The 72,089-nt window shown below is 43.0% G+C and overlaps 1 long non-coding RNA gene across 1 annotated transcript; it reads left to right on the top strand.

Annotated features, from left to right (window-relative positions):
• The first annotated feature begins 2,228 nt into the window (after positions 1–2,228).
• On the top strand, positions 2,229–53,085 carry LOC126475414 (uncharacterized). The gene is made up of 2 exons (XR_007586723.1): positions 2,229–2,546; positions 52,922–53,085. It is a non-coding gene; the product is annotated as an uncharacterized LOC126475414 (long non-coding RNA).
• The last annotated feature ends 19,004 nt before the right edge of the window (positions 53,086–72,089 follow it).

Raw genomic sequence — 72,089 nt, forward strand, 5'->3', positions numbered from 1 at the left:
AATATGTATCAAGGAATGAAATGGTTATCCTATACTCGTCAAGAAGAACTGATCGCTGAAATCAGCGTGAATACCGCGTCGTACATAAATTTTTGCTTCAAACAGAGTAAAGGCTGTGTTCTATTGGCGATATAACGGTAAGTTCAAGTTTCAAGCGGATTATGGTTGGTTGGTTTGGGGTATAAAGGGACGAAAGTGCAGGATTATCGGTCCCAAGCGGCTTATGGAGACGCCATTTAGTTCCTGGGCGGTTCCAGAGAAAACCAGAAAAAACGTTTTTCACCATTTCTTCGCCGTTAGCAGGGGATATGTCAGTATCTAACTTCAGCAAATTGCTCAAATTTTAACGGCTTATTCTGTGGGCATTTATCTAGACGCTCTACTTTCCCTTTTCGTAAATATTTATCCGTATTCGAGAAACATCTAAAAACGCGTTTTTTTCCGATTCTGATTCTAAGACGATCATGCACAGCAAATTCCTGAAAATTTTACGGTACATTCCTAAGAAGCCGATCTCAAACAACTTCGAAACTTGTCTTGATATCTTTATCCGTCTCCGATGTTCAAGGTTATCTTACTTGTACACATAAAATACGCACGTAAAATTCTTGTGAGTGACGTAGCACGGAGAAATTTTCTGTGAGGTGTCTCCGTTATCATCAGTAGAGTCCTTGGAACCTCACGTTGTAGTACTGAAGCACAGGCAAAATTCTTATGCAAACAATATCTTGTCCGAGGTGTAAAATTAGTTTTGTGTTGTTTCAATTTCACACGAGTAAACAATCAAAATTTTATTAACCCATAAGGTTCTTTTCGTGTGACTGAGATGCCATGCTGTACCAGGGAAAACATGTGGACCAGCTGAAAAATGCTCCTATCGGAACACAAAAATGACGAAAATATTAAATATGTTGTATATGGACAAAAAGTTAAAGCAATGTGGTGTATATACGATTACATGGTGACTGTGAATGATCGAAATTGCTAAAAATGAAAACGGCCTTGCAATCCCGCCGCGCTGCGTTGAAAATACACTGAAGAGCCAAACAATCTGGTACACCTGCGTAATATCGTGTAGGACTCGCGCGAGCTCGCAGGAGTGCCACATCACGACGTCGCAAGGGCTCGACTAATGTCTGAGGTAGGGCTGGAGGTAATTGACACCACGGATCCTGCAGAACTGACCATAAATCAGTAAGAGTAGGAGGGAGTGGAGGTCTCTTCTGAACAGCACGTTGCAAGGCATCCCAGATATGCTCAATAATGTTCATGTCTGAGGAGTCTGGTGGCCATCGGAAGTGTTTAAATGCAGAATAGTGTTTGTGGAACTACTCGGCAGTAATTGTGGACGTATGGGGTGTCGCATTGTCCTGCTGTAATTCCCAAGTCTGACGCAGCGCACAGAGGACATGAATGGATGCAGGAGTTCAGACAGGGTGCTTACGTAGGTGTCACCTTGTCAGAGTCGTATCTAGACGGATCAAGGCTCCCATATCACTCGAACTGCACACGCCCAACACCATTACAGAGCCTCAACTAGCTTAAACAGTCCCCTACTATTATGCATGGTCCATTGAGTCATGAGGTTGTCTCTATACCCGTACACGTCCATCCGCTCGATACAATTTGAAACGAGGCTCGCACGACCAGACAACATGTTTCCAGTCTTGAACTGTCCAATGTCAATGCCGACGCGCCCAGGCGATGCGTAAAGCACACGAGTGGGCCTTCGGTTTCGAAAGCCCATATCGATGATGTTTTGTTGAATGGTTAACACGTTGACACTTGTTGGTGGCCCGGAATTGAAATTTGCATCAATTTGTGGAAGGGTTGAATCTTTGTCACGTTGAATGACTCTCTTCAGTTGTCCGTTGATCCCGTTCTTGCAGCATCTTTTTCCAGCCGCACTGTTATCAGAGATTTGATGTTTTAGCAGGTTCCTGGTATTTACGGTACACTCGTGAAATGGTCGTACGGGAAAATCCCCACCTCATCGCTACCACGGAGATGCTGCGTCCCATCGCTCATGCGCGACTATGAAACCAACTTCAAACTCACTTAAATCTTGTCATTCTAGCAGCAAAAACGGATCTAACAACTGCGCCAGCACCTGTTGTCTTATATAGCCGTTACCGACCGCAGCGCCGTATTCTGCCTGTTTACATATCTCTGTATTTGAATACGCATGTCCATACCAGTTTCTCTGGCGCTTCAGTGTATAAGGAAGTGCTACGAGTTGCCCGCGAAAACCGGATTGTGTGCAAAAGCTAACCCGGTGGCCTCCACTTCGAAACTGGTGGTTGTTAAAGCGAGCGGGAAGGTGCCCTTGCTGTCACTGCCGCCTGAGACAGTACTCGGGCAACATGTGGTCGCCTCTCGTGCTGTGTGTGGTTGTACTCCTGTCGGCTGCGTCCGCTGTCAAACAGGAGGCCGAAGTCCCACCACTGGGGGCGCGTTCGTACTCAGCCATAGCGGCCCCCATAAGATGTTCTTCAGGCTCTACAAACGTCAATGGGAACTGTATCGAGACTATCCAGCTACCAACGGTAAGCTCATTCTACGGATACTTTCACTCGTAAAAATCTTCACGGTAAACTGTGCGCTATGTCTGTGCTGACCCCACGGATCCACTATCACTAGTGACGGCGTGACACCTTCAAAGTAGCCTCCGCTATTTGCTATGTGGTGGCTTGCGGAGTATGTATGTACATGAAATTTTAATATTAGTAAAAAACAAATACAGCTGTACTGATACACAGTTATTACGTCACGAGCGGTTTCATTCACATGAACGATAGGTTACACTGCCAACAGTCTCGTAACAAATCCCTCCCTTCTGTGGGGATTTCTTGGGAGACTAATATCAGTGTAACCTAATGATCGTCTCTCGAACGAAACCTTTCGTAATATAACAAATGCGTTTTAATACAGCTACGGAGACTTCTTATTAATATTTACAAGATTCAGTTGTGGAACTCAAGAAGGTCAAGATTATTTTTCTTTCAAATTTGTCCCTCCGTGTTGTCTCAGTGTGTGTTTTAAACCAAATCTAAGTTATGTAGAGTATGTGTGAAACAACGATAGAAACAAATTATTATTGCCAAACGAAGCATTTCCTTCCTTATTACTTAGAGTGCGATTCCTCAGGAAACAAAAGCAGTTCAATACATGGGACAATACAGCATCAGATCGCAGCTTTAACTTAAAGATGGTATATGATATAAACCTTACCTGTGAAACAATTAGAGAAAGTTTAAGCTACAAAGCGGTTAGAATGAACCTACTTCCTACAATCAAAGACATAAACTCTGTACAAGACACATAAATGTAACGGGTTAGGATATACACGTTACAGTTAATTTCAACGAACAAATACGAATAAATAAATGGTTCAAATGGCTCTGAGCACCATGGGACTTAACATCTGAGGTCATCAGTCCCCTAGAACTTAGAACTACTTAAACCTAACTAACCTAAGGACATCACACACATCCATGCCCGAGGCAGGATCCGAACCTGCGACCGTAGCGGTCGCGCGGTTCCAGACTGAAGCGCCTAGAACCGCTCAACCACCAGCGGCCGGCCACGAATAAGTAACTAGCAGTGGATAGCAACGAAGTTTCTTAAAACTTCGTGGCTGCAAAATGCAATTAAATCTCTCAGCAAAATTGCTCATTGTTTCCATTGTGAGCTTTTAGCTCTTTAAAGTGTTATAGCGGATGCTGAAGGACGTATATGCCGTACATTAGATGTTTTCTCAGTCTATCGTTACTGCCCAGAGGTATGTGAAAACTTGACTTCCTCAAAAGTTGATTACATGTTAAAAAATATTTCCACGTGGAACATTTTATTTTAGTGCATAGTCTCCACAACTATATTTCCTTGCTTGAGTTACGGAATGTGTTTAATTAACTTACTTTATAATTCTATTGATTCATGTTTCTTTTTTAATGGACTGTATTTTTTGCTGAAGAGAACAACCCATTGATAAAATTACAAATGCCCTGTGTAGCCTGTTTCTAAATGTTGCTTGTATTTCTATATAAGGGGGATATGATGATATGTGAATGATGACGTTGTTTTCATGGATGTCCAACACTAAAATCTTCATTTTTATCTAAGATTTTGCGCACCCTAGTACTAACCAACATTTGGTTGCTTGGAATGTGAATGTTTACGTCGTCTGGTGTTCTTAAATTGTCTTTTGTAATTTGTTGCCAATGTAATGCAGTTATCTCTGTTTCCAGAGATATGTTGTGTCGGGAGCACTGGTAAGAAATGGTCCCTGCGTAAAAATATATGTTTATGTCCTCGTATGCGTATCTTATATTTAAACACGCAGGCTTAAAAAAATATGAAAGGGCAGAGCAGCTGACAATCGATCCATTGTGTCCGAAATGTCTCCGCGTAAATTTAAAACGAAGATGTTTAGCTGACTGAAAGTGAAATTCGTACCTTCATTTATAGTTATCACTCGAGCCTCGGTTGCTTCAAATATAATACATAAAATTAAGTTATACAGTAGGCACAAACCTTAAGTCGATGTATTCGATTTTTCCTTTATTCTGTCTGTAGTTTAAGAATCAGTGAAGTAAAGACCGTCAATAAATTAAATGTGGGTATCAGTCTTATGAAAGTAAACCGTTTTCCCGGAGTATGGTTAGAGAAACCAAAGATAATTTAAACTCTCGTGTGCTCTTATCCGTATTACGAAAATAAATTCCCCAGTCATCCCCATATGCCTCTAACGCTAATCAGCTGCTTTGAGTACTTTTAGTCCGCCAATTGCCCATATTTTTGGTATCTTTGGTACATAGAGTGAATGAGTTCCTATGACATTAACACAGTAAAAACATGATAAGGAATTATCGATTACAGGTTAAGTCTGTAAAGAATTAAAGTGAACTGATTAGTCGTTATTACTCGTTAAGATAAAGGACTAGAACTTGAGGGAACTGAAATTTAAATACACTATCAGCCATCCTAATTCATTGCTTCTAAGATTTTAGTTATCAGAGAACCACGCAATAGTTTGACTAAAGAAAACCTTCGTCCTCCGTCATTTGCAGCTCATAAAGGACACAGACACTGACGTCACAGGCTGGCACCTACCTTACACACAATAAATTATTTTCATATCATAGCTAATTAATACTTCCTTCACGCAGTTGACACAAACATCAATTAGGCTACATAGACTTTTTCAGTGTATGCTTCGTTTCTTTTACCGGTTCCAGTTTTTATTGCAGCGCCTAACTACTGTGCACAGCTGACTGTTCCACTGTTCCAGTCCTAGATACACAAGACCAGTCATTTCTCCGTGGATCTTAAATATATCTTTTTTTTTTTTTTGCAGTATTAAAATGCACTCCGCCTTACTTTCTCTTCTCGCATTAACAGACCATTTTTATGAATCCTATCACAAAAACTATAGGAATGTGTCCCATCTGATCCCATCCCACCCAGACTTCTCTCCCTTTTAACCATGTTCCCTTTACTTATCGGTCGGTTGCCTTTCACTCAACCAAAGTCATAGTATTTCATGCCACTTCATATATTTTATCCCACATTTCATCATACATCCTTTTATCTAAAGGCATCGAAGCTTGTCCAGCGGTGCTTGTGAATAATACTAGTGATTCAACTCTGCTTTTTATTGTTTGCTGCTTCACTTACCTTTCTGTTAATAAGCTTAAACGCACTGTTCCACTAATGTCAGAAATAAACTGGAACGACAAAAGCCGTTTTAGTGGGGGAATGGAAGTGCTAGTGGTTTTACTGGACAGATTTCACCTCATTTTCTAGTAGAAACCAGAATCTCAACTTTACACATCATTGCAAGAGCGAATTCACGCTATCTGATAACAACGGCTAAGTCTCAGAATATATTTGTTACATTTGACTGTGAGATATTTTACCTTACAATACCTATAAAAACGTTTGGCTGTTATCGTTTATGTACGTTATACTAAAGCGACCAATAAGACTCAGCTATGCCCTTCATATATTATCAGAACACAACTATACAAGAGAGACGATAAATTCAGTTCTACTGACGAATATCGAAACTCAAAATATTAGAGCAAATACTTCAGATAATTCTTTGAAACGAAATTATTAACAGGGATACGCGTACGTAGTCCGAGAGCACTGCGTATATTAATTAGAATCCTTTACCATTTGTAAACAACCTGGGAACACATTACGTGCATGCTGTGACATCTCTGAGAAAAGCAATATCATCATAACAGTTTATGCGCAATATATCATAAGTCTATTAACTCTCTAGATAGCACAACACACACATAAATGTTTCCTTCACAGAATGTAAGATCAGACCAGATCCTTCTCCTTCCGCAAAGTATCACCCTTCTGTTTCTGAAACTGCCCCTTTATTCCCTTACATTTCATATTCTAGACATATATAATTAGCTTCTGACTTGAACTCGTGCCTACAACTGGCGAAATTAGTAGTGGTCATGAACGCAAATAAACTTTTAAAAGTAGCATTACAGGTCCGACTAAATTCTAACAACTCAGTCGATAGTATTCGGAATAAACATAAAAACACTAAGCAGTTTTACGGACTGAGGACAAAATCAGCCAGTGAATTAAATGTCCGAAATGCCTCAAATATGCATCTTGCCATGCAGCATTAAGGACGATAAACCAGTCATATCGTTTATTTCAATAAATAGTGAGAAGATATTAATTAAAAATTATTACATCAACAGGAACCACGTTTTGAACAAGAATGGTCTTAACTAACCTGACCTCTTCCTAATAACTCAAAAAAGGAACGAAAGGGAAAAGGATACTCACAGTTAATCTGTAATCACAAACTTTTGCACAAGAACGTACACAATATTTATACTTGTTAAATTGAGACACTGGAAATCTCAACCTCTCAACGATGCATGATAGTCCTTTGCAGCACTAAAACACACGATTACAGACATAAATAAAAAAAGAACCCACCCATAACACTAATTCCAACAAAAGCTAGCGAGAACGAAACATGGCCTTGCATAACAGACCCTATCACTTACACGAGAGACCAAGGAACTGACATACACAGTTTAACAAGTCACTAACTCATGTGCGGTAGGCAACACCAACACGAAGATGACACGGATGACAGCTGAAACCCCAGCAAACACAAAATCATACAAATGACAATGACCGAGAAAACAACGTCGCTCACACAAATAGACGGCATGCAGCAGCCTCAGCTGAGCACCATGCTAATGGCCCCCAGGCACCGTGCTCCAGAACATCGAGAAAATGCCGTGCCGAGAGATTGCATCGGTTGCTGGTGAATGTACAGCGCCCGTCTGGTGACGCTGCATTCGATACGCGGCATCGAGGCAGCAGCAGACCGGCAGCGTGTTCCCTATGCCTGTTGTTCCACTACAGCCACGTGGTCCAGCCCTCCGCCCCTGATACCGAGAAGTGGCAGACAAGCAAAGAGCTTGCACTCGGTGCGCGGGGCGCGCAGCTTATGGCTGCCGCTCGTGCTCTGCGGTTGCGGCCACAGCCACAGCCACAGCTTCGACACACAGTCCGGCCGGCGCGGTGGCCGCTCACCCAGCTGCATCAGCGGACCGTGGCTCTCCTTTCCCTTTCTTGCACACCGCGCACCAGCTATCGCTGCCTGACTCCCGCTACGGCCACAGACTGCGAGCGCCGTAGCGTGCTCGCGGCAAACCTCTCTGACATCGACTGCAAATAATGCGCAAGCACCGCCGAAAAATAAATTGAGTTGCAGTGGCAGAAATCTCAAGCACGATGATGATATACATGGTGTCTGTAATTATTAAGTTCCAATTTTAAAACGCTGTAGAAGGAGAACCACTTCTCAGAATGACGTCAAATTGGAACAACGTATTATTGGCACAAGGCAACGTCACTGGAAGAATAAAATTACCAATAGATGGCACTGTAAGCGTCTTAACGTATCTACGGCTACATGTACATGATTACTCGGCAGTTCACGATTAAGTGCCTGACAGTTGGTTCGTCGAACAAAATTCATGCTACCGTTATACTCTCTAACGGCGCTCGGGAAAAACGGGAAGTTAAATCTTTTGCGAGTGCTCTGACTTCCATTATTTCATCACGACGGTCATATCTCTCTGTGTAGGTGAGCACCAACTGAATATGTTCGCAATACGAGGAGAAAGTTGAAGATCCTGCAACGAAAAACGGCTTTGCGTTAATGACTGTCACACCAGTTCACGAATCATGTCCGTGGTACTCTTCCTCTATGCACAATAATTCAAAAAGAGCTGCCCTTCTTTGAACCTTTTCGTCGCCCTCCCCAAATGATGCGGATCCCACACCATAACTCCAGAAGAAGGTGGTCAAGTGCGGTGTAAGCATTTTCTAAGTGTTCTGAAATAAATCGCAGTTTTTGGTTTACTTTCCCATAGCATTATCTGTATGATCTTCCAAATCTAAGTAATTGTAATCCGTAAGCACTTAGTCCCCCCATGAACCATTGACCATGCCGTTGGTGGGGAGGATTGCGTGCCTAAGCGATACAGATAGCCGTACCGTAGGCGCAACCACAATGGAGGGATATCTGTTAAGAGCCCAGACAAACGCGTGGTTCCTGAAGAGGGGGCGGCAGCCTTTTCAGTAGTTGAAGTGACAACAGTCTGGATGATTGACTGATATGGCCTTGAAACATTAACCAAAACGGCCTTGCTGTGCTGGTACTGCCAACGGCTGAAAGCAAGAGGAAACTACAGCCGTAATTTTTCCCGAGGGCATGCAGTTTTACTGTATGATTAAATCATGATGGAGTCCTCTTGGGTAAAATATTTCGGAGGTAAAATAGTCCCCCATTCAGATCTCCCGGCGGGGACAACTCAAGACGACGTCGTCATCAGGAGAAAGAAAACTGGTGTCCTACAGATCGGAGCGTGGAATCTCAGATTCCTTTATCGGACAGGTAGATTAAAAAACGTAATAAGGGAAATGGATAGGTTGAAGTTAGATATAGTGGGAATTAGTGAAGTTCGGTGGCAGGAGGAGCAAGACTTCTGGTCAGGTGAATACAGCGTTATAAATACAAAATCAAATAAGGTGTAACGCAGCAGTAGGTAAAATAATGAATAAAAAAAAGGAGTGCGGTTAAGCTACTACAAACAACATAGTGAACGCATTATTGTGGCCAAGATAGACACGAATGCCACATCTATCACAGTAGTACAAGTTTATATGCCAACTGCCGTGCGGTTAAAGGCGCTGCAGTCTGGAACCGTAAGACCGCTACGGTCGCAGGTTCGAATCCTGCCTCGGGCATGGATGTTTGTGATGTCCTTAGGTTAGTTAGGTTTAACTAGTTCTAAGTTCTAGGGGACTAATGACCTCAGCAGTTGAGTCCCATAGTGCTCAGAGCCATTTGAACCATTTTTATATGCCAAGTAGCTCCGCAGATGACAAAGAGATTGATGAAAAGTATGATGAGATAAAACAAATTATTCAGATAATGAAGGGAGACGGAAATTTAATAGTCATGGGCAACTGGAATTTGATAGTACGAAAATGAAGAGAAGGAAACGTAGTAGTTGAATATGGCATGGGGGTAAGAAGAGAAAGAGGCAGTTGCCTGGTAGAATTTTGCACAGAGGATAACTTAATCATAGTTAACACTTGGTTGAAGAATCATGAAAGATGGTTGTATATATAGAAGAGGCCTGGAGATACTGAAAAGTTTCTGATAGATTATATAATGGTAAGACAGAAATTTAGGAACCAGGTTTTAAATTGTAAGACATTTCCAGGGGCAGATGTGGACTCTGACCACAATCTATTATTTATTAACTGTAGATTAAAACTGAAGCAACTGCAAAAAGGTGGGAATTTAAGGAGATGGGACCTGAATAAACTGGTAGAAACAGAGGTTTTAGACAGTTTCAGCGAGAGCATTAGGGTACGATTGACAGGAATGGGGGAAAGAAATACTGTAGAATAAGAATGGGTAGCTTTGATGGATGAAATAGTGAAGTTACAAGAGGATCAAGTAGGTAAACAGCCGATGTCTAGCAGAAATCCTTGGGTAACAGAAGATATATTGAATTTATTTGATGAATGTAGAAAATAAAAAAAAATGCGGTAAATGGAGCATGCAAAAAGCAATACAATCGCCTCAAAAATGAGATAGACAGGAAGTGCAAACTGCTAAGTATGGATGGCTAGAGGACAAATGTAAGAATGTAGAGGCATATCTCACTCTAGGGGTAAAATGGTTCAAATGGCTCTGAGCACTATGGGACTCAACTGCTGTGGTCATAAGTCCCCTAGAACTTAGAACTACCTAAACCTAACTAACCTAAGGACATCACACACATCCATGCCCGAGGCAGGATTCGAGCCTGCGACCGCAGCGGTCGTGCGGTTCCAGACTATAGCGCCTTGAACCGCTCGGCCGCTCCGGCCGGCTCTCTAGGGGTAAGATAGATACTGCGTATAGGAAAATTAAAGAAAAATTTGGAGGAAAAAGGACCACTTGTATGAATATCAAGAGCTCAGATGGAAACCCAGTTCTAAGCAAAGAAGGGAAAGCAGAAAGGTGGGAGGACTATATAGAGGATCTCCACAAGGACGATGTACTTGAGGGCAATATTATGGAAATGGAACAGGATGTAGATGAAGATGAAGTGGGAGATATGATACTGCGTGAAGAGTTTGACAGAGCACTAAAAGATCTAAGTCGAAACAAGGCCCTGGGAGTAGAGAACATTCCATTAGAACTGAACTACTGACAGCCTTGGGAGAGCCAGTCCTGACAAAATTCTATCTGGTGAGCAAGATGTGTGAGACAGGCGAAATGCCCTCAGACATCGAGAGGAATATAATAATTCAAATCCCAAAGAAAGCGGGTGTTGACAGATGTGAAAATTATCGAACTATCAGTTTAATAAGTCACAGCTCCAAAGTACTAACGCGAATTCTTTACAGACGAATGGAAAAACTTGTAGAAGCCGATCTCGGGGAAGATCAGTTTGGATTCCGTAGAAATGTTGGAACACGTGAGGCAATACTGACCCTACGACTTATCTTAGAAGCTAGATTAAGGGAAGGCAAACCTACGTTTCTAGCATTTGTAGACTTAGAGAAAGCTTTTGACAATATTGACTGGTATACTCTCTTTCAAATTCTGAAGGTGGCAGGGGTAAAATACAGGGAGCGAAAGGCTATTTACAGTTTGTACAGAAACCAGATAGCAGTTATAAGAGTCGAAGGGCATGAAAGGGAAGCAGTTGTTGGGATGGGAGTGAGACAAGGTTGTAGCCTATCCCCGATGTCACTCAATCTGTATATTGAGCAAGCAGTAAAGGAAACAAAAGAAAATTTCGGAGTAGGAATCAAAATCCATGGAGAAGAAATAAAAGATTTGAGGTTCGCCTATGATATTGTAATTCTATTAGAGACAGCAAAGGACCTGGAAGAGCAGTTGAACGGAACGAACAGTGTCTTGAACGGAGGATATAAGATGAACATCAAAAAAAGCAAATCGACGATAATGGAATGTAGTCGAATTATGTCAGGTGATGCTGAGGGAGTTAGATTAGGCAATGAGGCACTTAAAGTAGTAAATGAGTTTTGCTATTTGGGGAGCAAAATAACTGATGATGATCGAAGTAGAGAGGTTATAGACTGGCAACGGCAAGGAAAGCGTTTCTTAGGAAGATAAATTTGTTAACATCGAGTATAGGTTAAGTGTTAGGAAGGCGCTTCTGAAAGTATTTGCATGGAAGTGAAACATGGACGATAAATATTTTGGACAAGAAGAGAGTAGAAGCTTTCGAATTGGTGCTACAGAAGAATGCTGAAGATAAGATTGGTAGAGCACGTAGCTAATGAGGAGGTATTGAACAGATTTGGGGAGAAGAGAAATTTGTGGCACAACTTGACTAGAAGAAGGGATCGGTTGGTAGGATATGTTCTGAGGCATCGAGGGGTCACGAATTTATTATTGGGGGGGGGGGGGGCAGCATGGAGGGTAAAAATCGTAAAGGGAGACCAAGAGATGTATACACTAACAAAATTGAGAAGGATGTTTGTTGCAGTAGGTATTGCGAGATAAAGAAGCTTACACAGGATAGGGTAGCATGGAGAGCTGCATCAAACCAGTCTCTGGACTGAAGACCATAACAACAACAACAAGCACTTAGAAGAGTTTACAGCCTTCAGACTTGTGTGATTTATAGTGTAACGAAAATTTATCAGATTCCCTTTAGTAGCCATGTGTATAGCTTCACACTTCTCATTATTTAGCGTCAACTGCCGCTTTCTGCATCCTGCAGGTATATTGTCTAAATCATTTTGGAATTTGTTTTCATCATATGATGACTATACCAGACGGTAAACGACACCAAAGTCTGCAAACTATCCAACAGGACTACCTGCTCTGAGTGCCTCCTAAATTGTTTATGTAGATCAGGAACAGGAGAGGGCTACAACTCTTCCTTGGGGAACCCAAGATACATTGGTAAGTATGTAGCTATTGTATCGGCATACTCTGAACGGACCTTGACTTGGATATCTAATTGTACGTTACTGACGTTGGCTGTTGTTCTTCATTCGAATTCAGGAATATTAACTTCGTTTCCTTTGGTGAAGGAGTTTCGGAAAACCGTAATTAGTAACTTCGTTTTAGTGGCACTTTCATCTGTGATATCGGCATTGTTGTCACGCAGTGAAGATAATAATCTCGTGTTGCCGAAGGTGTACTTTACAGGCCGGCCGGTGTGGCCGAGCGGTTCTAGGTGCTTTAGTCTGGAACCGCGCGACCGCTACGAACGCAGGTTCGAATCCTGCCTCGGGCATGGGTGTGTGTGATGTCCTTAGGTTAGTTAGGTTTAAGTAGTTCTAAGTTCTAGGGGACTGATGACCTCAGAAGTTAAGATCCCATAGTGCTCAGAGCCATTTGAACCATTTTGTACTTTGCATACGACCCGATTCGCTTCGAGCTTCCTGCTAGGGTTAGACTCAGAATTTTGTTGCGTAAACTATCAAAAAAAAAATCGCTTTGAAGTTCGCGCTCAATTTCGAGTTTCTGTAAAATCCTGGGGATTTTGCGTTCTTTTACATTTTGCATGATTTTTTCGTTGCTTCTCCAAGTGTTTCGAACCGTTTTGTGTGCCAAGGTGGGCCAGTGCCATCTCAATTAATTTCGTTGGTACATAGCTCTCAATTGCCGTCGATGCTATTTCTTTGAATTCAAACCACATCCAGCCATCGCTTACATACATAGTCATCCCGGAAAGAAAGCAGGCTGTCTCTTAGAAAGATGTCCAGTTTTGTCTTCTTTTTTTAAAAAAAGATGTACTTTGTATTTATTATTGGTGGGATTGGATGTTACGATATTCAGTCTCACAACAACACTACAACAGCCTTGTTGTCACTAATCCTTCTATCCATCATGATGCTCAATATTGTCAGAATCATTGGTTACTAAGAGGTCCACTATGTTTCCATAATCTTTTACACTTCGAGTGGTTTCCGGAACTAACCGTTCAAAATAATTTTGCGAGAAAACATACAGTACAATTTCGGACGACATTTTACGTCTACTGCGGGCTTTAAACGCGTACTATTGCCAAAATATGCATACGTAAGTGATATCTGGATTTGATCCCATAGTGAGGAGCAGTATTCAAAGTACTGTCGAACAAGAGCTTTGTAAGCTACCTCCTTCGTTAACGGACTGAGGATTCTTCCAATGAATCTCAGTCTGGAATCTGCCTTCCCTGCTGTAAGTTGTATGTAGTCGTTCCACTTTAAAACGCACAGTACGCATATTACTACGTATTTTGTGGAAGTAACTGATTTAAATGGTTGTTCTGCAATCGTATAATCACACAGTAATGGGTCTTCCAGTCTATTTATAACCGATGTTCGTTAATGTCGAGGATCAGTTGCCACTACCTGCACCAAGCGTCGATCCTCTGAGGTCTTTTTGCATTTCAGTAAAATTTTCTAGCGTAGCGACTTCTCTGTGTACTACTAAATCATCTGCGAAGAGCCTCATGAAACTACCGACGTGTCTACAACACTCCCTTGGGGTTTGACCGAAGTTACTTTTACTTCTGGAAACTTCTCTACATTGAGAGTAACATCCTGTGTTCTGTTTGTTGGAAACTCTGAAACTCTTGAACCCAAGCACAGAGGTAGTCTGATATTCCGTAAGCTCGTGTTTTTTTTTTTTTTTCATTTCGCTTAATGAACGCGGAGCTGTACTGAACGTCTTACGAAAGATGAAAAACACGGCGTCCATCTGCTCGTTGGTGTCTACTGCTTTCTGGGTCTCGTGGACAAACGGAGCGAGCTGGGTATCCATGTCGATCCCTGCCGAGGAAATTTCCGATCTCTAGAAGTGTCGTTATATGGAAGCGTGGCTTGCTCCAAATCTTCACAACAAACCGATGTCAGAGATGTACGGATATAGATTTGTGCTTCGATGGTTATTGAAAATGGGAATGATCAATGCATTTTTTCCAATCATTGGGAACACTTTGCTCCTCCAGAGAATTACGATACACCGCTGCTAGAAGAGGGGCTAGTTCTTTGCACATTCTATGTTACCAGAGGTCATGAAATCGATACGTCCCAATTTTTTATGTGAAAAATCTCAAAGTTTTTTAATAAAACAAACGTTATTAACATTCGACATCTTTGTTTCTTTATATATCATACTTACGTATGCCTTTCTCAACATACACTCCTGGAAATGGAAAAAAGAACACATTGACACCGGTGTGTCAGACCCACCATACTTGCTCCGGACACTGCGAGAGGGCTGTACAAGCAATGATCACACGCACGGCACAGCGGACACACCAGGAACCGCGGTGTTGGCCGTCGAATGGCGCTAGCTGTGCAGCATTTGTGCACCGCCGCCGTCAGTGTCAGCCAGTTTGCCGTGGCATACGGAGCTCCATCGCAGTCTTTAACACTGGTAGCATGCCGCGACAGCGTGGACGTGAACCGTATGTGCAGTTGACGGATTTTGAGCGAGGGCGTATAGTGGGCATGCGGGAGGCCGGGTGGACGTACCGCCGAATTGCTCAACACGTGGGGCGTGAGGTCTCCACAGTACATCGAGATGTGTCGTCTTCAGCGATGAGAGTCGCTTCTGCCTTGGTGCCAATGATGGTCGTATGCGTGTTTGGCGCCGTGCAGGTGAGCGCCACAATCAGGACTGCATACGACCGAGGCACACAGGGCCAACACCCAGCATCATGGTGTGGGGAGCGATCTCCTACACTGGCCGTACACCACTGGTGATCGTCGAGGGGACACTGAATAGTGCACGGTACATCCAAACCGTCAGCGAACCCATCGTTCTACCATTCCTAGACCGGCAAGGGAACTTGCTGTTCCAACAGGACAATGCACGTCCGCATGTATCCCGTGCCACCGAACGTGCTCTAGAAGGTGTAAGTCAACTACCCTGGCCAGCAAGATCTCCGGATCTGTCCCCCATTGAGCATGTTTGGGACTGGATGAAGCGTCGTCTCACGCGGTCTGCACGTCCAGCACGAACGCTGGTCCAACTGAGGCGCCAGGTGGAAATGGCATGGCAAGCCGTTCCACAGGACTACATCCAGCATCTCTACGATCGTCTCCATGGGAGAATAGCAGCCTGCATTGCTGTGAAAGGTGGATATACACTGTACTAGTGCCGACATTGTGCATGCTTTGTTGCCTGTGTCTATGTGCCTGTGGTTCTGGCAGTGTGATCATGTGATGTATCCGACCCCAGGAATGTGTCAATAAAGTTTCCCCTTCCTGGGACAATGAATTCACGGTGTTCTTATTTCAATTTCCAGGAGTGTATTCTCCCGGGACCGATGGCCCTCGCAGTCTGATCCCTTCAATCCCACTAATCAACCAACCATATTCTCCCTGGCCACGAACAAATTTCTCCCAACGAGAGAGCAGTTTGTTGACACCATCACGGTAGAACGTATGACTTCGTTGACGGAGGCACAACCTCACCTCTGTTTGCACCGCTTCATCACTATCAAAGCGGAGTCCTCGGAGGTGTTCTTTAAATTTTAGGAACTCATGAGTTGATCCCAAAGTGTCGTGTGTTGCAGCGCTAGTGTGTAGTCTGGCATCGTTATTCTGAAGACTGGGTGGTCCATGAGTGGACGACCTCTTTGAATTCTAAATTCGATTACAGCAAGCTGTACCTCACGCACCGACATAGTTACGTTGTACACCGGTATTTTACGTGCCACAGCTTGCAGCCGTCTAGCGACAGAGAGCTACAACAACGTAGACATGAAGAATAAAGATGCGGAACGTTAATAATATTTGTGTTATTATAATACGTTAAAGATTTTTCACATTAACAATTCGGATATATTACTTTTCAGCACTCCCTCTTAGAATCGTACTGGTATCCCGTTGGTTCCAGTGGGCTTCCCTCCTAAGAGCTATTTCAGTTGCTGTCTCATCCCATAGACATCTATCTCTGTATCAACAACTTTGGCCATCGCGCAACGACTATAGTGCCATCTTCCTCTTTGAAGCAGTTTGGGAAAGTGTAGGTTGATATTTCGACATTTTTCTGTGACACCAAGCTTTTCCAGGCCTTTATGAACACAATGTGCCTAGACAGTCGGCTTTATTACGTTTATTGATTTAACATAAGCCCAAAACCTTCTTAGGACTTCCAGTCAAGCTGATAGAATTTTACTTTTCCAATTCGATGAATGCTTCAAGCATGGCTGCTCTTAGCCTAAATTTAGTTTTATTCAATCTCCTTGCTCTGACTACGTTAATACACAGCATTGTTGAGCAGGCTACCTTCCAATAGTAATGTGGATGCACTCGGCGACTGTGATATGATTTACAAATGATAGAGCACAGCAATCAGTCGCCCTCTTTTTATTGGTTTGATCTGGCAAATCTAGATTTCGGCTAGTGCCTAGCCATTATTAATGCACTTTTTATAGTCTCAGTGCATGTCAGTTTCCTGTTTTTCGAGCATCTGTCACAGTTCTTTCATTACTACAATCAGTATTGAAAGAACTGTGACAGACGCCCGAACAACAGATAAATGACGCGCATTGATACTATGAAATAGTGCATTGGTAATGGCACCAGCAATAATCTAGATTTCGTAAATGAAACCAGCAAGAAAGAAAAGGACGACTGAATGCTGTGTTCCATCGTTTTTAAAACACAACATTGTTTGTGCTGAGGGTGAAATTTTCATGCTGACACTCAGCTAATATGAAATAAGTTCCTTGTCTCTCTGGCTAAGCTCAAAGATCTTCCTACGTTTCTTCGTATTTCTATATACAGCCGAATTAAGTGATGCTAACAGGGCCTCACTATCATTGAATCCCAATTCTAAGTGAACTGAGTCGAAAAGTTCGGGTCTGTTTTAGGGAGCAGGTCTAAGATGTTTCCTTCATGAGTCAGTTCACATTTTAACTGTACGTTGTTTCCTCGTCGTTTCATTTGAATTCCCATAGACATCTTCAGTTCGAATAGTGTCAAACTATGTGTTTTGAACATCGTCTGACGAAAAAAAAACCAAGTTTCAAGCGATCACCGGTATCGTTCTTGGTTCATAAGCGATTAAGGGAACAAATGGCCGCAACTCTTTGGCGTAATATTTGCTTTGCAGGCTGCATTAGTTTGCAGAAAGAACACAGAATCTCCTAGGGGGTGGGGGGGTGGGGGGGGGGGGAACTATTATGCACCATGTAGCAATAAAAGTGCGCGTTAGATGTCCTTGACAGATTGTCAATATCAGTAGACTGAACCCGTAAGTATATAACCATCAGTCATAGTTTTCCCCATCTATTTCGCCATTTACTTTTTTAATACCACAAAATAATCGCACAATGATGCTATGTAATAGGCATGCGTCTGTATCAGACATAAATTGCTACAACACACAGTAGGAAATCTGATAAAGGTCCTTTGTGTTTCGCAAATGGAAAAGACCACAGGACACGTCCATCTGTTACAGAGGCGCATAATTACTGTTCTGTATTCACTTCGCTCAGTTACAGCAGAATTCTGTAATGCATTTTATTGCTTAACAGAAGAAACACTTCTACCGAATAACGAAAGAAGGAAGCACATAAATGTTTACGAAAAGATAGCAATATAAGACACTGAGGATTAAACTAAGCCATCGTGAAATGAGTGCAAGAAAAATGCAAAGAAATCGAAAAGAGGAATTTTGAAAGGACATGTTCAGCGTACAGAATAGGCAGTACACGTTTTGGTGAAACTGAAAGCAAAGGCGTCAACATTAAGAGCGCAAGAGGAATGCCGTTTTTAAAGTACTGTAGCGAGCTGAAACATGGAGAAAGTTTATTTGAGACCTCTGCTGGAGAGAGAAACGCATCGCGTGAAAGGAGAAAAAAATGGGAGTCAGCATGAAAGCACAGGGAATTCAATACTGGATCAGAGTTTAAGACAGCTTTGGAAGACATGATATCGAAGAGGCTGAAAGCACAATAACATTCCTTCGGAATTTTCCAAATTTCTGGGCGGAAGTTACAACCAAAAAGTTATTCAAGCCAGTTTGCAGAATCTGTGTGTCTGAAGACATCCTATCATCCTCACAATCCCGAAGATAGCAAGTGCACATAATTTCGAGAACCGCCATACAACAGCCTAATAGTGACACGAGTAATACGCAACCGAATGGAAAAGAAAATTGAGGATCTGTTAGATGACGAATAGTTTAGCTTTAGGAAAGGTAAGGGTACCAGAAGGGAGTTCCTTCATTCCGTTTGATAATGGAAGCAAGACTTAAGTCAAGACAAGTTCATGGGCCTGTCTCCTCTGGAAAAGCTTTCGACAATGTAAAATGGTTGAAGATTTTTCAGAATTCTCAAAACAATAGGTGCCAGCTGTAGGAAAAGACGGGTAGTGTGCAGTGTGTCCAAGAACCAAGAGAAACAGTAATAACTGAAGACCAACAAGTATGTGCTGGAATTGGATATGGTATAAGGTAGCGATGTAGTCCTTCGCTCCAAATTTTAAATCCATCCTCAGAAAAAATGTGGAAGAACAGCAGGAAATTTTGAACGGAACGAACAGTCCAGTCACACTACAATATGAAATTGGATCAAACTGAAGAGAGACGAAAGTAAATGGGAGTACCTTAAATGAGATTAGCGACTGCCAGAAAGTCAGAATTGAAGACTGGTTTGGTGTCGAGGTCCGGTGTGCCGGCCAGCCTGTGGATGGTTTTTAGGAGGCTTTTCATATGCCTCGGCGAATGCGGTCTGATTCCCCTTATTCCATCTCAGTTATACTATGTCGGCGACTGCTGCGCAAACACTTTCTTCACGTACGCGTACACTATTATTACTCTACCACACGAACATTTGGGGTACACTCGTCTGGTATGAGACTTTCCCAGAGGGGTCCACTGGGGGCTGAACCGCACAATAAGACTGGGTTCGGAGTAGGGCAGCGGTGGGGTGGGTGGACTGTTGTGGCCTGTTGTGGGGTTGTGAACCACTGGGGATTATGGCGTGAAGAAGCCTCTCCGTCGTTTCGAGGTCCTCGGTTCAATACACACAATTCTGTGAATCGGTGGTTAGTATCTGAATAGGAGATTTTGTAAAATGCCTTTATAGGCCATACTTGAATATTGACTATACAAGAATATTGAAAAAGTATCTGAGGTGCTGAAAAATCGTAACCGAAAGGCACTTAAAGAGGACGTGGTGAATCTCGTGAATATCTTTAAAGAAAATTTCGTAAATCGACATTCGTGAATGAAACGTCAACAATTTAGAATTTAGCTGATGCAGTAATGCAGTTGTTTTACCAACGCTGCAACTGTGAACGATAGTCATGCATATGTTTTACGAACTCTGCAGCTGTGAATGGAAAGAAAAACTCTAATATACGGTACAGTGAACGTGCCCTTGGTCACAATGTTGACACATCATGTTGACATAAAAGTTTTCTGGGTACGGTACCGCGTCATAATGTATAAAACTACTGCTACTGGAGAAAAAACAACGTTTCAGCGACGGTTGCAGCGGCCTTCTTCTGGGTCTAATGGTGCGTTCTAGCTATGCAGTGTCCTTTATACTTTGTTGTTACTGTTCACTGCGCATGCCATTACGTCATAATTTTAAAAATGTAGTTAGTTTCATTGGTCACTTAAGGAAGAACTTTATTTTAATAGGTTATTGCTGTGGAGGCAGAACGTCACCTCCATTGTCTATTGGCTCTTGTGTTATGTGCCATTAGTGGTGGTCACCGTCGAATGAGAAGTTGGCTGCTGTTTACCAACTGCTGGAGGTCGGCCGCGCGGCGGCAGTTACTCGCCGGTAATGCTCGTGCCTCGTGTTGACAGTGCGGTCTGTTGGGCTCTGATTGCTGGCAGTCAAGATGGGTCAAGCCTGAGTCCATCCTCCCTGTTCATGTCATTAGGGTGTTTTAAGTATTTCGATGGCCTCTCTGATTTTGCGTTTCGTCATAACCGGCTGCTTGGCCAACACACAGGCATCGCTGAATTTTATTTCTTTTCCGCAGTCTTGCTGATGTTCTGCCACTGCAGGTTTGTTGTGTAGCTCTAGACGAATATAGCGCTCGTGTTACCGAATGCGTGTTGCTGTTGGCCTACCAGTCTCGCCGATGTATGCCTCTCCACATTCGCATTCCACCTTGCAGACGCCTGCAGTGTGTAATGCGTCCACCTCGTCCTTAGTGGAGCATAGCACGTCCTGGATCCTACGACCACTATAGAAGACAGGCTGCACCGCAACGCGGCGAAGGTGCTTGCCTATTCTGTCAGTAACATTTTTCACAAAAGGTAAGCGCACTTTTGGCTGCAGATGGTCTATTTCTTGCTTATTTTCCTTACTTGTGTTCGTCGGCAAGGCTGTGTGGATCGACTTATGGCTGGATCCATTGGCTAGAAACGTTGTGCGTAGCCTTTTAAGTTCAGGTGTGATGTTTTGAGCATCACGTAGGAGCTGCGCACAGGTTGCCAAAGAACGTTCTTCTGCGCTGGGTGGTGGTAGGATTGTGCCTGCAGATACCTGTCTGTATGTGTAGGCTTGCGATATACTCTGTGTCCCAGTGTGCTCTCCGTTCTCCTGTATACTTCGACGTCTAGAATTGGAATTGCACCATTATTTTCTACTTTGAGCGTGAACTGTATCCTCCCGTGCATATTGCTCAAATATTCGTGAAACTTGTGCAGCTCCGTTTCGCCATGAGGCCATGTAGCGAACGTGTCGTCCACGTATCTGAACCAACAACGTGGGCGTAAAGGAGCTGAACCGAGGGCCGTTGCTTCAAAGGCTTCCATGAATATGTCGGCTGCCAGTGGAGATAGGGGAGACCCCATTGCTATGCCGACTGTCTGCTCGTAGTATTTTGCTTGCCATTTGAAGTACGTTGAAGTCAGGCACAACTCAACCAGGTCGCATATGTCTGGCGGGACATGCTCCTGAAGGATGTGGATAGTTTCGTCTACTGGCCCGCTCGTAAATAGTGACTTCACGTCAAAGCTGACCATGATCTCCGTAGGTAAAATTGTTTCTCCCTTTAGGCGTTCTATAAAGCGCGTCGAGTTCTTCACATAAGAGTCCGTCTTGCCTACTAGACGTCTTAATTTGCAGGCTAGATACTTTGCCAATTTGTAAGTAGGTGAATTGATCCCATTCACTATTGGCCCCTAAAGGATAACTTTCCTTATGTATCCTTGGAACACCGTAAATTCTAGGAGAGACTGGTACTCTGGGAGTAAGACTCTTGGCTGTGTCAGCGCCAGTTCTCGAGTCCTTAATCGCGGCCTGAGTCTTTCGAATTATCTTCGCCGTAGGGTTCGCCCTTAGTTCTTTGTAGATGGGATCATCTAATAATTCTTTTATCTTGTCTTCGTACTGCACGGTGTCTAAGATGACAGTAGCATTGCCTTTGCCTGCTGTTAATATCACAATTTCGTCCTAGTTCTTCAGTTCCTTGATAGCTGTCCTTTCCTCTCGGTTAAGGTTGTGTTTCGGTTGCTTGAGGTGCATATGCTAATGTCACTAGCAGAGGAGAAATATATGAGGATATTCAAATGGAAAGAGCACTTTGAGTGCCTATTCAGGGGGGTGGGGGAGATGACTTGTCTCACGGCATGATGAAAGATGAAACAGGAGTCGACAAGAAAGAGATAGGGGATCCAGTATCACATTCAGCTATTAAAAGAGCTTTTGTCTACTTAAAATCAAATAAGGAAAAACGGGTGGATAACATTGTATCCGACCTGCTAAAAATCTTCAAGTGTGGCATATATAAATGTTGGTGTGTAGAATTTCGGAAAAACATCATTCACACAGTTCCCAAGATAACAAGAACCGACAAATGCGAGAACAGCTTAATAGCTCATGGATCCAAGTTGCTGACAAGAATAATGTACAGAAGAATGAAAAGGAAGTAGAGGATCTGTTGGATGACTAACAGTTTTACTTCGGGTGGGATAAATGGACCAAAGACGCGTTGCGTTTGATAATGGAAGGAAAACTGAAAAAAATAAAGTCACTTTCATTGGATTTGTCGGCCTGGAAAAAGCGTTCGACAATGTAAAATGGCGCAAGGTTCTCGAAATTCTGAGAAGTGTCGGAGTAAACTAAGAGAAAGGGGACAGTATTCAATTTGTACAGGAACAATAAGACTGGGAGACCAAGAAAAGTGCTCCGATTAAAAAGCATGAGAGACAGGGATGTAGTCCTCGGCCTTTGTTGCTCAGTCTATACAACGAAAAAGCAATGACGGAAATAACGATTCAAGAGTGGGATAATACGTTAGGTAAAAGGATTTTGGTGATAAGATTCGCTGATGGCTTTGCTAAACTCAGTGAAAGTGATTAATAGTTACAGATTATGTTGATAGAAATGAACAGTCTAATGAGTACAGAAGAAAGGTTTGAGAGCAAGCTGAAAGAAGACGAAAGTAATGAGAAGTAGCAGAAACGAGAATCGTGGAAAACTTAACGTCAGAATAGGGGACCACGAAATAGACAAAAATTAAGGAATTCTACTATCTAGGCATCGAATTAACTCATGATCGACGGATCAAGGACGACAAAGAAAAAAAAAAAAAAACAAGAAACATACCTGCCGAAGTATATCACTAGTTTGAGGAGGAAATACCTAAATGTACGTTTAAAGTGCAGCAATGTATGATACTGAAACATGAGCTGTGGGAAAACCAGAACAGAAGAGAATCGAGGCATTTGAGATGTGGTGTTGCGGAAGAATTTCGAAAATTAGGTGGACCGATAAGGTAGAGAATGAGGAAGTCGTCCGCAGAATCGGCGAGTCAGCAATATATGGAACACTGACAAAAAGTAGGGACAGCAGGATAACAGTTAAGACATCAGAGATAAATCTCAATGGTACTAGAGGGAGCTGTAGAGGGTAAAAGCTACAGAAGGAGTCAGAGATTTGTCTACACCTAGCAAATGATGTAGGTTGCAACAGCTATACTGATATGAAGAGGTTGGTGCAGGAGAATGGTTCCTGGTCAGCTGCATCAAACCATGCAGAACGCTGATGACTCAAAAAAAAAAAGTGATGCCCTCTTAAGGAGTGTTGGCTATCGTTCAGTGCCACTACGGCAGCAGTGAGTCTAAATGGTTGTCGAACTTCCTGACAGGTTAATTTTTAAAGTGCCCAACAAAGGTACGTGAATGGCATCCAGAATGTTGCCGAACTGGGAGATCTTACAGGGATTGACGAGCTTGTTTACGTTGCACCTCCAGTTGATCATGCCAGAGGAGAGCATGAAATTTAAAGCAGAAACACCCTTTGTTTCTTCAAGTCAAGTTCAAATTTCGTCGAATGATATTGAACGGTCCTTAGTGGTCAAACCGTGTATACTATAAAGAAATTACGGACAGATCACGTAAAATGAGGTCGCAGCCCCACCATATGCTTACCGGATGGCTGAAACGTCCACAAGGTGTCAGCACTGTCAAACGTTGTCAGGAACATCGTGCTGTTACTCATCGCATTGCGAACTGTTGCTTTCGGCCGCGAAATCTGTGGGAATCAACGCCCCAAGGGGAGTGATGGTTTAATTGATGCCTTGTTTGTCTTGAAGGGAGGATATAAGATGAACATCAACAAAAGCAAAACGAGGATAATGGAATGTAGTCGAATTAAGTCGGGTGATGCTGAGGGAATTAGATTAGGAAATGAGACACTTAAAGTAGTAAAGGAGTTTTGCTGTTTGGGGTGTAAAATAACTGATGATGGTCGAAGTAGAGAGGATATAAAATGTAGACTGGCAATGGCAAGGAAAGCCTTTCTGAAGAAGAGAAATTTGTTAACATCGATTATAGATTTATGTGTCAGGAAGGCGTTTCTGAAAGTATTTGTATGGAGTGTAGCCATGTGTGGAAGTGAAACATGGACGATAAATAATAGAAGGGAATAGAAGCTTTCGAAATGTGGTGCTACAGAAGAATGCTGAAGATTAGATGGGTAGATCACATAACTAATGAGGAGGTATTGAATAGGACTGGGGAGAAGAGAAGTTTGTGGCACAACTTGCCTAGACTAGAACAAGGGATCGGTTGGTAGGACATGTTCTGAGGCATCAAGGGATCACCAATTTAGTATTCGAGAGCAACGTGGAGGGTAAAAATCGTAGATGGATACCAAGAGATGAATACACTAAGCAGATTCAAAAGGATGTAGATTGCAGTAAGTACTGGGAGATGAAGAAGCTTGCACAGGATAGAGTAGTATGGAGAGCTGCATCAAACCAGTCTCAGGACTGAAGACCACAACAACAACAATGTCACCCCTTGAGAGAGACAAATGTTGAAAATTAAATGGACTGATAAGAAAGGCAATCAGACGTTTCTTCACAGAATCGATGAGGAAAACAGTATACAGAAGAAAAAAAGTTGTAGACGAAAGCCACGGACTGTGCGGCTGGTCCCGGTGGAGGTTCGAGTCCTCCCTCGGACATGGGTGTGTGTGTTTGTCCTTAGGATAATTTAGGTTAAGTAAAGTCGGCCGTAGCTGCAATGAAAAATGGCAGGGCGGTAGGTACAGATACAATACCGGGAGAAATACTAAATACTTGAACCAAGATGGAATAAGAAAAATATTGAGGTTATGTAATAAAAAATATGACAGTGGTGAATGGCCTGAGGACTTTCTGACAACAGTAATGATTCCATTACCGAAGAAACAAGGAACCAAGAAATGCAGCGAGTACAGGACAATCTGCCTCATTTCACATGCAGCCAGAGTGATGTCAAGAATAATTAATAAAAGACTTGAACAAGTAATGGAGGAGAATCTTGGCGAAGAGCAGTTTGGCTTTAGACGGAATAGGGGCACCAGAGATGCAATAGGGCTCCTACGAATCTTGGGAGAAAGGTTTATTGAAAAAGGAAGAGACCTATATATGTGCTTCATCGATCTAGAAAAGGCATTTGACAATGTGGTTTGGGACAAGCTGGCGACTATAATGAGGGAAAAGAGAGTGGACTGGAAAACCAGAAGATGTTTCAGTTAAAGGGAGAGGAGAAAGTACAAACTGGATTAGGCTAGGAAAAGGAGTAAGACAAGGATGCTGTCTATCACCTACTCTTTTCAACCGCTAATTGGAAAATATGATTGACCAATGCTCATTAGATGACAAAGGAGTAGAAATTGGAGGAAGAAGAGTAGGGTGTTTTAGGTTTGCTGACGACATGGTCCGTCTAGCCACAGATGGAAAAAGAATTACAGGATTTGGTGGACACCATTGCAACTAACGGAAAAAATATGGAATTAAAATTAACACAAATAAAACAAAAGTATTGGCACTAAGAGGAAATTAGGAAATAAAAATTATGCTGAATGGAGAAATGCTAGAACAGGTGCAAAATTTTAAGTATCTTGGAAGCAGGATAGACACCGACTGGAAGTGCACCACAGAAATTAAAACAAGGATAGTAATGGCAAAAGAGGTGTTTTATAAGAAAAGGAGAATTTTCTGCAGCGGCCTGTACAGAGAACTCAGAAAGAAACTCATAAAATGTCTTCTATTGACTGTTCTTCTATATGGCGCTGAAACATGGACTATGAGGCTTTTGTGATCTGGACATGGCGGAGGATGGAAAGAATAAGTTGGATGGACAGAGTAAAAAAATGAAGAGATACTGAGAAGAGCGGGAGAGAAAAGATAGTTACTATATGTAATACAGAGAAGAAAAAGAAACTGGATTGGGCATATATTAAGAAAGAATGACGGACTGATAAAAACAGTTTTAGAAGGTTATGTAGAAGGGAAAAGGAAGCAAGGAAGGAATAGATTCCAGATACTGGATGACATGATGGACGGTACAACATACAGCAGCCTTAAGGAGGAAGCAATGGATCGCAGAAAATGGAGAGGCAAAGGACCTGTTAATATAGCAGATAACTGATGATTAGTGTGTAAGCTTAGGGCCTGATGACCTTAGCAGTTGAGTCCCATAAGATTTCACACATATTTGAACATTTTTACTAGACGAAGGGACAGCTTGAAATGCAATATGTCATCGCGGAACAACTTCGATGGTACCACAAAGAGCCCTAGAGGGAAAGACAATGATTGTAATACATCCACAAAGTAGTCGATGATGAAGAGTATAAATGCTACTCTGAGATGAAGAGGTTGAACAACAAGTAGTGGTGTGCCATGCCATCCAGAAGCAGATCCTAGAAATGAGAGAAGGAACCCACTGTCGCGCCTCTCCTACTGCCACGACACAGGTCGCAGACCCTGTCATGAGTACAAAGGTACAGAAAGTATGAAATATTGTTAGGCTCACCCAACAAGATGGCCGCGTTGCATGCCGGATGACACACTGCGGTTGATTCGAAAATCATATGAACCTGTTCACGGAGACAGTGTAGAAAATCTGATGTGGAAAATGAATACGTGGGACTGAATTGACCTCCTTGCAACATTCCCATTGAAATGGTCACGTTATTATTGCACTTACTATTGTCACTATCTCACTTGATTACATAAACGAGCAGGAAATCTAAGCTATATAAACTTGACAGAAAATGATTTGTACACCTCTTGAAAAATTGACTCTAACATATATATTCATTACCTGAACCAAATATCTGCACGATGCTTTAAAACTTGTGTTTCCCTGTATCTCCTTTTCACTTTGAAATAGTATTTCTGTTCTTGCTACATGTTTCTTGCAGCTAGTAATTTCCAGACGCCACGGTTTTCCAAAGTTTCACAGGTTATATGTTATGTATTATGACAAGGCAGCCTATGACCACTGGAGGTATTCTGTTTGAATTGTTTAGTTTTCGCATTTACGTTTACGTTTAGGTTTTAGTCAGAGACCTCCACAGTGTTATGGCCCGAAGTAGTGATTTGCTTCTCCACTGATGGTGAAGGTTTAAATATTCAAAATGCGATGTGAATGTGAATAAGCAGTGACCGAATTTAGAGTTATGATTTTATCAATGTTGTGCTCATCGAGCACGTTAGTCAATAATAGTACTTGTAACGAGATGCCAGCTGTAAGTCACAGTCGTAACTAATTAGTTTGCTTTCTGTTGATGTATGCTGGTGTCAAAATGTGTGTCGTGGCTCATTATATCATTAATTAGTGTTTCATATTGGATGTGTGATACTAGATTAATTAGGCGCGTCATGAATATAACTGAATTGAAGTTTAACTGTAAAAATGTGCTGCTACGGTCGCAATTTCGAGTACTGCCTTGGGCATGGATGTGTGCGATGTCTTTAGTTTAGTTAGGTTTAAGTAGTTCTAAGTCTAGGGGACTGATGACCTCAGCTGTTAAGTCCCATAGTGCTTAGAGCCATTTGAACCATTTGTAAAATTGTTTAATAGAAATCTTAGCATATAGGCGATTTCAGACATTATGTAATTTCATTGTTGGTGCTTGTGTAACAATGGAAATGAATAAATATGAAATGTGTTATCAGTGACTGATTATTCTAAATGACAGCTCTCTGTGTTCACCTCATTGTGCTTTATTGCCAACAGTGCCAAAATTATGCATAAATAACAGCTACACTTGAATAACAATTTGACTGCGATTCAGAGAACGAAGATGAGACGAAATTAAGATACAAAGTCTCCACCTAGGTGGACAATTCCATTTTCCAGTGCGTATTCCTATGGTCCTAAAAATACGGGCGTATTTGAAAATAATTAATAATTAAAAGCTGTTGACCGGGCCTTACATAACAGCCACGGTGAAAAAAGGAATTGTCCATCAATACATTAGTGGATGCGCCACCCAAAATGATATTAACGTCTCCTCTCTGGCCACGCTCGGTAGTATGTGACACGAACGCCGTTTCTAATGTGTAGTTTCAGTCGCAAATGGATAGCAAAGGAACAACGTGCGGCAGCGTTTACTTCATCATCATGCCTAACCACAGTTCTTTGGATCGTGTTTATTTTGCTGCGTCGGTGAAGGTTGTGGTCACTAACCTGTTGACCTTGAGGAAACGAGTAGCTTAGCAGTAAAAACTAGTGGTCTTCTCAAATTGCATCATGCCGCTGTGGCACGTTGTCTGGCTAAACGTGTTGTGGTCGCCATTCTCTCTCTTTATCTCGGTGTCTCTCTTTTTATCTCTCTCTCACTTTCCCCTCTCTTTCTTTCCCTCTCTCTCTCCTGGTGCGTTTGACGATCCTGCCGAATTACGATCAGTGGATGTACGAAAAGGAAAAATGTTTAACATTTAACATCAAATCGGTGACGTGGTCATTCGAGACAGATTACAAGAGCGGACTGAGTACGACGAAGGAAATTAGCCGTGAACCTTCAAAGGTCGATCCCCCGCGTTCGTCTTAAACGAGATAATCAAATCATTGGAAACCTTAACTTAGGAGAACCGGAGAGCGGGCTACTTTAAGGCATATAAAAATGATGCTTTCGGGAAACGATTTTCTTAATAACAGTGCCAATACTCGTATGTCCATATAAATATAACTGTTGTTTCCTTACCTGTTTAGATCGAAAGGCCGCACTAGGCCAGGCAGACTTCATTTCGCCAACTAGAATTTTAGAAATCGCATGTTGGTAAAGATGTTAGGTTCTGTATGCGTTGCTGATACGATTCGAAATCTTTATTGTCAATAGATACGATTCCAGTTATTAGCTAAAAATTAGTCTGTTCATTTGAATGTACGAAAAATGTAGTTTTTTGTGAAGTACTACACGTAACAGTGCATCAAGTAGTTTGTATCCCATAGTCAACATCACAATGTTTTTGCATCGCCTTTCATTTCGACAGAGAAAAAATTGCCGTTAGTCTGTTGAGCAGTGTCTGATAGACATTAAAACTGTATGCTGGACTTCGCGTTGTTCATAAGCAATAAATAAATGAATCACATATGACGTCGAGTCTTAGACTTTTAATCTCCTAAATGTAACCTATTTCAGCACAAGAGTAACTGTTTGTCACATAAAATTCTAGTACAGATAGTATTCAACGTAATGGCCAGTTAGATATACACTAACACAATCTTTACACTCGGGTACAGGGACACTACATTACCTCCATCCAGTGCAAAATCTCTATGTTGAGTTGAAGAGATAAAATGTGAGACGCAGTCTAATGGAAATCGAACACCTGCTACAATTGAACCATGAAATGGTTCCATTCAAAAGGGGTCACCACTGTGTTAAGATATTTATTGCACTAGATGACAAGACGATTAATTCATTTCTTATATAACACGGGGATCCGCTGACGTATCGACAGCCGCACCCGCTCGTGCACTTTCTTGTCCGACTGAAACCGAAGTCCACGCATCTCTTCCTTCAGTTCGCCAAAGATATGACAATCGCATTTTGAAAAATTTGGGCTTTCACAAGGTGAAAGTTCCGGGTTATACGGTGGATGTTGCAGTGTTTCCAAAGCAGACCGCTGAAGCGCGGCCTTTGTCCAGCTGAGAATGTAGAGGTGGGCGTTGTCGTGTGGCAGGATGATTCCGTCCGACAGCGTTCCTTGGTGTTCTACGCTATGATGAGTCGCAGTTTCTAACAAGTGTCTTCATAACGCCGCGCATTCATTGTGGTTCCACGTTCGAGGCACTTGACAAGTAGAGGGCTACTGCAGTGGAAGTGGAGTCATCATGTCCTTGCTGGAACATGTGTGAACAGAAGGAGATGTCGGGTGTTTTGACTGTTGGTTTCGCCGCTTGCCCTCGGGTTGTTGAAATGCTGCCGAACGGAATCACCTTGTCGCACGATAACGGCCGCCCCCAGACTGCCAAACGGACGAAGGATACGCTTCATGCAACATCCAACGTAAAGCCCGGATCTTTCACCGAGTGATATTCATATCTTTGGCGACCTGAAGAAAGACAGGCATGAATGCATGACTGCTCAGTACTGAAATCTGCAGCTATTTGAGGAAGGGTTGCATTTCTGTCACATTGAACAGTTCTCTTGAGTCCTTGTTGGTCTCGTTCTTGCAGTATCTTTTTTTCGGCCGCAGCGACGTCGAAGATTTGTTGTTTTACCGGATTCCTGACATTCACGGTACACTCGTGAAATGGCCGTACGAGAAAATTTCCACTTCATCGCTACCTTGGAGATGCTGTGTGCCATCACTCGTGCGCCGACTACAACACCATGTTCAAACTCATTTAAATCTTGATGACCTTGAATTGTAGCAACAGTAACCGATCTAACAACTGCGCCAGACACTTGTTGTCATATATAGGTGTTGCCGACCGCAGCGCCGTATTCTGCCTGTTTACATATCTCTGTATTTGAGTACGCATGCCTATACCAGTTTCTTTCGTGCTTCAGTGTATAATACTACTGTTTGAAACGGCGTCTTATCCACCTCAGTAACGACGTAAAAAATTCTTTGTTATTCCCCCTCACATAGTTGCAGAAAGCTGCCAGTTGAACAAATGTTAAGTATCCTACAAACCGCACTCAGGTAAAATTCAACAACCCATTCATTAAGACAAGAGATTACTCGAAAGAGACGGCCAGTATCCACTCACTGATTTACGTCACAGAGTTTTACTGTACAAGGGAGACGCGTGATGTAAAAGGGTAATTTATTGATCACGAGATCCAGTTTTTACGAGCAGCCTATTCGCTGAAAGTAGTCAAGCTGCTCACCTTGAGAGTGCCAGGTGCAAGAATCCTGTAGCTTCCACGAGGCGAGTTATTCTGCGTCTTAAGGCCGTAGAGCAAACATGTGGCTGCGTCTGTTGTGTACGGTGTTTCTATTGCAAATAGTGTTCGTTGTTGGGGAGGAAACCGTGTCTCCACACGCGACGCCTGCCGGAATAATGACCCAAAGAGAAGGTGACTCGTCTCAGAGTTGTCCTGAGGGATACATTAGCTTTCGGGAAGGCTGCATACAACCCTTCGACTTCTCGAAGGTAAGTGTTTTCTGATGTTTTGGTACACACGACTTATTTCCAAGTAGCGATCACAAGTCTTCGTACACAGCCAGCTAGGGGACAAGTACTCTGAGAAAAACACGTGCAGGTAGAGTGGTGCCAAATTCTAACATGATTCATTATCTACAAACAGTTTCTTGAAAAATGTATATAAAAATCAATTTCTTACACGCATTCTTCGTTGTGCACATTAAATTTCCCTGAAATACTGATATTAGGTCAGAACAAAATTAGAGGTAACGCTAACTATCATACTTTCTTTTCCTGCTATGTTCTCCGTCCCTTGGCTTTGAAGCATGGACAGGTTCATCTTCAGCGGTGAAACTTGCAGTGAATTACAGCGCATAAGCAATGCGTAGATCCTGACAACAGCTTTAGTTGCAGAGAAACCAGCAGAATGTGCGGAGCTGTTTTACAACTTAAAATTTTTCTTCATCTTCACGTTTATAGGCAAAACAGAACCGTAAAGTAACCGTTTATGATATGAATTCAAGTAAACACCTTCACCTGAGTTATTCATACTGTAGTCTGAACTTAAGTACAAGATATCTTGTTTATTCCCTACACAGTTTGTACGCAGTCCTTTAGTATATAAATGTGAAACCCGTGCTGTAAGCAGCAGAGGCGGTTTGTGTTGTACACTTTTCATTAAGTGCAACGTACTGAATGATGCGTCATGGCAGTCTCCAGCCGACAGAAATTCTCACGTCGTGTGGAAAAAAGGCTTACGATGGCTTCACTATTCTGCTCTAGGATTAAAGCAGACGTGCTAACGCTTTTTTTATTACAGCTACTTCATCCTGAACAGTGAAAGACGCGCGTAGTGTTAGGCGCTGTCTGAGCAAGTGTCTAGAGGTAAACTACGTTTACAAAAGCATTTTCACTGCCTCAAACGAACTGGAAAACTATGTCATAATGAACTGCGCCTACTGCGTGAATGGAGTATTTGTGAACACCGGACAAAGAAAAATAGGATAAAAAGGACTGATGTAAAAACATCGCTCTCATAGGTCATCAATCGTTTTACGGCTTTGATGGGGTTCACTACGAGTTCCTTCTGCTGCTTCCTTCATCTCACAGAGACACTTAAACCCAAAACCATGAAATATATTGTTCTTACTGCAACCTATGTCTTCCCCTGCGATCTTTCCAGCTCACGCTTGTACCGTGGACGCTATTCGCCTTGTATCGTAACACACGAACTGTCATCCTGTTTCTTCTTCTGGTTAGTATTTTCCACACAATCATTTGCTCACCGATTCTACGGTCAACTTCCTCAATTATTACTAGTCCACTCATTTTACAGCATCATCCTGTAACAGTACATCTCAGACACTACGACTGTCATCGTTTCTGATTTACCACAGCCCACCATTCACTTTGCGCTCTAGGGGTAAACTGTTAGTTGTATTTCTAATAGAGGCCACGTTTGGTGCATGTAATCATTCCAAGCGTTTCGCAGCACTTCAATCTACATGACTATTCCGCAGTTGAAAATTAAGTGCCTGGCATAAGGTTCATCGAACCACCTTTAAGCCGTTCCTCTACCGTCCTACTCTCGAATAGCGAGCGAGCTCTTATGTTATTACGATCTTTTCTCTCTGTGTAGATAGGTGCTAACAAAATGTTTCTGCATTCAGAGCAGAAGGTTGGTGACTGAAATTTAGTGAAAGTACCCTACCATGACGAAAAACTCCTTTGTTTTAATGACTCGCTTGTCATACCAATGAAACTCCCTGCCCTTCATTGAACTTTACGGATATCCTCCGTCAGTACCATCTGTTGTGGATCCCATACCACAAAGCAGTACTCCAGAAGAGGACGGACGAACTTACTGTGCCCGCATCTCGTGGTCGTGCGGTAGCGTTCTCGCTTCCCACGCCCGGGTTCCCGGGTTCGATTCCCGGCGGGGTCAGGGATTTTCTCTGCCTCGTGATGGCTGGGTGTTGTGTGCTGTCCTTAGGTTAGTTAGGTTTAAGTAGTTCTAAGTTCTAGGGGACTGATGACCATAGATGTTAAGTCCCATAGTGCTCAGAGCCATTTGAACCATTTTGAACTTACTGTAGGTCCTTTTAGTAGAACAGCTACATCTCGTAAATGTTCTGTCAATAAAGCACAGTCTTTGGTTTACTTTCCTCCAGCATTATCTACATGATCCTTCCAAGTAAAGTTATTCGAAAATTTAATCCGTACGCATTTAGTCTGAATTGACAGCCTAGATTTACCTGACTGACCTTGTGACGGCAATTTAGTGGATTGCTTTGAGTAATCAAGTGAATGACTTCTCATTTTTCATTATTTAGGGTAAACTGCCATTTTTGACACCAAACACATATCTTAACTAAATAATTTTCCGAGTGATTTTGATCTTCTGATGACTTTACGAGACGGTAAAAGTGCAAACAATCTACGAGGGCTGCCCCGACTTTCTTCTAAACCGTTTATTTAGATTAGGAACAGCATCTACATCTACATCTACCTGATTACTCTGCTATCCACAATAAAGTGCCTGGCAGAGGTTTCTCTATCGCTCCACTCTCGAAAGGCCGCGGAAAAAAATGTTCGCTTAAATTTTTCTGTTAAAGCCCTGATTTCTCTTACTTTATCGTGATGATCATTTCTCCCTATATAGGTAGGTACCAACAGAATATTTTCGCAATCGGAGGAGAAAAGTGGTGATTGAAATTTCATGAGAAGATCTCGTAGCAGCGACAAAGACCTTTGTTTTAATGATTGCCACTCCAATTCACGTATCATGTCTGTGGCATTACCTCCCCTATCCGCTTTAATACAAGACGAGCTGCCCTCCTTTGAACATTTTTGATGTCATCCGTCAGTCCCACCTGATGCGGATCCCACACCGCACAGCAATACTCCAGGATAGGGCGGACAAGCGTGGTGTAAGCAATCTCTTTAGTAGACCTGTTGCACCTTCTACGTGTTCTGCCAATGAGTGGCAGTCTTGGGCTTGCTCTCCCCACAACATTATCTACGTGACCAAACCAGTTTAGGTTATTTGTAACTGCAGTCCCTAAGTATTTAGTTGACTTCACAGCCTTCAGACTTCTGTGACCTACCACGTAATGGAATTTCAGCGGATTTCTTTCAGTAGTCATGGGAATAACTTCAAATTTTTCTTTATTGAGGGTCAATTGCCACTTTTCGCACCATACAGATATCCTATCTAAATAATTTCGTAATTCGTTTTGGTCATAGATGAGGAACAATAGAGAGCCTATAACACATCTTTGGGCAACGTCGGAAATTACTTCTGATGTACTCGGTGACTTTCCGTCTTTTATTACTACGAATTGTGACCTTTCTGATTGAAAATCACTAATCCAATTGCACAACTCAGGCAATATTCCATAGGCACGCAGTTTGGTTAAAAGACGCTTGTGAGGAAAGGTGTCGAAAGCCTTCTGAAAATCTAAAATAAGGAAACAATTTGGCATCATCATTCAATAACACTCGTTACTTCATCAGTATAAAGAGCTAGTTATGTTTCACAAGAACGATATTTTCTAAATCCGTGTTGACTACATGTCAATAAATCGTTTTCTTCGAGGTAATTCATAATGTTCGAACACAGTATATGTTCCAAAACCCTACTGCAAATGGTCGTTAGTGATATGGGTCTGTAATTCAGCGGATAATTGCTATTTCCCTTTTTAGGTATTGGTGTGACTTGAGCAATTTTCCAGTCTTTAGGTACGGACATTTCTGTGAGCGAGTGGTTGTATATAGTTGCTAAATATGGAGCTATTGTATCTGCATACTCTGAAAGGAAACTGACTGGTATACAATCTGGACCAGAGGCCTTGCCTTTATTAAGTGATTTAAGCTGCTTTGCTACACCGAGCATATCTACTTCTATGTTTCTCATCTTGGCAGTTTTTCTTGTTTGGAATTCAGGAATATTTATTTAGTCTTCTTTGGTGAGGAAGTTTCGGAAAATCGTGTTTAAAAATCTTCTTCAGTGGCACTGTCATCAGTGACTTCCCCGTTGTTATCGCACAGTGAAGGTATTGGCAGCGTCTGGCCACTGCTGTGTTTTATGTATGGCCAGGTATTGGCTGCGTCTGGCCACTGCTGTGTTTTATGTATGGCCAATATCTTTTTCGGTTTTCTGCCAGATTCCGACACAGAGTTTCGTTGTAGAAATTATTAAAAGTGTCTCTCATTGAAGTACGCGCTGTGTTTCAAACGTCTGCAAAACTTTTCCTATCTTGAGGATTTTGTGTTCTTTTAAATTTGACATGCTTTTTTCGTTGCTTCTGCCACAGTTATCTGATCCGTTTTGTGTACCGTGGAGGAAGAGAACCATCACTTATTAATTTATGTGGTATATATCTCTCAACAGCCGTGGATACTGTCTCTTTGAAATCATTCCACATCTTTTCTACGTTTACATGATCAGAACGGATGGAGTGGAGACTGTCTCTTAAAAAGGCGTTAAGAGCATCTTTATCAGCTTTTTTTAAATAGATGTACTTTGCGTTTCTCTTTGATGGCTTTGGGTGTTGCGGTATTCAACCTAGCAGCAACTGCCTTGTGGTCGCTAATCCCTTCATCCGTCATGATACTCCCCATTTGTTCACGATTATTTGTTCCCTTGAGGTCAAGTATGCTTTCACAACCATTTACGCTTCGAGTGCGCTCATGATCTAATTGTTCAAAATGATTTTCCGAGAAAGCATTCAGTACAATTTCGGTTGACCGTCTACGCCTACCACCGGCTTGAAACGTATAACTTTTCCAGCGTATCGAGCGTAGATTGAAGCCATCACTGACTATAAGTTTATGAATGGGGTAGCTATTTGAAATGAGACCCAAGTTTTCTGTGATCTGCTCTGCAACTATATCTTCTGAATCGGGGGGGGGGTTCGGTAAAAAGATCCAATTGATAGTTTAGTCAGATTATCAAGAGGGTCTGTAACACTTCCCTGGGGAACGCCAGATGTCACTTCTGTTTCACTCGATGACTTTCCTTCAACCACTAAAAACTATGACCATTGTGACAGGAAATCACGAATCCAGCCGCGCAACGGAGACCATATACCATAGTTAGGCAGTAGAGAAGAAGTCTCTTGAGAGGAACGTGTCAACAGTCTCCAGGAAATATAGAAACATGGAACGAATCTGAGATCCCCTGTCGACATCACTCGTTGCTTCGCGTGAATCCATTGCTAGCTTTGTTTCACAAGAACGATATTTTCTGAATCTGTGCTGACTATGCGTCAGTAGATCGTTTTCTTCGAGGTGATTCAGACTCCCATTTCAAGTCATCGTTAGTGATATGGGTCTGTAATTCAGCGTACTAACCCAATTATCTTTTTGGAGTATTACTGTGACTTGTGAAACTTCCCAGTGTTTAGGTACCAGTCTTTTGTTGAGTGAGAAGTTCTATATGGTTGCCAGGTTTGGGACTACTGTATCAGGGTTCTCAGAAAGCAATGTAATTGGAATACCGTCAGGACCGGAGGACTTTGCTTTATTAAGTGATTTCAGCTACTTCGCAACACCAAGGGTATTAACTCCTTCGTTACTCATATTGGCAGTGTCCTTGATTCCCATTTTGGAACATTCACTTCGTCTTCAGAATAGACAACACAAATGCTCTAAAGTCTGTTACATCACTAGTTTTTATAATTTTTAAAAATAACAGCAAATTTTTATACAATAACCTTTGGTGGTTTTCAGATGTTGTTGTTGTGGTCTTCAGTCCTGAGACTGGTTTGATGCAGCTCTCCACGCTACTCTATCCTGTGCAAGCTTCTTCATCTCCCAGTACCTACAGCAACCTACATCCTTCTGAATCTGCTTAGTGTATTGATCTCTTGGTCTCCCTCTACGATTTTTACCCTCCACGCTGCCCTCCAATGCTAAATTTGTGATCCCTTGATGCCTCAAAACATGTCCTACCAACCGATCCCTTCTTCTAGTCAAGTTGTGCCACAAACTTCTCTTCTCCCCAATCCTATTCAATACCTCCTCATTAGTTACGTGGTCTACCCACCTTATCTTCAGCATTCTTCTGTAGCACCACATTTCGAAAGCTTCTATTCTCTTCTTGTCCAAACTGTTTATCGTCCATGTTTCACTTCCATAAATGGCTACACTCCATACAAATACTTTGAGAAACGACTTCCTGACACTTAAATCTATACTCGATGTTAACAAAGTTCTCTTCTTCAGAAACGTTTTCCCTGCCACCGCCAGTCTACACTTTATATCCTCTCTACTTCGACCATCACCAGTTATTTTACTCCCTAAATAGCAAAACTCCTCTACTACTTTAAGTGTCTCATTTCCTAATCTAATCCCCTCAGCATCAGCCGATTTAATTTGACTACATTCCATTATCCTCGTTTTGCTTTTGTTGATGTTCATCTTATATCCTCCCTTCAAGACACTGTCCATTCCGTTCAACTGCTCTTCCAAGTCCTTTGCTGTCTCTGACAGAATTACAATGTCATCGGCGAACCTCAAAGTTTTTACTTCTTCTCCATGAATTTTAATACCTACTCCGAATTTTTCTTTTGTTTCCTTTACTGCTTGCTCAATATACAGATTGAATAACATCGGGGAGAGGCTACAACCCTGCCTCACTCCTTTCCCAACCACTGCTTCCCTTTCATGCCCCTCGACTCTTATAACTGCCATCTGGTTTCTGTACAAATTGTAAATAGCCTTTCGCTCCCTGTATTTTACTCCTGCCACCTTCAGAATTTGAAAGAGAGTATTCCAGTTAACGTTGTCAAAAGCTTTCTCTAAGTCTACAAATGCTAGAAACGTAGGTTTGCCTTTTCTTAATCTTTCTTCTAAGATAAAGCGTAAGGTTAGTATTGCCTCACGTGTTCCAACATTTCTACGGAATCCAAACTGATCTTCCCCGAGGTCCGCTTCTACCAGTTTTTCCATTCGTCTGTAAAGAATTCGCGTTAGTATTTTGCAGCTGTGACTTATTAAACTGATAGTTCGGTAATTTTCGCATCTGTCAACACCTGCTTTCTTTGGGATTGGAATTATTATATTCTTCTTGAAGTCTGAGGTTATTTCGCCTGTCTCATACATCTTGCTCACTAGATGGTAGAGTTTTGTCATGACTGGCTCTCCCAAGGCCATCAGTAGTTCTAATGGAATGTTGTCTACTCCCGGGGACTTGTTTCGACTCAGGTCTTTCAGTGCTCTGTCAAACTCTTCACGCAGTATCTTATCTCCCATTTCATCTTCATCTTCATCTACATCCTGTACAGAGGCAAGGATGAATTAAAAAGATGAGTAACACAAAGAAAACAACTATTCCTCGCCAAAGACTTTACTAAATATATGGTTTTCAGATACATTTACTGAAGTCTTTGGCGAGGAATAGTTCTTTTCTTTGTGTTACTCTTCTTTTTAATTCATCCTTGCCTCTTGCTTCCAAGACAAGAGAATTCCTTCACCCCGTCTATTATTAAGTGATTAGTTTTGTGTTAAGTTTATTGTTAATCTCATTTCAGTTGCTCCTCAGTACGATAATTCTTTGATTTACAGTAGTTCATTATGGTCTGTTGTTGTGGTCTTTAATCCTGAGACTGGTTTCATGCAGCTCTCCATGCTATTCTATCCTGTGCAAGCTTCTTCATTATGATTTGCTCAGTACATTGAACAAGTTCTTGTGTTGTTCTTAATCCTCACAGTGAACAGCAATGTCATCAACGAATCTTCTAAGCGTTATTTTTCACTTTCAATTTCAACTGCAATTCTGTAGCTTTATTTCATTTCCATTGCTGCTTCTTGTTATACAGGTTGAATAGTGGGGGACAAACACTGCATCTCTACCTTCGACCCATTCTACTCTAACAACTTCTCTTTTGGTATTCCATTCTTATTGTACCTTCCTGTTTATACTACATTTTGAATAATATACGGCTTTCCCAATGACATTTACCTTTTTATGATAAGATTTCAAAATTCTTGAACCACTTCATACTGTCGAAAACGTTTTCTAGTCGAAAAATTGTACGGGAGGCCTGTGATTTTTCTTAAGTTTTCCTTTTATTGTCAAGAGTAACATTAGACATACCTTTCCGGTGCCGTTATAAAGCTTAACCAGGAGAAGATATAGACTCAAATCACAATTTAGTAGTGATGAAGAGTGGATTGAAGTTCAAGAGACTAGTCATGAAGACTGAATATTCAAAGAAATTGGGTAAGGAAGTATTAAGGAATGACGAGACACGCTTGAAGTTCTCAAAGGCTGTGGATACAGCAATGATGAATAGCTCAGTAGTACAGTTGAAGATGAATGGACACGTCTAAAAATGGCAATCACAGAAGTTGGAAAATAAACTTATATGCAGAGAAGGTAGCCGCAAAAACGCCATGAGTAATATAAGAAATACTTCAGTTGCTAGATGAAAGAAGGAAATACAAAAAATTTCAGGGAAATTCAGGATTACAGAAATACAAGTTGCTGAATAATGAGATAAATACGTAGTGCAGTGAAGCTATGACGAGATAGCTGCATGAAAAATGTAAAGATATCGAAAAAGAAATTATTGTACGAAGGACTGATTCAGCATATAGGGAAGTCAAAACAAACTTCCGTAAAATTAAAAGCAAGGGAAGTAACATTAAGAGTGCAACGGGAATTCAGCTGTTAAGTGCAGAGGAGAGAGCGGATAGGTGGAAAGAGTACATTGCAGGCCTGTGTGCGGGTGAAGATTTGTCTTGATCATAGTAATTGATTTAGGTTGAAATATTTCATTTGATGCAATTATTGTAATATAGATAAATAGAAGATGATAGAAGAAGAGTGTATTTAGAAGACATAGGGGATCCAGTATTAGAATCAGAAGAGAGCTCTGGAGGGTTTAATATCAATTAAGGCAGAAAGGATAGATTACATTTGTCGTGTCCCACTGACGTGTCCTGAGAGGGAGTGGAAGGACTGCGTTGGTGCGCGTCAGAGAACTTACTTGGCATGAGGTCTCGGTGGTGTGGGCCGCCAACTCCTCACTGCTCCGTTGTAGAGAAGGCTGCAAGGTGAGCTAGAGTACGGAACTCGGATAGGATCTTAGGGAAGCTTTCATATATGAACACTCGATATATAGAACGATTATACTGGAAGTACCCCTGGCACTTGTGATTTAAATAAGGTTCTATATACAGTCTCCCATGATTGTCTATCTGGCTATGCAGTTGCCATCCCTAACTTCCCAAACCTAAGTCCTAATACAGCAGAGGCGAGCGCACCAGACTAAGTGTCAGCTGTGTCGATTCAGCCTAAGTCCCTACTTGTTGCTGTGCTCAATACTCTCCTGCAACTCTTTCAGCATCCCGACGCAGACTGACGTGGACCGGCTTCCTAAGTACCTCACTCCATCACTGTCTTTCGATCTAGCGGCTATCCGCTTTTATAGGGGTTAGTGCACCCGGCACCACTTGTTCTAGAAGGTTCTAGAAGGTTCTAGCACCCCGAACTTTGAGCCCTGAGTAGGCTAGTCACGCGGCAGCATGTGATGCCTACGTGATGAACTAGCCATTCTCCACTGTTTGCTGTGTCCACGGGTTGCCACTAACTGTGTTTGAGCCTCGTGATACTGCATACTCCGCTCTTGTTAGTCGAGTACACATTACACATTACACATGAGATAGTCTGGTCACGTCCGCCTCGCTTGATCTGTAGCAATAATTTTCCAGCCTACAGCCTACATGATTTTAATTCTATCTTCTACTATTTGCGACACCATCTTCTACTATTCGCGACACCATCTTCTACTATTCGCGACACCTCCCCATCCCCAGGGGAAAATTTTGTAACCTCGGTCCCTCGAGATTACAAAATTTTCGTTTTCTACTCGCGGTGCCAGTAAAACTTACCAGTCTTTATTGCCATCAAGACTTGACGTTATAAACATGAAAAATACATGGCACAAAAATAAAAAACACAAGAAGTTATAAGATACAGTTGAGTGCCGTCCATAATGTGCGTAGAACAAACAAAATTTATGTCACATATTCAAAAAAATGCTGCAAATTTTTACCAAGAGCATACAAAATAGTTACATACATAAGTACACATTTGAGTTTTATACACATACAAAAGATCTGATTTGTCATCAATTTAGGATACATCAGGAGGGTAAGATAATCAATAAACATACAATTGTGTTATCTCCTGTCTGTCTTGGGGCTTGACAGCTCCATTGCTCTGGCACGGAGCTCAGAGAGTTGTGGTGTTTGACTCTGTTCTCTCCATTGTACCCTATCGGAGAGAGGAGTGCGACGTGTACAACTTAATTCATACTCTCCACCTTCTGCTGCCGCTTCACAGTGCTCGGTTTGTCGGGCAGGGGTGTACCGAACACTTCGTTCCCAGCGGCCATCCGCTACCACTGTATTAGTCACACACACTTTAGCGCAACAATGTCCTCCGATTTCACACAATCTTTTGCCACACATACGGCAACACTTACAATAGATGCATAAACAACATGATATAATTAAGACAACTAACACTACTGAACCCGTATACCCCCATACGGAATATACGCTCTTAGACCATCCACTAAAGGTGGTTCGCTGCTGATATTCTATTTCACTCTGCAGTTCATCCACTTTGTGACTGGCTACCTTGAGGTCATCTAAGTGTCTAACAATATGTTCTAAGGGTAAATCTATAGGTATACGTGTGACCTCTTGCTTTGTTTCGTCTATGATACAGCAATCTATATTTAAGTTTAGCATAGGTACTATATCATTCTTACTTACATTAGTACTAATTATATGGTCAGCTTGTAACATGACCTGCGCACCGTATCCTTTACACTGACTCGTAAAGGTTAACTTTCCGGTACCCCTTACAATAAGGTCATTTGGGGGTAATCCGTTACATAATATTGTCAGTCCTTCATCCTTGGGAGCGACATACAGCCACTCATTGTCCTGTATCTGCGTCCAGATACTTTCGTTCAGTATGACATACTTTTGATTGCAATCTTTCGGAATTTCCCTTATAGGCTGTAGCATTCGAGCTTCACATCGCTCGTGATCATAGGTCGACATCAGAACGAACCGTTGTTTACAAATTTGATTTCTCGCCGTAACCGTTTTACACTGCAATTGGTCCCGAGACAGTAGTGCGTACTGTCGTTTCGCATCGTCAATAAGTAGAAAGTTTCGTTCAGGCTCGATATACGCAAATAACTTCTTAGTTGCATCATATTCTGCGGGTAATGGCCATATTCTATATAAAGTGTATACACTACTATCTACTAAAGGTATATTTAGTACATAACTTAAGGTATCGCCGGCAAGAACTACATCTATATCTATTATACGAAGTAACAGATACCCTTGGTCCTTCGTGAGTTCAACGGGAAATTTCTTGTCTTTTAAGTCCTCCTTTATCAGTTCGAGATACGTGACTACTTGTACAGGGTTAATCAAGTGTGGTTCCAATAGCCCTTTTTGCGCATTAACTATGGCAGAGATCAATAGATCATATTCCCTTTCGAGCTCATTGAACATATTAGAGATTTGCATCAGTTGTTCCGTAATAGTCAAAACAATCAGGGTGTGTTGTATCTTCCTGTTGGTACTATTTTCGTAATCCTCGACATGTTTACTCAACTTCCTTATCCCATCCGCAATTATTTGAGTATTCCTGGTGACTGCATTAATTGTTTGGTTCACCCCCGTCAGTGACGCCCTCACAATGGTTACTTGTTCCTTGGACAATCGCAATAATTCCCTTTGCTGTTCCTCTAAACATCTATCTTAGCTTTAAAGAATTCCGCATCATCTTCATCTAGTGTACCAAACAATACCTTGCTTGTTACCCCAATAAAGTTCAATATCCCCCTTTTGGTTCTGGGCCGTTCATGTCTAGCCAACTGGTCAATCAAGTCCTTTGATTTAGAAATCTCTCCCACCTGCCATTTTACAGTTTGTTGTACATTTTCACATTCTCTGGCATCTAACTTTGCTTGATTCATCGTACTTATACAATGTGCTATCGCTCTATTGGCCCCCACCTGCGTCTCTTCAAATTTGTCATGCAATTCCTTGAGGTTGAAATAGGTCACCACTCTCCACGTTGTGCTGTATAGTTTCACACTGCCCTGGTTGTCGTAATACATTCCTGGTGCAGACTGGAATTTTTGCACTCTTACATCTTGTGGGTTTGCCTCGCGTCCTGCGAGTCCGATCTGCCATATACTCCCGAATATCGCTGTCATCCACAACGCCCTCATCAGTGGCATCTGTAATAGAAACGCACGTGCCACTCTCCTGTTTTGCTATCGCCTGCAATCTGTTCACTTCCTCTACCACGAACAACTAAAAGATATTCTTGCCTGCTTAGTAAAATTCCTTCAGTCTATTCGCGTGCACTTTTATACATTTATTTCCTTTCAGTCTAATTATCACGTTCGGTCCCTGTACATCTACTACAGTAAACGGTCCTCGCCACTGGCTGTCTAACTTCCTTGAGCGTCCCCGACGCACGCTTTCATCATACAGTAATACGCGATCGTCTTTTTTAAATTCCCTCGGGTTCTGTGTTTTATCGTAATCGCTTTTATTCCTGATTTTGCTTTCCTGTGTTGCCTTACGGGCCTCTTGGTGTACTAACTGCAGTCGCTGTCGGATTTCCGTCACGTAATCATCATAATTGTAGATCACGTTGGCTGGCTTCTTCTGTAACCACCCTGGCAGATTACACTTCCTGCCGAAGAATAACTGGAATGGAGTGTATCCCGTGGTACTGTGTGGTGTTGTGTTGTACACAAAACATGCGAACGATACCCATTCGTCCCAATCCGTCTGGTCCCGGTTCACGTAATGTCGTAACATCTCTGTTAGCGTGCGGTGCGTACGTTCTAATGCTCCGTTCGACTGCGGATGATACGCCGTTGTTTGTATCTTCTCAATTCTCAGTAATTTGCAGACTCGTCTCATCGTATCACCAATAAAATTACTCCCCATGTCACTTAACAGGGCGGTCGGAACGCCGAACTTCAAAATAATGTTTTCTACTAACTTTCGAGCTACTGTATCCGCGTCCTGTCGAGGTATCGGTTCAGCTATTACAAACTTCGTAAGAGAGTCTTGAAAGGTCAAAATATACTTGTGGCCAACTCGGGTAACTGGTAAGGGACCTACTATATCGATGTCACATCGCTCAAATACGAATTCGGGAGTCGGCGTTAGTTCCATCGGTTGCTTCGTTTTTGCTTGGGTTATCTTATTCTTTTGACAACTTTCACACATTCTTATGAATTTTTCTATATCGGCTTTCATACCCGGCCAGGTACAGTACTGCTTTATTCGCGCATATGTTCTTCCCATTCCCTGATGGCCTCCTATGGGAGATATGTGCATCTGTTTTAGGATTTCCAATTTGTCCTCTGCGCTTAGAGCGTCTTCTTCGTTTATCGGCGGTGCGGCTCCGTCTTCACTTACCTCGGTCGCGTCAGCTGTTTCCTCGGGGTCTGTTATCTCAGCTGTCGCTACTGCTTCTGTCGCTGCCTCGTTATCTACTTCTCGGTTCTCGTCCCGCTGCGCGGCGTCCGCCTTTATTTCTCCTTGCCTCCCGCTATCCTGCGGTACTTCCTTATCGCTGTCTTGTACACTCCGAATCCGTGATAATGCATCAGCTACGCGGTTTTGTTTCCCTTCCTTGTACAGGATTTGGTAATCATATTCCTCCAATTTTAGCCGAAGTTTCATTAATCGAGACGATGGATCTGTGATACTGCCTAACCACATCAGGGGTTTGTGGTCCGTGAGTATTTTGAATTTCCTCCCAAACAGATAAGGACGAAAATATTTAACAGCCCACACTATAGCAGTTAACTCTCGCTCTATTGTACTATAGTTTATCTCTGCTTTATTGAGAGTGCGCGATATATACGCAACCGGTAAATCTTTTCCTATAGGACCTTGACTCAGATACGCTCCTACCGCGTATTTGCTGGCGTCTGTGGTTAACAAAAATTCCTTAGTGAAATCCGGGTACTGTAGTATTGGAGGTTTGGTTAACTTCTCTTTCAAGGTCTGGAAAGCTTCCTGTTGCACTTCGCCCCATTCGTACGGAACTCCCTGTTTTAGTAGTTCATGTAGAGGCTTGGCAATTTTACTAAAATTGCTCAGAAACCGTCGGTAATATCCGACCATTCCCAGGTAACATTTCAATTCCGTAGTTGTCTTTGGCGGCGGGTAATTTTCTATTGCCGTTACTTTCGTGGGATCGGGTTTCAAACCTTCTGCCGTTAAAACGTGTCCTAAGAACGTAACTTCTGTCCGCAAGAATTCGCATTTGTCGACCTGCAACTTCAGGTTCGCTTTTCTTAAATGTTCAAATACTTCTTCAAGGCGTGCGTTATGCTCCTCAAGCGACGCACCTACGATGACGATGTCATCTAGATAAATGAACACTTTATTCCCTTGCACGCCCGTCAGCACGGTGTTCATTAGCCGTTGAAATGTAGATGGGGCCGTTTTTAAGCCCATGGCCATTCTATTATATTCGTAATGTCCCGTCGGCGTACTAAATGCCGTTTTTTTTCGATCCTTCTCATCTATTAATACTTGGTAGTATCCCTTCGCGAGATCTAACGTTGAAAAATATTTTGCCTTTCCTAGGCTATCTAGAATTTCGTCAATTCTAGGTAACGGGTAAACCATATTTATCGAGACATCATTTAGTTTCCTATAATCAACAACTACTCTCCATTTGGGTTTACCACTAGCATCAAGTTTCTTTGGCAATAATAACAAGGGGAAATTAAATGGACTGGTACTCGGCGAGATTATGCCGTCTCTCAACATGCCCTGAATTTCCGTTTGCAGTGCATCCTGCTGAGCTTGTGGGATGCGATACGGTCTTTGATTTATAACTGTCCCTTCAGCTTCCGGCGTTAGTGGGATCTGGTGCTTCACTACGGTAGTGTAGGTGAGCACGTCCCCTGGTAAGTGAAACACGTCGTTATACGCCAAGCACAATTCCCGTATGGCGTTGTGCTCCTCCCGATTTAAGTGGTCTATACGCATATTTTCCGTTAACAACTTTTGCCGCGTTTTTCTCTCGATCCTCCTGTTCTGGGGTGCACGTCTAACTTTGTAGCTACTGGGCGGTGGGACCTCTTCTGCTAGTACTTCCGGCACCCTAAACCGCACTTCTTGGGTTCGGGTATTCATTATGCTCGTTATACATGTTCCATCTTGGACGGCCACTATGGCTTCTGGTATATAGACCCCTGGCCTAATCTCTTGTTTGGGAATTACTGCCTCCCTACCTATTTTCCGCGTCACGCGGACTCTTATAAACCTCTCTTCCCGGGGTCCTATCCTGACTTCTTCCAGATCCTCCGGGGCTAGAGACTTGTCACGCCTACTCGTCGTGATATTACAGGGCTTCTTTGCTCGTTCTGGCAGCTCTTCGTTTCGAATAACTGCACTGTCATCTGGCGTCGCACAATTCTTACAAGTTGGCGCAGCCGGCACTCGGCTGTCTCGCCTCGTCGGGTATTTGGAGCAACCGCCACCCTTACTATCTGTATAACTTGGACCGCTATCTCTTATTTGTCTCCCAGCGACTGCTCGCGCGCGCGTCGTAACCTCGACCGGCGCCTTATCTCCTCGCGCTACATCTGCGTAACTGGCTCTTACCTCCGTCCCAATCTTACCACTTTGCGCAACTAATCGATTTGCAGTGTCCTCTTCGCACGCTTCTCGTAATTCTACCCATTCGTCTTGCACATACATTCTCCGTCGCCCATAATCCAGCACGACTTTATGTTCGTCCAGGAACTCCCGTCCAAGTAACCCATCAAACGGCAGATCAAGACATTCATTTACAACTTGAAACTGAGTAACCCATTTTCTTCCTATACCGCTACTTAATTCGATTAATACAGGACCCTCCGTCCTGACCTCTTCATTGACGATACTCTTTATTGTCACTGCCCTGTCGGTTTCCTTCTTTACACCATCCCTCAAAACCCTGGATTTAATGAGGTTAATGTGGGCCCCACTATCTATTAGTAATCTCGTCTCAGTTCCTTTTACATCTTTGCTCCTCACACATATATAGTCATTTTTGCCCGTGCATTCGGCAGCTCTTATTATTCCTGACGCAGCGTAATGGAACTGCGGCATTACGCCCTCTTCTCGTTTCCCTGCATATTCTTCCCACGGATGTTAACCCATTTACTTTCGTGGCAATCTCGAGCATAGTGTCCGTGTCGGTGACACGTGAAGCATGTCACTGGTTTGGCTTTGGTACACGGGGGTGTGTGTCCCGGTAGGTTACATGCTGTACACCGTACGGGTGGAGGACACTGAGCTCGTCCCCCATTTCCCCTAAATTCCCGCACGTCAATTTCCTTGACTGGTAATCGATTTCGGTCTGTCCCCTGGGAGCCGCCCTTTACCACGTCTGTTTTTCGGACGGTATACTTCGTTCTACATTCACGCGCTACATGCCCTTCTTTTCCGCAACTAAAGCATTTCATACTATTTTTCCGTCCTGTCCTGCTTGCAGTCGCCACTCGGCGTTTATCTCGCTCGGATGTTATCATCCATGACCCTCTTCATTGCCTCTCGAAAGTGGAACTGCATAGAATCAACGCGAGAGCCCCATTGAGCCACACTTTCACCGTTTCCCTGCCTACTATTAAACATAGTACAAGCATAGTAGTCAATTGTGCGTTTGCTCTCATAATTTTCCAACAATATAGACCTCACGGCAGACCAAGTCTCTGTATGATCCCTAACCAATAGTTTACTGCGGGCTGAGCCCGTTATCTGACCAATAATGAACTTCAGAAACACTTGCTTATAACTAGGGTTCACTAAATGGTACGCATTATCGCAATTATCAATAAATTCGGACAATCTTTCTCTGTTCCCATCAAATTTATGGGGTACCAACTTGGTAGCCTCACTATAACTTAAATATAGCCTGCTTCCACTGGAGAGTGTCTGCGAGCCTTCGCCCGTGTCTACTTCATTGGAGGTTGACATCTCCACTAACCTTGACTCCTGCTGGCTGGTGGCGCGTCGCGGTGGCGGCGCGTAGACCCGCTCGAGATGAGCGCGGTGCGAGACGGTGCAGCTGCTGGGACGGCGCGGACCGGCGCCTCTCTACCCCGGCGGCGGCGCGATGCGACGCTGGTGCTGCGTTGGCGTGAAACAGCACCTTCTGCTTAGACGTGCCGCGGCGACCCCCCTGGACCCGCGACGGTGCGCTGCGTCGACCCTCTGGCTCCGCAGCTGCGCGATGTGTCGACCCTCTCGTTCTGCGACGGCGCGATGTGTCGACCCTCTCGTTCTGCGACGGCGCGATGTGTCGACCCTCTCGTTCTGTGATGCTGGTGCTGCTTAACGCCCCTCTGCCTATTCCAGTACTCTATACTGTCGCTTCTTCACCCGTAGATACCTCACCTATACCCCACACCTGGCACCAGAAAAATGGTCTAAACCTCTGTCGTGTCCCACTGACGTGTCCTGAGAGGGAGTGGAAGGACTGCGTTGGTGCGCGTCAGAGAACTTACTTGGCATGAGGTCTCGGTGGTGTGGGCCGCCAACTCCTCACTGCTCCGTTGTAGAGAAGGCTGCAAGGTGAGCTAGAGTACGGAACTCGGATAGGATCTTAGGGAAGCTTTCATATATGAACACTCGATATATAGAACGATTATACTGGAAGTACCCCTGGCACTTGTGATTTAAATAAGGTTCTATATACAGTCTCCCATGATTGTCTATCTGGCTATGCAGTTGCCATCCCTAACTTCCCAAACCTAAGTCCTAATACAGCAGAGGCGAGCGCACCAGACTAAGTGTCAGCTGTGTCGATTCAGCCTAAGTCCCTACTTGTTGCTGTGCTCAATACTCTCCTGCAACTCTTTCAGCATCCCGACGCAGACTGACGTGGACCGGCTTCCTAAGTACCTCACTCCATCACTGTCTTTCGATCTAGCGGCTATCCGCTTTTATAGGGGTTAGTGCACCCGGCACCACTTGTTCTAGAAGGTTCTAGAAGGTTCTAGCACCCCGAACTTTGAGCCCTGAGTAGGCTAGTCACGCGGCAGCATGTGATGCCTACGTGATGAACTAGCCATTCTCCACTGTTTGCTGTGTCCACGGGTTGCCACTAACTGTGTTTGAGCCTCGTGATACTGCATACTCCGCTCTTGTTAGTCGAGTACACATTACACATTACACATGAGATAGTCTGGTCACGTCCGCCTCGCTTGATCTGTAGCAATAATTTTCCAGCCTACAGCCTACATGATTTTAATTCTATCTTCTACTATTTGCGACACCATCTTCTACTATTCGCGACACCATCTTCTACTATTCGCGACACATTGCATCAGAATTTCTAAAATAATTAGGGGAAGAGGCAACAAAACGACAATTTACGTTGTTGTGAAGAATGTATGAATCTGGCGACATACCATTTGACCTTCGGAAGAATGTCATCCACACAATTCCGAAAACTGCAAGAGCTGACAAGTGTGAAACTCATCGCACAATCAGCTTAACACCTCAGCGTATGAGCGCAATTCAAATAAAATGAACAGAGCTGGAGCGTGAGACCATGAGTGGATGTCAGAAGGACGACGGACAATCTTGGCTGGTTTACGTAATATAGGGAAAAATCCATGCAGTGACTCAGTGGATGGTCTGTTGATTGCTTCAGAAAACATCCGCGTGCCAAAGGCATAATTTAACTGCCGACCGTAATGCATAGGAAGGTCTGTGGGAGGCGGATGGGGATCATGATGATGAGTAAAACAAGTAGTCACAAATGTTCATTGATGTAACAAATGGTACCCTGTAACATCAACAGATGACTAATTTTCAGACGACTCGAGCTAGCTTTAATGGTTGCGTAATATGTGTGTACAACATCCCTTGTAGGATCACATTGGTTCGTCCTACGTTCACGTTGGATGCAATCGGACACTGGACGTGGTTTCACCGCTCGTTTTAGATACTTCCTTGGTTTCTCAGTCACTTGCGTCCTCAGGATTCCTCCTCACGTATCAAATACCTGTCATCATACCACAGCTGCAATACCAGATCAGTCCAGTCCAGAATCTTGGTTGTATCTTTGCATAACACTAAATCCATCTCCATCTCCTGCCCCGTACGGCAATGCGATTGTGGAACAATTTATCCTGTAATCTACGTCTTATCAAAAACCACTCTGCATTCAAGACAAGATTAAATCTTCATCTGTTACCATCGGCGTTGCTTCCCCACCGGTATATATCAGACGCTTTCTTTCTGTCCAACAGGAACCAGTATCTCTCTCACATTGTAGACTATGTGTGCTCTCCTGAACACTTTCCATTTCTGTTGTCTTCCTTCCATCACACCAGTTCATTTTATCTTATTATTTCTCCATTTTTCAGTGATCAGTCAACTTCTTGACGCACTTCGGTTCCTTCTGTGCTGTTTCCCCATGCTTCTGTTAGAAGTCACTATTATCATTCGACACGAACTGAATGAGAAATTCGCTTAATACAATGTTACGGGGCCGCGCTGAAAAGTAATGCCTCCAAGTTTTTATTTGAACCTTCTTAAGGTTTTTTAAATAAAACAAACGTTATTAAAATTCTACGTATTTATTCTTCATGTCTGCATATTTTTTTCCAACATACTTACTCTGGTAATTCACACATCTTTCTCAACGAGAGACCATTTTGTTGATAACTTCACTGTAGGATGTTCGGCTTTGTTGACGGAGCCCCAACCTCAGCTCTGCTTGCACCGCTTCATCATCATCAAAGTGAAATCCTCGAAGGTGTTCTTTAAGCTATGGAAAGGAGATGAAAATCGGAAGGGGTGAAGTCGGGACTGTTCGGATGATGGATGGCGGCTATCGCAGTGCTTGTGTATGGTCTGTAGTTGTCATGCTGAACGAGACGACGCTCCTTGTGTGACTGAACTCTTTGAACTCGAAACTCGATTACATCGCGCTGTTTCTCGCGCATCGACGTGGTAATGTAACACGCCGCCTTTTTACACGCTACGTTTAGGAACCCTCTTGGGACAAGAACTGCAGATATGTAGACATGAAGAATAAAGTTGTACAATTTTAATAATGTTTGCTTTATTTAAAAAAAATAATTAACAGTTTCCGCACAGGAAATTCGCAGTGATTACTTTTCAGAACACCCTCGTAAAAAGATTCAAATTTCCTAAAATTCATGTAACCATTCCAATTCACATTGTCATTTTTATATTAATAATAATTATTATTATTAATGTTATTAACACATATCTGTCCTGTGTTATAAGAGTTGTAGTGTTGGCTCACTAAGAACATCTGGGTGGATGTAAGAGTCAACCTGAAGGCCCTAATCATTCTATCTGATGTAAATGCATAAAGATATTGAAATCAATAAATAAACCATTTCATCTAAAATATTCTTGATCTGTGAGTTATCTAGGCGCTTTACAGCTAAGACGCAAATTTCATGCATTTAAAACTAGTTACGATCGAGTTTTGAGGTCTGGAGGCCAACGGAAATCTCTACAGTTACCTTGTCTTACAGGAACTTTTATGTAATTGCCGAATACGAAAATATTACTAAAAACAGATCGGGAAATAATATGGACAACTGTCTTGCTTCAGTAAGATCATTGGTGAACTTTATATGCCACGATCACATGAAATTCGGAGATATGGTACTAAATTATTTTTCAGAAATCGTACCGTGTACGGTAGTCGTATGGAATATACTATATAAAACTTATCTAGTGAATTACGAAATTCCGAATCAGGTTGAAAGAATAAATCCACTTATCAATGACAGCCTTAAGGTGATAGCCATAACTTTCAAATTACGAAATTTTTACTGATTCTTGGGATTAATAAAAAGACTGGAAGTTATAGATACGGCTTTTCTCCCCACGGAAACAACAATGCTTTGCACAAACACACATCATACCCTCTCACAAGACAGTAACACAAGTCATAGTCTACTAAGATATATGTAATGTAATAAGAAGCAGGCCTACATCATGAGTTATGGATATTGAAAATTTAAGCACTTAGTATTTACATCATGTAGTATACTATCAAATGTATAAACTAAACAGCGCTGCAGAAAACAATAATTAGACTAAAATGATGACTTGCCATTTAGTAGCAACGCTTCTGTAATCTACAATGGAAGATGATACAGCAACTGTCTTAGGAATGTGCATTTATGTAGTGGCTAGGCCCTGAGATTTATAGTTGCGGAACGCAACGCGTCAACATTACCGGCTAAATGTTTCATAATTCAGAATTTCGTATTTTAGTCTTACATTATGATCAAAGTTTTTAACTTTAAAATGGTTGAAATAGGTTCTGACCACTACAATACCCTACGATTTGTTGAACACGAACATTTAGTCTGATATCGGCTTCTTTTCCTTTTATACTGTACGCTCATGTTATTTCTTGCAATTGTGTAACTCAAGCTTTTCTATTTCCAGGTCAAGAACAGGTGATGGAATAGAGACCAAGAGAAGAGAAACACATAATAATTGCATGAATTACTGTACCACCTTGTCTATCAACAGCATTAACCGAACATCATTTCACTGTAAATTAAGCAAAAGAACAAATAATAAATGACTACAATTAATGCATAGATAAAGATTATTTTTGTACTACAAATATTTATTTACACATTTCACCTTACAGATCATCCAGTTACTTCGATTTAACTAAATTAATTTAATCTTGTCCTATCTTACTAGTCACGAAACACGTGAACGGAAACGTAGCCTGGCGGCTAATTGTATCAGGAAAGTAATTACAGTATTCCAGGTGAGTAAGATGGAACACTGTCAACAGATTTTCCGAGGAATTTAATTCATTTCCGTCAAGTATTTTGATTACTGTACACTAATAATCAGCGGATTGATCGATACATATTATGATGGGACGCGTGCCATGTTATCTAACGTTATGTTATGTGGATAGGCTAAGACGTCGCGTTGTCTGAGTACCGATTCCTGCACGAGGACAAGCCATCTTGATTTTAAGCATTTTATTTACAGTTTTCATTTCAGAGACTGTTCTGAATACCCTGTTCCAAGAGCACTTTGGCTATGTGACACCAGATTTGTAGTTAGTAAACATGTCGTTTTCCAGGGCACGTACTAGTAATGTTCTGAAATAGTGTTTGCTTCCATCTTGTACCATACGCCATTCCTCTGCCCAAAGTCACGTTGTCACACTATCGACGTATCCATAAAGCGACCGAAGGTTTCTGCTTTAACATCTCCTAACAGAGTGTCAATTAACCGCTTAGGCATTTGTAATGTACCACGATCGTAATACTAACAGCTATCGGCTGATCGACAAATTACTAAAGCAACACCTCTGCATGCAATATTTTACAATCAGAGAGACAGTAAAGTTTTTCATGGAGTTGCGGTAATAGCAAAGAGGCACTGGAACAGTTAATGTATACTGTGAACACAGTGACATGCAAGTCGTAGTAATAACTCACAAGTCTACAGTATAGTTACAGCCTAACACGGAAATAGTATGAGGATTGAAGAAATCACACATATTGAAAGCATTCTTACTCTAGAAATTACACTCATTCAAAGTACTCTTCAAATAGTATAAGAAATCTACTGCGAATTGACGTAACACTTAGTACGTATGTTCTGAAGATCTAGTAAGGAGTACATCTACGTCTACATCTACATCTACATTTACATCTACATCCATACTCCGCAAGCCACCTGACGATGTGTGGCGGAGGATGCTTTGACTACCTCTATCGGTTCTCCCTTCTATTCCAGTCTCGTATTGTTCGTGGTAAGAAAGATTGTCGGTATGCCTCTACGTGGGCTTTAATCTCTCTGATTTTATCCTCATGCTCTCTTCGCGAGATGTACGTAGGAGGGAGAAATATTGTTTGACTCCTCGAAACTTAACAAAAGCCCGTACCGAGCTACTGAGCGTCTCTCTTGCAGAGTCTTCCACTCGAGTTTATCTACATCTCTGTAACGCTTTTGCGATTACTAAATGATCCTGTAATGAAGCGCGCTGCTCTCCGTTGGATCTTCTCAATCTCTTCTATCAACCTCATCTGGTACGGATCCCACACTGATGAGCAATATTCAAGCAGTAGGCGTACAAGTGTACTGTAACCTACTTCCTTTGTTTTCGGATTGCATTTCCTTAGGATTCTTCCAATTAATCTCAGTCTGGCATCTGCTTTACCGACGATCAACTTTAAATGATCATTCCATTTTGAATCACTCCTAATGCGTACTCCCAGATAATTTATGGAATTAACTGCTTCCAGTTGCTGACCTGCTATATTGTAGCTAAATGATAAAGGATCTTTCTTTCTATGTATTCGCAGCACATTACACTTGTCTACATTGAGATTCAATTGCTGTTCCCTGCACCATGCGTCAATTCGTTGCAGATCCTCCTGCATTTCAGTACAATTTTCCATTGTTATAACCTCTCGATATACCACAGCATCATCCGCAAAAAGCATCAGTGAACTTCCGATGTTATCCACAAGGTCATTTATGTATATTGTGAACAGCAACGGTCCTACGACACTCCCCTGTGGCACACCTGAAATCACTCTTACTTCGCAAGACTATTGAGAATGACATGCTGCGTTCTGTTATCTAGGAACTCTTCAATCCAATCAGACAACTGGTCTATTAGTCCATATGCTCTTACTTTGTTCATTAAACAACTGTGGGGATCTGTATCGAACTCCTTGCAGAAGTCAAGAAACACGGCATCTTCCTGGGAACCCGTGTCTATGGCCCTCTGAGTCTCGTGGACGAATAGCGCGAGCTGGGTTTCACACGAACGTCCTTTTCTAAACTCATGCTGATTCATACAGAGTAGATTTATAGTCTCCTGAAAAGTCATTATACTCGAACATAATACGTGTCCCAAAATTCTACAACTAATCGACGTTAGAGATATAGGTCTATAGTTCTACACATCTGTTCGACGTCCCTTCTTGGAAACGGGGATGACCTGTACCCTTTTCCAACCCTTTGGAACACTACATCCTTTGGAACACTACGCTCTTCTAGAAACGTACGGTACACCGCTGCAAGAAGGGGGGCAAGTAATAATTATCCAAGTAGTGGAGCTTTTAAGTAATATTTAACAATGACGTTTAATACAATATTCACTAAGTGAAATTAATATTTATCTAAAGTTAAGTGGTCTCTGAACATAATTGCAAAGATACTTCTCTTTTAAATAAGTTACATGAAAGTAATGCAAAATTTACTCGTAAAATGCATTTCAGAAAGGCACTTTCACAATTCAGTTTCAAAACTATTGCATGAGAGGCGTTAGTGAACGATCAATAAAAGTTTACTTGTTCGTTCAGTAGCAAGGGATGCATATAGACATTTATGTATGCAATTTAGACTCAACTTGCTATCGGAATAATCATTTCAGAACAATGAATTAAAATCACTGTGTACACGTTTGCTTACAATAGGACTGCCGTTGGACTGCAGTCAGAAATTTACACCTAGGACAGGGACCTGTCTGAGAGAAAAATCAACGATCAAATAAATTACTTAACAAATTTACACATTCCATCATATATTGAAAGAGGTTAAATGCATATGAACTGAGAAAGTCCGTAACTTCCTCTAAAGGTTTTGGAATTCCAGAAATCAAATTTCTCACTACAGCGAAGTGTGCGTTATTTTGCAGCTTCTCCCCAGCAGACTTAAACTGTGTACAGGATCGGCACTCGCCCCTGCAACCAGGCCTTCCAGAGCGGTATGTGGCCCTCACAGCTTCACTTATGCCACTAACTACCTCCCTCCTCATTTCCAGAGTTCACAGCATTTACCTCCATAACTTGTTGGCTTATCAAGGTTCCTCGTCGGCAGCCCGTCTGGCACAGGGTTTTGTCATGACGTTTAAACACAGAAAGCACGCCGTTGTAGAGTAAAAAACATCTTTCCGGAAACAACTTCCTAGATATGGAGAGAGGCAAAGTCCTTTCTCGGAATATCTTCACTCCCAGGAGCGCAGGACCTGAAAGGCTAGTAAGGGAGCTTCTGGGAAGAAAGGGAGAAGTGCTTGATAAAGGGGAAGTGCAGCTGTCAGACTGAGCTGTGAGTCACGCTATTACTATTTCACTAGATATGAGCACTGCCTGTGGCAGACAATGTTCCGAGTTTCAATCTCTGTTCGGAACCCTGTTCTTGAACTTCTTACGCGCTGTTTCGGTCGTGCTCATTGTCGGCGACAGCGTACCAGCATTCTGGGCATAGAGAAAATCAAACTGTTACTTCCAAAAACAAGTACAGAGGTATAAACATACGGAAACAACGCACGAAATGCATGCTTGAACATAAAGCGGACAGTACCCAAGCCTGCAGCTTCTATTTGACAACGAGCGACACCTGCGCAAAGTCGTCAATAGGTTGCAAATATCCCTCGTGGTCAGCGTTATGTTCTGTGCTGCTCTGAGAGCATTAAGCACTATTCTGACTTGACTATCCTGATAACAAGTTCAGTATGTATTACATATATAACGTTTCTATGGGTATGAATTACATAATAACGTTTCTACACGCCACTTATTATTGATCAAGCAAGTAAAATACACTACTGGCCATTAAAATTGCTACACCACGAAAATGACGTGCCACAGACGTGAAATTTAGCCGGCAGGAAGAAGATGCTGTGATATGCAAATAATTAGCTTTCCAGAGCATTCACACAAGGTTGGCGACGGTGGCGACACCTACAACGGGCTGACGTGAGGAAAGTTTCCAGCCGATTTCTCATACACAAACAGCAGTTGACCGGCGTTGCCTGGTGAAACGTTGTTGTGATGCCTCGTGTAAGGAGGACAAATGGATACCATCACGTTTCCGACTTTGATAAAGGTCGGATTGTAGCCTATCACGATTGCGGTGTATCGTATCGCAACATTACTGCTCGCGCTGGTCGAGATCCAATGACTGTTAGCAGAATATGGAATCGGTGGGTTCAGGAGGGTAATACGGAACGCTGTGCTGGATCCCAACGGCCTCGTATCACTGGCAGTCGAGATGAAAGGCATCTCATCCGCATGGCTGTAACGGATCGTGCAGCCACGTCTCGATCCCTGAGTCAACAGATGGAAGACGTTCGCAAGACAACAACCATCTGCACGAACACTACGACGACGTTTGCAGCAGCATGGACTATCAGCTCGGAGACCATGGCTGTGGTCACCCTTGACGCTGCATCACAGATGGGTGCGCCTGCGATGGTGTACTCAACGACGAACCTGGGTGCACAAATGGCAAAACGTCATTTTTTCGGATGAATCGAGGTTCTGTTTACAGCATCATGACGGTCGCATCCGTGTTTGGCGATATCGCGATGAACGCACATTGGAAGCGTGTATTCGTCATCGCCATACTGGCGTATCATCTAGCGTGATGGTAGGGGGTGCCATTGGTTACACCTCTCGGTCACCTCTTGTTCGCACTGACGGCACTTTGAACAGTGGACGTTACATTTCAGATGTGTTACGACCCGTGGCTCAACCCTTCATTCGATCCCTGCGAAACCCTACATTTCAGCAGGATAATGCACGACCACATGTTGCATGTCCTGTACGGGCCTCTCTGGATGCAGAAAATGTTCGACTGCTGCCGTGCGCAGTATATTCTCCAGATCTGTCACCAACTGAAAACGACTGGTCAATGGCGGCCGAGCAACTGGCTCGTCACAATACGGCAGTCGGTACTCGTAATGAACTGTGGTATCGTGTTGAAGCTGCATTGGCAGCTGTATCTGTACACGCCATCCAAGCTCTGTTTGACTCAATGCCCACCCGTATCAAGGCCGTTATTACGGCCAGAGGTGTTTGTTCTGGGTACTGATTTCTCAGGATCTATGCACCCAAATTACGTGAAAATGTAAGCACATTTCAGTTCTAGTATAATATATTTGTCCAATGAATACCCGTTTATCATCTGCATATCTTGTTGGTGCAGCAATTTTTAATGGCCATTAGTGTACATAACGTTTCTATGCACCACGTATCGTTGGTCAAACAAGTAAAATGTTGGCTAACGCTTCTCATCCAATAATTTTTATTATGTGTTGTGAAAGTGCCTTTCTGAAATGCATATTGCGAGTATGTTCTATACGGCTTTCATGTAGTGATTTAATGTAACTGTTTTTTTAAAACTAGGATGTAGTCATGTGACTATGTTCAGGTATTTGTTGACCAGAAGAAATAATAATTTCGGTTAGTGAATATTACATTAACAGACATTGTTAAATATTGCTTAAAAGCTCCACTACTTGGCTAAAAATTACTGTTTACTATATCTTCAGAATATACGTAATAAGTAATAGCCCTACTCTAATCTGCAGTAGATTTCTTATACTACAGGATGTAGCCTCCCCAAAGAAAAATTTATGAATTACCATGCTGGTAAACCCCTTACGTTATTTCATTTTCAAACAGCTGAGCAGAACTGAACGTACTCAGACATTTCTCTCTTTACTTATTCTGGTCAACACTAAACCGACACACAATATTTTCAGCGCAACGCAATCTGACTTTCAATATTCCCTACAAAAGAATGGCCCTGACTAACAATAACCTATACCTTTCATGAATCACTTAACTTACAAAAATCTTCGTTACTCGAACTACTGCAATACAGCGAGCGCCAATACTGCCAACTAAATAAAGGAATCTAACTACTGAACGCACCAACTACTGTAGGCATAGTTAGCAAGTGAAAGATTTTTGTAGAGAACAAACAATGTATTTACCTTAATAATGTTCAAAAGTCATAACATATATATCAGTTCGTGACATCCAGTCTTACAAATTTCGTTTTTCTGACGGACACACGTCCAGATCGTCCGCTCTCAAAACTCTGCCATGTCTCTTCCCACATCCACCACTGCTGGCGACTCATCTCCATCTGTACAAGGCTACGCGCTGTTCACATCCAACTGCCAAACACTACAATTGCAAATATTCCAACAATGCAAACCAGTCACATACTTCATTCAGCACAGTCAGTGATTTTCATATAGACCGCTACGTGGCGTTACCAACATAAAAACCTAAACAGCCTACTTACAAGGGTGTTCAATAAGTAACTATGCAGTTCATAACTAGCCGCATTAAAGTCATGGAAGTTATAAGAGCTGCTGGAAGTCATCCCCTTCAACTTGAAGACGCAGTTGAACACGTTTCGCCATGTTCTTGAAGACGCTGTGCAGAATATCTGGAGTGACGTTTCGAACGTGACGTGTCAGTGCAGCTTGGAGTTCATGTGTGATGTGTGGATCGCCTTCATAGGCTTCTCCCTTCAACCTACACTATAGAAAGTGATCCGGTGGAGCCAAGTCGGGTGAACGCGGAGACAAGAGTCCTCGGGAGATGATGCTGTCACCGAAGATGTCCTTTAAAAAGTTCATCGCCTTGTGGGCGGTGTGTGCAGTCGCCCCATCCTGTTGGAACCAGGCATTCTCAATTTCGTCCTCATTCAATTCACCTACGAAGGGCTCCAGAATGCCGTTGCAGTACCGTCCTGCATTTCTGGTGTAATGTAAGAAGATCGTCCCAATTATGCGTTTACGAGTCACGGCGCACGAAACACCAATGATGAAAATCATCATGCAGTGAGGACACCTTAAATTCATGCGGATTCACCATAGTCCACACACGACTATTCTGGCTATTCACGTAACCGGAGAGGTGAAACATTGCCTCATTCGTGAAAAACATTCAGCCAAAAATGCCCTCATCGTTGACCTGCAGGAAGGACAGAAACCAGTCGCAAAAGTTCACAGCTTTTACTGCTGAGGTGAACTTGTTTCCATTGCGGAACACATGCTCCACAAGAAGCACTCTTTGTCAGCATGATGACCTGGATGACAATAATGTAACACAAGATGTTAGTCTTCAGTCAAACCGGATCTGCGAACAAATACAGATCCTTGGTCAAATATGGATCAAATATGATAAACAATGGAAAATGTTGTATTAATAATTGACAGTCATGTCAGTTATTACTTAGAAAATCACAGCATAGCACTTCATAGTTACCTTCTGGACGCCCGTTATTTGAAGGGTACTTCCAGTATGTGTGATTTTTAATGCAAGAGTACTCTCAATGAACTATACAAAGGTGACCCCCCACAAAAAAATAACAAAAAAAACTCTCTGTCTTCTTGGTTCTCTCCCCACCCCTCTCTCTATCTTTCTCTCCCACAATCTCTCTCTCTCTCTCTCTCTCTCTCTCTCTCTCTCTCACACACACACACACACACACACATACACACACACACGCACACACACACTTATTCAAAATCAGCGCCATAACACAAAGAAAGATGAACAAGTGAGCAACGACAATAGCATGGCACATCTCACTGAATGTATTGCCAGAAGTGTCTGCTCAGATCACATTTCGCCACATTTTGTGTAAGTGCTTGTGAGGTGAGGTAGTGAGCGGAAATTTATGAAGAACTGAGTAAAAACAATGCACTAAATAGTAGCCGATTGAGACACCAACCAGGGACACGAAACAGGACGGATAATGTAAGTACAGACACGTACATAACCTCTAACGTCGAAACAGCTCTCCACAAAAACGCAATAATTGTCTTCATGGCTAGTTTGCAGATGACATGCTGTCAAAAAGACGACGAAAACGAGCACTAAAATCTATGTATAATAATACAGTTCAATTAGCGATGTAAATTTAAGTTGAGTGTCCAAACAAAACGAAGCAAATTGCAAATATTGTATTTCTTAGGCCTACAGGAGTTAAATTATTACAATTTGATATTGTACTTTACAGAAAACAAAAGTTAACCCACAGAAGATGACACATTGGTGTCGAATCACGTCTGGGGAAATATAAAAATAAACCAGATGTGTTTGCATAAGGCTGATTTTCGGAATAACCCAGTTTTTAAATCGCAAACACGGAAGATCGAGAAGAGGAGCTTCAAACCTTAGTAAGATGAGTACTCTCAGTATGTGTGATTCCTAGTGTTCTCATACTACTTCGGTGCTCAACTGTAACTGTACTTTAGGCGTAGTCGCACCACGCATCAAAAGCGTCATTCTCAGACTCACTTCGTCTGTCCTAAAACGCCAAGTACTGAGCTATTTAGAACTGTCTTTGTTATGCCTTCCGTTGACAGAGACGTGTCCTCCGTATAATGGACTGTCTTTCGTTTCAGAAGTTCAATGAACCATTCGCTTGTCATTCTCAGTTACTACGCTATTCTGAAAATTATCATCCTCATCGCTACATTAAAAAAAAAAAAAAACTATAACGCTCAGACTATTGGCCGAATCACTTGCTCTTCTGTTGCGGAAGTGGGACACAACTTGTACAGCATGGGCATTTTAGTTTGTACTGAAGAATTTCATACAGCAACGAATAGGAAATTTGAGGAAAATTCAAAAACTGTTATGGCAATTGTTGATTTACCTGTTCTCTCACAGTGAAAGCCGCACCTTCCGTTTCTTAAAATGTCCACGGTCCTGCACTTCGTCTAACTTCGAACGCCATCCCCGTATGATTGACACTCATAAATTGTTCACCATCAAACTTATTAACTGTTTGTAGCAATGGCAATACACTACACACATGCTTTAGAAACTGAGCGAGTGAAAGCACTTGAGACCAAGCATTTCCATTTTCCGCTTCAGTATCGGAAACCACATCACGTAGCCACGTTTTCTTAGTTGTAGGTGCGTCAGTACGCAACTTTACAATCATAACTTCGACGTAAATTACGAACCGAATTAACTTTTTTTTTACTTTTTTCCCAGTGCAATTATTCTATGACTATTGCTCTCATCAGGATAGTATTTAACATGCGTTAAAAAGATAGGTTTAAACTTCCACGTGCAACGTAGGTCAAATACGTATTCACAGCTTCAGCAAGATATCATACTGTATCATCGACTAACTTCAAGTGCAGCTGATGTGGAAAATGACTTTGCGCGTACAAAACAAAGTACCATTTAGTTTTGAGTAGATGACAGCCATCGCCAACGGCCTTGCCGCAGTTTTAACACCCGTTTCCATCAGATTACCGAAGTTAAGCGCTGTCGGGCTGGCCTAGCACTTGGGTGGTGCCCATCAGGACTGTCGAGCGCTGTTGGCAAGCGGGATGCACCCAGCCCTTGTGAGGAAAACTGAGGAGCTACTTGACTGAGAAGTAGCGGCTCTGGTCTCGTAGACTGACATACAGCTGGGAGAACTGTGTGCTGCCCACATGCCCCACCCTATCCACCTATGGGCTGAGGATGACAGAGCGGCCGGTCGGTAACCGTTGGGCTTCCCAAGGCCTGTTCGAACGGATTTAAGTCTTTTTTTTACCATATGCCGACGAGACGTCCTGTGTAGTGTGTAATGGGCTCACGGAGCTGTATACACTACTGGCCATTAAAATTGCTACATCACGAAGATGACGTACTACAGATTCGAAATTTAATAGACATGAAGAAGATGCTGTGATATGCAAATGATTAGCTTTTCAGAGCATTCACAAAAGGTTGGCACCGTTGGCGACACCTACAACGTGCTGACATGAGGAAAGTTTCCAACCGATTTATCATACCCAAACAGCAGTTGACCCGCGTTGTCTGGTGAAACGTTGTTGTGATACCTCGTGTAAGGAGGAGAAATGCGTACCTTCACGTTTCCGACTTTGATAAAGGTCGGAGTATACCCCATCGCGATTGCGGTTTATCGTATCGCGACATTGCTGTTCGCGTTGGTCGAGATCCAATGACTGTTGGTAGAATATGGAATCGGTGGGTTCAGGAGGGTAATACGGAACGCCGTGCTGGATCCCAACGGCCTCTTATCACTAGCAGTCGAGATGACAGGCATCTCATCCGCATGGCTGTAACGGATCTTGCAGCCACGTCTTGATCCCTGAGTCAACAAATGAGGACAGTTGCAACACAACAACCATCTGCACGAACAGTTCGACGACGTTTGCAGCAGCAGGGACTATCAGCTCGGAGTTACCCTTGACGGTGCAACACAGACAGGAGCGCCTGCGATGGTGTACTTAACGACAAACCTGGGTGCACGAACGGCAAAACGTCAGGTTTTCGGATGAATCCAGGTTGTGTTTACAGCATCGTGATCTTCGCATCCGTGTTTGGCGACATCGTGGTGAACGCACATTAGAAGCGTGTACTCGTCATCGCCATACTGGCGTATCACCCGGCGTGATGGTATGGGGTGCCATTGGTTACACGTCTCTGTCACCTCTTGTTTTCATTGCCGGCACTCTGAACAGTGAACGTTACAATTCAGATGTGTTACGACCCGTGGCTCTGCCCTTCATTCGATCCCTGCGAAACCCTACATTTCAGAAGGATAATGCACGACCGCATGTTGCATGTCCTGTACGGGCCTTTCTGGATACAGAAAATGTTCGACTTCTGCCCTGGCCAGCTCATTCTCCTGATCTCTCACCAATTGAAAACGCCTGGTCAATGGTGGCCGAGCAACTGGCTCGTCACAATACGCCAGTCACTACTCTTGATGAGCTGTGATATCGTGTAAAGCTGTGTGGGTAGCTGTACTACCTGTACACGCCATCCAAGCTCTGTTTGACTCAATGCCCAGGCGTATCAAGGCCGTTATTACGGCCAGAGGTGGTTGTTTTAGGTACTGATTTCTCAGGATCTATGCACCCATATTGCGTGAAAATGTAACTACATGTCAGTTCTAGTATAATATATTTTTCCAATGAATACCCGTTTATCATCAGCATTTCTTCTTCGTGTAGCAATTTTAATGGCCAGTAGTCTTGTTATGTGTAGTCCACTCTTGTACACTCGGCTTTTAAGATACCCTCGCAAGAAAAAATACGGAGCGTGTGGAGTGGGGGGGGGGGGAGGGGGGGGATGGTAGGTCAGTAAATCGGGGTGCCAAAAAATATTTGGGGTCACCAAGGAAACTGATTACAATTTGCGTGGGAGAGTTATAAATGTGACACGTTGCTCCAGCTTGATAGAAATAATCTTCTGTAAGTTCAACTTCATCCAGGTGCTCCACAAAGATATGTAGATGATTGTATAAAAGTGCAGTGTCTACGGTCGTATCAAAGAAAATGGGACCAACAATCCTATAAGGCGACAATGCGCGCCACAGTCCAACCTTTAATCGTTCAGTGGTTATTGCGTGGGCTACAGTCGTTTACACCAGCCCAGTATCTGCTGGTTTGTGTGTTGATGTAGACTGACCGATGGAACCAAGCCTCATCTGCAGACAATGTCTGGACGTTGAGTAAGACTTGCCGACAGTAACACATGATCTGTTTGTTGCAGTGTTTGCATCATGTGCATTCTGTGTGGTCGCAATGCCGATTTTTTCGGGCTCTGTGACATGTGTCACATGAAATGTCTGTCTCCTGGCTCAATCGGCACAACGGTTTCCCTGGAGGTACCTCAGTGCGCCTCCGTACATTGTCAATAACTTATCCACTAAATGATGTACTGTCATTTTTTAGTGCAGCACTGCACCAGTTGTCTCCGGCTTCCTAAATATCGATGAGATTGTGGCATTTGTTGAATTTTCACCTGGACGCCAGTTGTTTTTGAACCAATGAGTCTGTCTTCCAAGATGTTTTCGCAATAAAATTCCGATGTATGTATCTGCCAGCTAAAGACTGCGAACGGATCCTAATTTGCTCAATACTGTCACGCAGCCCGAACTCCAAAATTACAGACTCACAGGCTTCACAAACCGCGACCGAAGAGGCTACGAACCTACTGACACCAGCCGAGCAAGCGCGGCATTTCACTCCACTCATGACTTCATGCACAGAAAGAAAAGTCATCTTTGATAACAATGGGTAGTTCTTCTGATTCTTCGAGAGCCTCTTTTCTTTTTGAGTTATCAGTCATCAGTCTTCGGACTGGTTTTATGCGGCCTTCCACGAGTTCCTCTCCTGTGCCAATCTCTTCTCCTCAGAGTAGCACTTACAACCAACTTTACAAATTATTTGCTGGATGTATTCCAGTCCCTGTCTTCCTTTACAGTTTTTGCCCTCTACATCTCCCTCCGTCCCTGCTTTCTGGCAGTGTTTTCCACATACCCTTTCATCTCCGATTCTGCGCGGAGCCCCTTCATTCCTTACTCTAGCAGTCCACACAATTACTCGTGTAAACATTCGTTAGTAGCACCACATCCGAAATTCTTCGATTCTCTTCTGTTCCGGCTTTCCCACAGTACATGTTTCACTACCATACAATGCTGACAGTGTTGTGCTCCAAACGTACATTTGCAGAAAATTCGTCCTCAATTTAAAGCCCACGATTGATACTATAAGACTAGTCGTGCCAGGAATACCCTTTACCGTGCTAGTCTGCTTTTGATGTCCTCCTTATTCTGTCCGTCATTGGTTATGAGTTCATCCACTTCGTGATCATCAATCCCGTTCTCATTTCTGTTACTTCTCATCGGTTTCGTCTTTCTTCGATTTACTCTCAATCCGTATTCTGTATTCATCAGACTGTTCATTCCATTCAGCCGATCACATAATTCTTCTTCACTTTCACCCAGGATAGCTATGTCATCAGTAAATCTTATCATTGATACCTTTTCACCTTGAATTTTAATTCCATTCCTGAATCTTTCTTTTATTCCATCATTGCTTCTTCGATGTGCAGATTGAACAGTAGGGGCGAAAGAATATATGCCTGTCTTACACCCTATTTAATACGAGCACTTCGTTCTCGGTTGTCCACTCTTATTATCCCTCTTGTATATATAATATATTACCTGTATCCCCCTATAGTTTACCCCTATTTTTCTCAGAATTTAGAACATCTTGCACCATTTTCCATTGCCGTACGGTTTTTCCAGATCGACAAATCCTATGAAGGTGTCGATTTTTCTTTAGTTTTGCTTCCATTACCAACAAAACATCAAAATTCCTACGAACGTATCGATTTTTCCTTGGTCTTGGTTAGATTACCAACACAACGTCAGAATCGCCTCTCACACGCCTTTACTTTTGATAAAGCCAAACTGATCACCAACCAGCCGGGGTAGCCGAGTGGTTCTAGGCACTACAGTCTGGAACCGCGCGACCGCTACCGTCGCAGGTTCGAATCCTGCCTCGGGCATGGATGTCTGTAATGTCCTTATGTTGGTTAGGTTTAAGAAGTTCTAAGTTCTAGGGGACTGATGACCTTAGAAGTTAAGTCCCGTAGTGCTCAAGGCCATTGGAACCATTTGAACTGATCGTCATCTAACACATCCTCAGTTTTCTTTTCCCGTCTCTCGTGTATTATTTTTGTCAGTAACTAGGATATATGAGCTGTTAAGCTGATTGTGTGATAATTCTCGTACTTGTCAGCTCTTACAGTCTTCGGAATTGAGTGGATGATGTTTTTTCCGAATGTATTTCTGCATATTCGTGAACTTTTCCCTTCTTTCATGGATAAACTGAAGTATTTCTTGTGTTACCCATATTTTCTTGGCAGTTACCTTCTTTATACCTATGTTTTCCTTTCCAACTTCTGTGATTGCCCTATAAGAGATGTTCACTCCTCTTCAACTGTGTTTCCTACTGAGCTATTATTTATTGCTGCATCTACAGTCTCAGAGAACATAGAGCTTAGGTCGTCATTTATTAGTACTTCCGTATTACACTTCTTTGCGTATTGATTCTTTCTATATAATCTGTTAAACTTCAGCCTACTCTACATCTCCACCACACTGTGAACTGAGTCTATATCTGCTCCTGGGTATGTCTTACAATCCAGTACCCGACTTCGGAATATCTGTCTGGCCATGATGTAATCTAACAGAAATTTTCCCGTATCATCCGGCCTTTTCAAGTATACATCATCCTATTGTGATTCTTGAACAGAGTATTCGCTAATACGAGGTGAAACTTATCACGTAACTCAATTATCCTTCATCCTATCTCATTCCTTGTCCAAAGCCCATATTCTCGTGTAACCTTTCCTTCTACTCCTTCCCCTACAACTGCATTCCAGTCCCCCCATGATTTCATCTCCCTTTTCGCACTGTATTGCCCTTTCAATATCCTCATACACTTTCTCCATCTCTTCATGTTCAGCTTGCGGCGTCTACATATATACCTGAACTATTGCTGTCGGTGTTGGTTTGATGTCGATTCTGATAAGAACAAACCTATCAGTGAACTGTTGACAGTAACTCACTCTCTGCCTTACTTTCCTATTTATAAAGAATCGTACTCCCGTTATATCATTCTCTGCTGCTGTCGATAGTGTCCTATACTCATCTGACCAGAAATTTTTGTTTCTATCCATTTCACTTCACTGATCCCTAGTGTACCTAGCCTTTGCATTTCCCGTTTCAGATTTTTGGCTTCCCTACCACATTCAAGTATTGGCATTCCGCATCCTCATGTCGCTGATCGTTGCTGATTCTTCCGCCTTTAGGGTCAGTTCCCCACCCCAAAGACAAGAGAGTGCCCTGAACCTCTCTCCGCTTCTCCGCCCTCTTTGGCCTTTGGCAGACTGAGGGTGACTTCTTATGCCGTAAGTCTTCGGACGCCAATGGCGATCATTAATCAAAAATTAAGCGGTGGCGAGTTTAGATCTCGGAGCAGAGAAGTTTTGTTTACTAATCAACGTTGCTACCCCTAGACCACGGTTGCTGGGATCGTTATATGTACTTTCCCTTTGTATAAACTCCTGGAGAGAAATTATGACCCGCTGAAATACACTCCTGGAAATTGAAATAAGAACACCGTGAATTCATTGTCCCAGGAAGGGGAAACTTTATTGACACATTCCTGGGGTCAGATACATCACATGATCACACTGACAGAACCACAGGCACATAGACACAGGCAACAGAGCATGCACAATGTCGGCACTAGTACAGTGTATATCCACCTTTCGCACCAATGCAGGCTGCTATTCTCCCATGGAGACGATCGTAGAGATGCTGGATGTAGTCCTGCGGAACGGCTTGCCATGCCATTTCCACCTGGCGCCTCAGTTGGACCAGCGTTCGTGCTGGACGTGCAGACCACGTGAGACGACGCTTCATCCAGTCCCAAACATGCTCAATGGGAGACAGATCCGGAGATCTTGCTGGCCAGGGTAGTTGACTTACACCTTCTAGAGCACGTTGGGTGGCACGGGATACATGCGGACGTGCATTGTCCTGTTGGAACAGCAAGTTCCCTTGCCGGTCTAGGAATGGTAGAACGATGGGTTCGATGATGGTTTGGATGTACCGTGCACTATTCAATGTCCCCTCGACGATCACCAGTGGTGTACGGCCAGTGTAGGAGATCGCTCCCCACACCATGATGCCGGGTGTTGGCCCTGTGTGCCTCGGTCGTATGCAGTCCTGATTGTGGCACTCACCTGCACGGCGCCAAACACGCATACGACCATCATTGGCACCAAGGCAGAAGCGACTCTCATCGCTGAAGACGACACGTCTCCATTCGTCCCTCCATTCACGCCTGTCGCGACACCACTGGAGGCGGGCTGCACGATGTTGGGGCGTGAGCGGAAGAAGGCCTAACGGTGTGCGGGACCGTAGCTCAGCTTCATGGAGACGGTTGCGAATGGTCCTCGCCGATACCCCAGGAGCAACAGTGTCCCTAATTTGCTGGGAAGTGGCGGTGCGGTCCCCTACGGCACTGCGTAGGATCCTACGGTCTTGGCGTGCATCCGTGCGTCGCTGCGGTCCGGTCCCAGGTCGACGGGCACGTGCACCTTCCGCCCACCACTGGCGACAACATCGATGTACTGTGGAGACCTCACGCCCCACGTGTTGAGCAATTCGGCGGTACGTCCACCCGGCCTCCCGCATGCCCACTATACGCCCTCGCTCAAAGTCCGTCAACTGCACATACGGTTCACGTCCACGCTGTCGCGGCATGCTACCAGTGTTAAAGACTGCGATGGAGCTCCGTATGCCACGGCAAACTGGCTGACACTGACGGCGGCGGTGCACAAATGCTGCGCAGCTAGCGCCATTCGACGGCCAACACCGCGGTTCCTGGTGTGTCCGATGTGCCGTGCGTGTGATCATTGCTTGAACAGCCCTCTCGCAGTGTCCGGAGCAAGTATGGTGGGTCTGACACACCGGTGTCAATGTGTTCCTTTTCCATTTCCAGGAGTGTAGTTCGGGTTTATATGGATCGTCCTAGAAATAGGAACTAGTGGGAGAGTTAGCAAACCGCCAACTGTCCATATTTTCCCTTATGGCAGTAACTAGTGGAGAATGATTGTTAAAATCTCCAATTAGCGTAAACTAGTTCCGTCGGTAGCTGCTGTCCGCCCCCGGTAGCTGAGTGGGCAGCGCGACAGAATGTCAATCCTAAGGGCTCGGGTTCGATCCCCGGCTAGGTCGGAGATTTTCTCCGCTCAGGGAATGGGTGTTGCGTTGTCTTAATCATCATTAATTCATCCCCATCGACGCGCAAGTCACCGAAGTGGCGTCAAATCAAAAGCCTTGCACCCGGCGAACGGTCTACCCGACGGGAGGCCCTAGTCACACGACATTTCCATTTTTGCTGGCTGCTATTCGAATCAGAATAAAGTTAAATTACAGTCACCAACAATGAAATGTAGGTATTGTTGGATCTGGTACAATGAAAAACTTATAAAAGCTCTTAAAATAAAGTTAACGTCGTCACAGGCGATGAAACATAGGTTCATCACTTCGAAACGGAAGGAAAACGGCAATCCATGTCGGGGCTCCACACCTCCTCCGAATGAGGAGTTTGAAGCCGCTCCCGTAGCCGTTAAAGTCAAGGCGACAGTCTTCAGGGATTCTGAAGGGGCTGTTCTGTTTGATACCCTCTCTCATGGTCCAACGATCAACTCTGAAACGTAATGAGATATTCTCAGAAAATTGAACGCAAAAGTTCAGAGGAACTTCTCCTTCGCCATAACAACGCAAGGCCTCACGCAAGTCTGATAACCAAAGAGGACCTCACAAAACTTCATTGATTTGTTCTTCCTCATCCACCCTACAGTCTGGATTTCGCACCTACAGACGTCCATAGGTTTGGCCCAGTGAAGGATGCACTCCGCGGGAAGCACTACATGACTGCCAGGTAAGTTACTGAAGCAGCAAGGTGTTGGTTCCGATATCGGCTAGTAGAGTGGTACCATGCGGGCATACGGGACTTCCCGTAAGGTGATGTAAAGCCGCCGCATAAATCGGAGATTATATCGAAAAATAGGGTTTTCAACCAAAATAGTGAGGAATCCTGAATTAAACTGACTTGCTTTCAGAAAAAAAAGTGTTGCATTACCTTCGTAGTTATTACAGTTTGGGACGAATAAATATTATTACTCCAATGAAGAACAAGGCACCCAAAACACAAGACACGTAACAGATTCCACTAACAAAAACAAGGCAGGAAATTACACAAAAAACAAAAGATCGTGTCTCAGACGGAACCGGGAAAATACAAAAAGATGAGACGAACAAACAATATATTTTCATCTGTTCACAGACATTACAAGGCAATCAGCACAATAGACCCTACTATGGAACACTCCCTCACTTGCCTGGTGGTTTTAAAGATATAATTCATAATGCTTGACAATTACACTAATGGCCATTAAAATTGCTACACCAAGAAGAAATGCAGATGATAAACGGGTATTCATTGGACAAATATATTATACTAGAACTGACTTGTGATTTCATTTTCACGCAATTTGTGTGCATAGATCCTGAGAAATCAGTACCCAGAACAACCATCCCTGGCCGTAATAACGGCCTTGATACGCCTGGGCATTGAGTCAACAAGAGCTTGGATGGCGTGTACAGGTACAGCTGCCCATGCAGCTTCAACACGATACCACAGTTCATCAAGAGTAGTGACTGGCGTATTGTGACGAGCCAGTTGTTTGGCCGCCTTTGACCAGATGTTTTCAATTGGTGAGAGATCTGGAGAATGTGCTGGCCAGGACAGCAGTCGAACATATTTCTGTATCCAGAAAGGCCCGTACAGGACATGCAACATGCTGTCGTGCATTATCCTGCTGAAATGTAAGGTTTCGCAGGAATCGAACGAAGGGTAGAGTCACGGGTCGTAACACATCTGAAATGTAACGTCCACTATTCAAAGCACCGTCAGTGCGAACAAGAGGTGGCCGAGACCAATGGCACCCCATATCATGACGACGGGTGATACGCCAGTATGACGATGACGGATACACGCTTCCAATGTGCGTTCACCGCGATGTCACCAAACACGGATGAGACCATCATGATGACGTTTTGCCATTCGTGCACCCAGGTTCGTCGTTGAGTACACCATGGCAGGCGCTCCTGTCTGTGATGCAGCGTCAAGGGTAACAGCAGCCATGGTCTCCGAGCTGATAGTCCATGCTGCTGCAAACGTCGTCGAACTGTTCGTACAGATGATTGTTGTCTTGCAAACGTCCCCATCTGTTGACTCAGGGATCGAGACGTGGCTACACGATCCGTTACAGCCAGGCGTATAACATGCTTGTCATCTCGACTGCTAGTGACACGAGGCCGTTGGGATCCAACACGGCGTTCTGTATTACCCTCATTTTGTATCACCCTCCTGAACCCACCGATTCCATATTCTGCTAACAGTCATTGGATCTCG

This window comes from Schistocerca serialis, chromosome 4, assembly GCF_023864345.2.
Source record: "Schistocerca serialis cubense isolate TAMUIC-IGC-003099 chromosome 4, iqSchSeri2.2, whole genome shotgun sequence".
NCBI classification, from domain to species: Eukaryota; Metazoa; Arthropoda; class Insecta; order Orthoptera; family Acrididae; genus Schistocerca; species Schistocerca serialis.